This window comes from Prunus avium, chromosome 2 (assembly GCF_965620075.1).
Source record: "Prunus avium chromosome 2, drPruAviu1.hap1.1, whole genome shotgun sequence".
NCBI classification, from domain to species: Eukaryota; Viridiplantae; Streptophyta; class Magnoliopsida; order Rosales; family Rosaceae; genus Prunus; species Prunus avium.
In genome coordinates, this window is record NC_142285.1 from 1219570 (window position 1) to 1280691 (window position 61122).

Sequence of the window (61122 nt, forward strand, 5' to 3'; positions counted from 1 at the left end):
GAATATATTAAGGTGATGGGAGCAGGGCCTCTAACAAAAAGTGAAAGTTGAGAAATTCGTAAACAAAATGAACTTGGGGTAAGGGATGGATGGGCACTAATTTGTATTTTAGGGTATTCGGAGCCATAGTGGTAAAATGCATGGTATGGGACATGCAGGCTTGATGCTCTAAAGTATGAATTAGTGGGTTTAGAAGGGAGTGAGTTCATGACATCATCGCATATGCATGACTTATTTATTTTGTAATTGTGTAATGCATGCCACTTTGGTTAGCGGTGATAGCTGGCTTTGAAGGGGGGGATGTTACAGTACTCTACTGGGCACTAAAATGCTCACACCCTAATAGATGTTGCAGGTTTCAATGCAAATCCCGAGGAAGGAGAAGTTCCACCAGAGGACTAGATCAGTGTTGTTAGATACTGTTTGTAAAATTATTAAGGAATAAGTTGTGTGGAATATTACTGTAGTGTGTGTAACTAACTTTGAGCTACTGTGACTCTGACTTTGTACTTATTAAAATAAGTTTGTAATATTATTGGCTCTATTTCTATCATATCATAGTTATCAGAGTTTGTTTTTATAACTATGGTATGATTCATGCCTTAATTCGGAGATAGTCCCTATTTTCGAATCGGGGCGTGACATTTTTTTTGAACTATTCTACTATGATGTCTATTTGGATAATGTTGTAATTTGAATTGATTCATGATAAAATTAGGTGATAAAGTAGACTTTATCATATTTCTTTAGGCACTGATTTCATGAAAAAATGTTTATAATTGAATTTATGGAAATTTATAAAGTTGAGACAGTTGAAAAGAAATTTTCCTGACAGATTTTGTGTTATGATTCAATATCGATGAACGACTCATCTACAAATCATGAAATGACTTGAGTTTTTGATATGTTGAACATATACATGTCTTCTTATGCACTGAAAATTTTCGTGATGATTGGATAATAATTTTATTTATTGTCTATTTTTAAGCAATCTATGTTCAGGAGAAAGTATGTGCCGGCAGATTTTATAAGTAACTTTGGAGGCCATTTTGGACTATTAATTGGAGATAAAACAACTCCACATTTTTGTTTTATAAAAATTAGTGTCCCTAGTTTGATTCTATGTAATGTTGTGTTAATCAGACTTATAAATTAAGTGTGATAATTTTTCAAGGGGAAAAAAAACCCAAGTGAAAAAAATTCAAATTAAATGGGTTGGTTCTTGGGCCCGAGCACGGGCACGCCTTGAGTCCGACCCGACCCGTTTCAATGTGGACTTGGGCTTTGGGTCGGACTGAGATCAATGATTTTACTGAATGGGCCAGCATGGCATGGCTCAATAAATTTAATCAACTGGGCTGGCCAGACATGAATACATTAAAGGCACGAGTTTAAATGGGTCCCCGACCCGTTTGACACCTCAGCACCCACCCATGTGATTTAAACCTCAGGGAGCCTAGCACATCAGCCCAACACCACGCATCCGTCACTTAAATCTTGATTTGATCATGTGGGGAATGTCATAAACTTCTATAAAACTCTGTTTGAATACCCCATAACTTTTAAACTACTTTAAAATATTTTATAATCTCAATTGAGGGCATGTTTACATATCAATAATGGGTATGAGAGGAAAGGGAATGATTTCCATTCCTGACTTCCCCTGCGTTTACTTGTAATCAATAATGAAAAAATAAATGGGCTCCACCTCAAAATCCGTAATCACATCCCCTCAAAACTAGGTATTAGATCAACTAGGGGGGGAGTAGTCGATACAATTCCCATTCCTGTTTTCTCTTAATAACTTCCAAAAATACTCTTACCACTTTACCATAATTCCAAAATAACCCAAACCATAAAATAAAATAAAAAATAAAAAAAAGACTCATGCAAAGAAGTTTCAAGACGCTCTAACTTCTTTTTCAAGTTAGCGTTGCAGACACAACCTCCTAGAAGCAACAGCAACGCCTTATGCTATGTAAGTCATTCTATCTATCTATCTTCTTCTTCTTCTTCTATCTTCTGTCTACACATTCATCACAAAACAAAGTACGATCATAGATAAAGACTTATGTGGAGATTTTATTTATTTATTTTTGTTGTAGTATGAAGATTATGTATTTAATCGTATGAAGATTATGCAGGTTATTATTATTTGATTGTTTACTAGTTACGTAGGTGAAAGATATATATTTTTTGGAGTTTATTTTTTCATTTTGAAATTGGCTCTAGAAAAAGGTATTATTAACATTATCATTGAACTGTGCTCTTGCTGTTCATCTTGTTCAGCATATTGATTATTCCTCATGTTTACACTGCCTTACTAGTTTGTTGCATGATTAGTTTTGTCTCCTTAGCCAATTTGAGAATTATATATGTGTTGTGGTGAAAATGTGCAGGGCATTTTAGTAATCAAATTAATTTGGATTCTGATTCAAGAAAATTAGTACATAATAACAATGGGAATTAACCCCATTACTTTGCTAATTCCATATGTTTAGTAAACAGCTTAATGGGAATGATTATTCCCATACCGATTCAGTAGTTCCCCGATTCATAAATTCTCTGATTCCTTACTTTCTCCATTACTGATACGTAAACATGCCCTGAATACATTCTTTAATCTCAATTTAAAATAGTTTATAATTCTGAGAGTTTTTCTAGGATAATTCAATTAAAAGGCGAAATTCAAATAGAGCTAACAATTGGGCCAAGACTGTGCTAATTCCAATCTAGGAGAGGCCCGTTAAATTCATTTTGGCCCATAACCACTTTCCCACCATCTACTCCGAGTCTTCTTCCATCGGAGTCTCACCGAGCTCTCTCTCTCTCTCTCTCTCTCTCTCTCTCTCTCTCTGCCCTTGTGCAACTTCACATCATCAACCATTTCAAACCCAAACCCTGGATCAGATCTGAGCTTGATCCGATCGCACCATGTCCTGCCTAGCCCTCTCTCTCCAACCCGCCAATGGATCCGATATCCTGCTCCAAACCCGAGAATGGTTCCCGCCGGCCCGAGCTCTCGTCGCCGTCTCCTCCTTCCGCCAAACCCGCCTAGCCTTCGCCGCCGCCAAACAACAACTCCACAGCCCCAAAGACCAGCAACACAACAACTCGGAATCTTCCTCCTCGGACGCCACCGCCGACTCCATCGCATCCCTCGGTGACGACCCACTCGCCGCCTCCAGCGGCCAGCTCATCGTCGGCGTCGAATCTCGGTACCGAGTCGTCTACCGCCTCGTCAACTCCATCTACGTACTCGGCGTCACCACCGCCGATCATGACAACTCGATCAACGTCTTCGAGTGCATCCACATCGTCAACCAAGCCGTCAGCGTTATCGTCACCGCTTGCCGTGGTGTCGATGTTACTCCGGAGAAGCTGGGTCGAAAGTATGCCGAGATCTACATGGCTCTCGACATTGTTCTGAGAGGTGTCAGCAATATTCGATTGGCGGCGATGCTTTCGTCGATGCACGGCGACGGCATTGCGAAGATGGTGCACTCGGCCTTGGATACTGAGAACAAGATTCGTGGGGCGGAAAATTGGAGAGCTGTTGAGGCGCATTCCGTCGAACACGAGGTGGGCATTGAGGCGTTCAACAATTTGGGGTTTGAATTGCCGCCGGAGACTATAGCTGCTGGAGATGAGGTGGCAGCGAGCTTGGCGCCGGTGGTGCAGAGTGAGGAGAAGGATCCGAAGTTAGAGAATGAGGAAGAAAGTCAAGTAGAGAAAGACCCATTTGCTGCGAGTGAAAAGATTAATCAGCCTGAAGAGTTGGTGAGTGGGTTCAAGAAGAATAAGGATCCTTCGGCCACGGACTTAACACTGGCGTTGGCGACACTGGAAGTGACGACATTGCCCCCAGCAGAGGCGACCCAGTCTACTCATATTGCTGTTGAAGGGTTTGAAGGGGAGTATGGTGGGATTGAATTTGGGCATGACCAGGCTTCTTTGGGTGAGACTTTTGAAGGGTTTAGTGATGCTTGGGGTGGTGGGCTGGATGCTTCCGAGTTTGTTGGAACAAAGAAGGTTGCGAAGAAGGAAGGGCTTGGCGGGCTTGAGTTGTTGCAGACCGGGCCAGATGCTCCGAAAACTGCTGATGCGGCTGCAGGTGGTGCGGCAGCGGGCAGTCCTCTTGATACCCTTCTGAAAAGTGAAATGAAGGGTCCTGAGATGCACATTGTGGAAGAGATCAGTGCTGAGTTTAGAGAGTCATTGCTTGCTAGAGTAGGATTAATGGGTGTTGTTTATTTGAAAACTTTGCCAACCAAGACTAGTGGTGATAAAGAAACCGAGTTTTCATTTCGGGTTGAGGGAACCAGTGCGGTTAAGAGGTTCATTATGCAGAATTCTCGAGTTAGTAGTCTAGGCAATGGGATGTTTCATGTAAGGACCGCAGCCTCAGATGAGCCTTTACCCGTCTTGAAGTATAGTCTGCTGCCTAGGTTGACACCGTTGCCCTTGAGGGTTCGCCTTGTGCAACGCCATACAGGGAGCTTACTTTCTGTGATGATACAATATGTGTCAAATCCTGAGCTGCCAGCGCCTTTGACTGATGTGACATTTGTTTTGAAACTCCCCCTTGATCCTACGTTGTTGAAGGTGTCCCCGAAAGCTGTATTAAGTAGGTCTGAGAAAGAACTGAAATGGCATGTCCCTGAGATTCCGTTGAATGGATCTCCGGGTAGGTTGAGAGCAAGGATGCCTGTGGATTCTAACGAAGGAGATGGCAGTGAGGACATCGAAGTTATTGCCCATGTGAAATTTTCTTGGCAAGGAAACAGATCATTGTCCGGAGTTTGTTTGCGACCGGCTTCCGAGGGTAGTACAGATTTTTATGAGGTCAATCACAGGTATGAGAGTGGGGTATATATGTGCAATTGACCCATGATGAATCACAGTTGCATTGTAGAGGGTTGTGCCTCTTTCTTCTCTGTTTATTTTGAGAGATTTATGTTGATTGTATGTTGTTGTAGCATTCTTTGATAATGAGCTTGTAGCTTAGATTATCAGTCATGTGAAGGCTTTGTGTCTTTGTGTATTGGCTTTTCATTTGTGTGAATGGATATACAAGTTTCTCGTTACATGCTTTCTTCCATCTTTTGGTTTTGAAACATATTTGCTACATAAGACAAGCAATTGGTGCTACAAGAAAAATCTAAAATTAAGATGATAAATATATTTTGAAACCAAAACACTGCATAGTTAGCAAAAATCATATAAAACCAAAAGCTAAAGGCTGCTAGAGATATATAAATGCAGGAAGGCAAAAGAAGGCCGAACCCTGTTGTTTTGTTGAAACTTTTGCAATGTCACTTAAGTTTGCAAACATGTAGGTAAGCTGTATCTTATTCCACAGCCAAAAAACTACTGCAGTTTGCCGTACCATTTCACTGCTTTCACTGTGCTTGCAGAGATTTAGAAAAAACCAAACAAAAAGAGGAAAAAGGCCTTTTTCATTGATTTTCATCATGCTCGTATTTTTATTTATTTATTTAAAGTTTTTAGTTGAAGAAAGTTTGGTGTTTTATCATATTGATGTTAATAAAACATGGAATGAATTCTGGGTTTGGCGCAAAGAATTGTGTATATATGTTGGCTTCGTCAGCTGTGTTGAGAAGGCAACAATTTTGTATAAGGTCTCTTGGAGCTTAGATTCACAAGTGGAACCTTTATGGAGGCTGATGCTGAGAGTGTTTTGAGGGTAATCACTCCACCCTTGATCCCACTAATAGACACACGGGTCAGGCTGGTAAGCTAACAATCTGCTACCAATGTCATTTCTATAACTTATTATAAGATGCATGAAAATATAAATTTATTATACATTTGTTTGTTGACATAAATCTGCGATTTTTTTTTTACTCATTTGTGAACGATGATTGTTGTGCTTGATACTGTGTAATATAGGCAAGGACCGAAATTAAAAGAATGCTACAGCATTTTGATGTATACTAGGACTAACTTGCAAATATACGACTGACTTGCGTGCTTTCTGGTTCCAACTTGAATTGGTTGTCTTATTTGTTTTACCAATCTTCTAGGCAATTCTAGCTTATATTTATCTCCCCATGCTTGTTTTACTAATCTTCTAGGCCATGTTTGAATTATGTTTAGTCCTCTTACCTCTATTTACTGTGTAAGAGGGACTCTTGCTATTTTCTAGTTACATCATGCACCAATAAGTTGTTGGCCATTTAGGTGATCAAAGGCCTCGTTCTTTCTTTGGGCATTTGCTTTCTCTTTAAAAAAGATTCTTATGTTGGAAAATTTCATTAAACAAGGATTATTCCTTATGAATGACTCAGAATGAGTGTTGTATGTGTTGCAAGCAAAAATGAGTATGTGAGTCGTCTTTCTTAATCTTGATGTATATTTCACTCATCAGATACTGACATTTTTCATATTGAAAAGTGCCATATTAGATACTGTCCTCAATTTGAAGAGACAAGGCTCAAATTTCTATTTTCTATTCACCGCAAAAGTTGCCGTATTCTGATAAAAATTTATTCCATTTTCCAGTATGTAATGATACCCATCATCTAATGTGTAAATATTAAGCAGATGAGGGTGAGGCCAGCTAGGATACTAGTGCATATTGACTTTAGGGAGCTATCAATTGGCAATTGCCCTAATTATAGAATAAGCAGGAAAATCAGCTAACTTAACAGCATATTACGTAATGCTTGAAACTTCTATTATTTCCAGAAAAAATATTTAAATTTATAAAATTGGTTGTAAGTGGAAAAGTGCAGATCTCATGGTAGTCGGGACACAAGTAAGATGTACTAGATCGTTGGCATTGGATACTTGAGGGAAGCTTTGTGACTGCACAAACTTCTACCCAGTTCAATTTTGGTTCCCTACTTTCTATTTTTGGTGAAGGGAGAGCCGCATACAAAGTTGATGTTCCTACTTGGATCTACGTGGATGAAGGTGCGCCATAATTTTCATGTTTTTCATTCAAAATCCAAAAGATCCAGCATGCAACCAGTCAACCAGAGCTGAAGTCGACATCAAGCGGTTGAAGCTGAAAGAAGTGGATGAGGTTAGGCCCTATGAAAGGAGTTCCTCATCAAGTGAAAGGGCCTTGGAGACAGAGACAAAGTGAGAGAAGGAGGCATACTTGGAGCAGTTTAAGAAAAAGATTGAAGACTTGAAGAAGACGTAGTCATAGTGAGCGCTGGCATCTTAAGTGGGGAGTATGTTAGGGGTCGCCTTGTAATGCCGCACACCATGCTTGTCCAAGTCATTAGTCAAGCCCATAGCCGCTTGATTGTGTGTGGGATGGGAGTATTTTGGTAGTTAGCAAAATATTTTATTTTCTTGTATTTGGTCATTATAAGTTAACTCTTCAAGCATTCTGATGTTTCCTTCGGTAACTTATGAAAATGCTCATCATGTATGGGTAAGCATGCTTGCCATCAATATAAGAGAAGCATTATACACTCACTCATTGCCTTGTGTGATGCACTCGCTATTGTGCTGCTTGCTTGGTGCTTGTATAATATTAATATCGGGCGCAAAGTGGTTTCTTTAATTTCCGACCTTCAGTAATCGGTTCTTTAATTTCCGACCTTCATTAATCGGTTTGTAGCTCAAGTGATCTTTAGAGTATTTAACCATGCACAATGTACTATGTTGGATTCCTCCCTCCAATATTGTTTTTATCAAAAAAAACTTTCCAGACCTTCATCCATGTTGGGCTAGCAGGATCCACTTCAGTCACTCAATTCCACGTGTCAGGATAATACCGAATTTGGACGTATCGTATGTCCAGTGCAGTACACGCAATCCTTTTCTCCCAAAAGAAAAGCGACACCATTATTACACGAATCTCCACGCAAGCGTTATTATACACTTCAAAAAGCCCAGATACAGGAACAAAATAAAAAATCTCCCGCCATACCTAAAACATTTGTAAACCCTCAAAAACCAGGAATCTCATCGAATTTTGATCCGGGTTTAAGATTTGGATCGGAAAAATGGAGCTGACGGTGGTAGATCTGAGCTTGTACTTGGGATCGAAGGGCGAAGTGAAGGAGTTGTGCGGCGAGGTGAGCCGGAGTCTGAGAGAAACAGGTGCTCTATTGGTCAAGGACCCCAGATGTACGGCCGAGGACAACGATCGCTTCCTCGATATGATGGAGAGGTACTTCGATAGACCGCCGGATTTCAAGCGACTCCAGGAGAGGCCCCAATTGCATTACCAGGTGGGTTCTGTTTGGTTCCCGAGAAAATGAAAAACTGTTGCCTAGATATCAGAAAAATGAAAAATGGAATTTCGTTATTAAAAAAAAAAAAATTGAAATTTGAAGCCCAATTCTTTGATTACTGATTGATGGCTTATCTGGGTTCTCTTTTTATTTTAATTATCTATTTCTTTTGATTTGTGGTGGGAATTGGATTGTTGTTCATAACTTGAAATGGGGATAACATTACAGGTTGGGGTGACACCAGAGGGTGTGGAAGTGCCAAGAAGCCTTGTTGATGAAGAAATGCAGGATAAATTGAAAGAAATGCCCAGAGAGTTCCAGCCATCCATTCCCAAGGGGGCAGATCGCAAATGGCGATACATGTGGAGAGTGGGTCCTCGACCCTCAGAAACCCGCTTTCAGGTCTCATTCTTTGTTTTCCTTTAGATATTCACTTTGCACTCATATGTATTGACTGTTTTAATTAAATGCTATTATTCTACTTGCCATGATGATGAGATTTTGTTATTCTTGTTTTCTAGGAACTTAACGCAGAGCCGGTCGTACCCGAGGGGTTTCCTGAATGGAAAGATACCATGGATTCATGGGGTTACAAGATGATATCCGCAATAGAGGTGAGCCATTAATTTAATTTTTCAGCTTGCTCATACCACTTGCTTGTTTTGCATATTATCTAATATTCTTCATGTAATTTATGTCTCTCTTTCTTTTCAGGCTGTTGCTGAAATGGCTGCCATTGGGTTTGGCTTGCCAAAGGATGCATTCACTTCTCTTATGAAGCAGGTGACCAATGCCACACAAATTTATGGTCTTATTAAATGCATTGGCTTGTGATCGGATATAGAGCATGTATTTTGTCTCCATGCTGCATTTTCGACAATCACCAACTTCTGAATTGAGTATCTAGAATCTCTTCCTTTCCATTTGCCAATTTCCTGGCTAAGTTCATGCGATATATGCTAAGTACCCTTTCTTTGTGAACCCAGGGACCACACCTTCTAGCTCCAACAGGAAGTGACCTTCGGCGTTACGGCCAGGAGGGTACTGTGTTTGCAGGATATCACTACGACCTGAACTTTCTAACCATTCATGGCAGAAGTAGATTTCCAGGTCTGAATATCTGGCTAAGAAATGGGCAAAAAGTTGAAGTGAAGGTTCCTGTAGGATGTCTTCTCATTCAGACTGGGAAGCAGGTAAGAGTATTTTTGACCATTGTGCTTAGTAGTTATCCAATAGTTTACAAGCTAGTTGCCCCCTGGATATGGTGGCTTTCATGGGAAAGCAATTTGGATTTCAGTTGCATCAATTAAATAACACATTATACACGTTCTATACTGCCTAACTTATGAAAAGACAAAAATTTAAACTTTTATTTTAACTATAGCAATAATGTCATGTGCAAGATCTATCTGATTATACTTTAAAATGGACAGGGAGAGGGGGAGGCGTGTTGCTTTTTGATCAATGTATCTTTGGTATATCATCATTCACGTAGATGTTTTAGTAGTACATATAGGGTTTATGCACATCTTTTGGTCAAAAAATAAAATAGAACACATGCGGAACATTTGATTAGTTGTGCTTAGTGTACCTCTGCAAAAAATAGAAGTGCTACAAAGAAAACAAATATTAGGCGTGTTAATTTTTAATTCAAGTTCCCTCTTTGATTGGAATGGCTGTTTTTAGGTTGGTTGGCTATGGCATGTGTTGCATTTTAAATCTTTAAGCTAATTGTATTCCGTTCACACAAATTTTTATGTGCAGATAGAGTGGTTGACTGCAGGAGATTGCATAGCTGGAATGCATGAAGTTGTTGTAACAAACAGGACAGTTGACGCAATCAAACTAGCAACGGAGGAACATCGCTTACTTTGGAGAGTATCTTCTACGGTGAGTGAAGCTAGTCATATTGTTGTCATTGTTACCATTTCGTTCTTCTACTTTTAGTTGGCATTTTAAAAGAGATTTATATAAATAAGATTTCTCGATGCATCGTATACTTATATGTGACATTTCTCGTGGTGTAGTTGTTTGCACACATAGCATCTGATGCTGTGTTAAAGCCCTTAGGTCGCTTTGCAGAATCCTCGCTTGCCAGTAAATATCCGGTGATTTATGCAGGAGAGTTTGTTGAACAGGAGCTTGCAGTAATCAATCTCAAAGGAAACAAAGGAGAACTTTGATAACCTGTAATATGTGAAAATCATAACTTGTTATGTCAATGATATGAAAAGCATTTGAAGAGGCCTTTGGGAATGAGATGAGTTGTAATAAAGAAGGTTGGGATCGATGATTATTCACTGTGGCCACACATGAGGAGAGATTGGAGAACTATATTCTCATTTACTGACTTTCTGTTCTTCCTCCAGAAAGAAAATTTGTACAATTTCTTTGGATTATCAAATCCAGTATATATTTCTGATTTGTTAGTCATGCTTAGCTATTTTGTTTTGGTACATTGTGCTCGCATATTTTGATTTTCCCCAAAAGTTGTCAAATGTGCTTGAAAGTAATTTCCTCGAGAATCATGCATTCAATTGAACACGGAAATTATCTTCTCAAATACTTAAAATGTTGTGAAATTATGATCATGCCACAAGTCTGGATTTGCTCCTAACTGATTTTGTATTCTGAGTTGCTATAGTGTAGCATCAATTTCATTTTCGTCTTTGTAGTTTAAAACTTCATAATCATATATACTTTTCTCAGTAATTTCAGATTGGTCTAAATCACGTACTCTTAAATACTAACTTGGAGCTAATTATCCAATATTCATATTTTGGATGGTCACACTTTGGGGTCTTTTGAAAGGTAGTTTAGGAGGTTTTCTGAGCCATTTTGTAGTTTGCCATGTTCATGCTTAATAGGTTTCAAGAAATTGATTGAAGTAAAAGTGTGCAAAGCATTATAGCATAAAAGCTAGAAGCGCATTGTTTTTGGCCTCTACACATGCAAACAATGAGAACGTAGGTGCCTTCGATTCATTTTAACTGGAGCTTCTTTGCTAATGCATTTGGAAAATGCAAAGAGTCATGAAATTTGAGTTTAACAACTGCTCCACCAGCACACCAAATGCATTTCTGGCTGGTTTTTATGCACATATCATCAGTGGCAGAGCTGGCGACAATGGCATCATATAGGTGTGACCTTTGGGTAGGATGTACCTGCATGATGGCATGACCCTCATCATAATGTCCTATATATTCGAATTCGGGACGTCTTCTCTGTAATTAATATCAGCTCAAATTAATTAAGATGAGGCTAATTACAATGACTCTTCCAGTTTTGGTGGTCATGTTAGTTTTGACAGGTTTGGTGGATCAAGGGGAGGGCACCATGTGTGCAAGCACCTTCTTCTCATCTATTGTTCAGCTAATACCTTGCAGAGCAGCAGTTGTTCCTTTTAGCCCCGTCCCACCAAGTGAGACTTGCTGCAATGCCCTCAAAGCTCTTGGCCAGCCTTGCCTATGTGTGCTTGTCAATGGCCCTCCGATTTCTGGCGTCGATCGTACCATGGCAATGCAGCTCCCTGAGAAGTGCACTGTCAACTTTGAACCATGTACTCTCTAGCTCCTCTCTGTTACTTAACACAATAGTGCTAAAAAAAAAATGGTTCATGAAGCAATATTTTTCACCCATTTGAACTAATATATTATATAATGACTTTTATTATATATGTTTATATTGAACCTGCTTGTTTATTAGTAATATTGTTAGAATCTTTAGAGGGAAAAAAGAAGAGAAAAGAAGAAAAAAGACATCTTTCCCTTGTGTATTTCTGAAAATTTATAATTGATGAATCTGGTGTTTTGTTTTCTCTAATGCAGGTGAAATCATGAATTAAAGAATTTGAAGCATAGAGCTGAGGAGTATTCTAGAATAAGTGTCTTGGAGTTATAGGGATCCTTTTGGTTGTTTAATATTTAATGCTGCTGTTAATAAGAGGCTGTATTTTTAGAACTTGAGATTATGCAGTGAACCACTTGGGTTTTAATTTGATTTCTGATGTAATAGAGTACTAGTTTAATTTAATAACTAAGTATGTATTAATTACCTGGATATCCCTTTTGGTAATTGTAATTTTTTTTTTCTTCTCATCATCATTACTTTTCCTCCTACTTTCTAAGTGATTATGCTAGTTGATGACATGCAGCAATCAAATTTGACTCTTTTACACAATCTAGAGATATTTGTCTCTATTCTTGACTTTATTTACACTAGAAAAAATCCATAATTCTTTTTTGGCATCACTGAAGAGATCTTGTAAATGCTGCAATATCTTCATTCTTGCAATTACCTCTTGTCAGGAAAACATATGTGACAAAGGGAATTTATTGCTCATAATGAGTCCCTAATCCATTATGCCTAAGTTTATTATTATTATTATTATTTTTATACAAGCTATGAGAGAATCGAAACTAGAACCTCTCCTGAGATAAATGTCTAAACTTATTTGGTATATAAAATTGACACCAGTCTCCACCAACATTTGCGGGCTTGACTAAAATGGTTCTGCATCCAAATTGGATTTCAACTGAAAATTCAGCCTTCTTATTAATTGAATATGTAACTATCCAAGGGGTTATTTGTGAGTGGCGTTCCTCTTGCAAAATTCATCAGAGTCAAATGGATCAACCATCGGGGTTATATATTGGCACCTCGACAAGGTTTGCTGCCCACATTGGTCAACTAAACCTAAAGTCTTAATTGAACGTATGTAAGGCCATCCACAATAGTTGGGGCTCTAAAGAGGGTTGATCGAGCCCCATTTAGAGCTCCGATAAAATCTTTGGGGCTCTAAAGGCATCTCTCCCACCATAGGAGGCCCTATATTCATGATAGGCTCTATATTTTTTATAAGATGTAATTTGATTTATGTGGTTGTTTTTTTGGTTAACTATTTTACTTTAATGTTTGCTCATGTTATGTTAGTTTATTTTTTTGTGAACATTTCAATAAAAAAAAATCAAAATTTGGACAAGATTTGGAAATCAACATTTATTTCATAGATACGATACAACATGGTTAAATTAAAACAAGATGCACAACATTAATTTGGTGGTCCTCCCAAAGTTGGATATGGGTCCCTTGCATTATGGCTTTCCACCCCTCTTTTATTTACATTGTCAGATAATAATTGTGGTAGCATGGTGATAGATGGATATGGGTCCCCTGCGTTATGGTCTTCCATTCCTATGCCATTTACATTTGTCAGATAATAATAGTGGTAGATGGATGTGGGTCCCATTCGTTATGGCTTCAGATAAAAAATCTAATCTTTTCATATTACATCTTACAATAACCTTTGGATCGAATTACCTCATATAAATCTCATCCGTATATTTGTTATCTCTTAAACCATCATATCCTCTATAAATGAACAACCACATTATTTTCATAACACACCACCTCCCAACTCTTGTATTCTCAATATTTCTTCTTCTACCACCGCACTAGAATGGCCAACAATGGATATGATAGCTCTTCTAGTGATGAGACAGGTGTCAACATAATGTTTTTGGAAATGTTTGAAAGCTACCAAAGGAAAAAAGCAACGAAGAAGAAGGAGAAGACCTCGATGGTTGTCCATAGGGGTACATCGTCACGACGATGTACTATACCAAGAGATCGAGTAAGTGCCCATGAAAACCTTTTTCAAAATTACTTCTCTAACCATCCGTTGTATCATCCGTCAGATTTTTGTAATAGATTTCACATGAGGCGTGAGTTGTTTAATTGAATAATTGGATCTTCACTAATGATTATCCAAGCTCGGCATAGAGCAACATCTTCATCAATGGAGTAATTTGCACCTTTTTGCTTCGAATTTTCGGCCATTGGTGGAAAAGAGATTAACAAAAAATTACAAAAAATTAAATAATCTAGTAAGTGAAAAAATTTGACAAATTGATCAAGAGTGATAAAGATGTTGTGGTGTGTAAAAATTATGAGAGATATGGTGGATATTTATAGGCATACCAAACTTCAACAATCTCCACCTTGGTAAGAAATCCACATCAGAGACCTTGATTAGCTTCCATTGCTCCACCGTTATTAAGTTTTCAGACTTGTTTAATATGCACCAAATTCAAGCAATGCTTGCACTTTGATACACCCACCAACAGTGGCGGATCTAGGATTGTTACTCTATGGCGTCATAGTGTTAAAGTTCCGATTTCCTTTTTAAGATGAAACAATGCAAAAAATATTTCTAAAAACATACCAAACTTATTCCAATTAACAAAAACATCATTCAATAAATCAAGCTCATATATGTATTATGTAAACCATAAATTTCATCAAAATAATAACACCAACCCAAATAATAAATAAACTCACCCAAAAATAACTCAAATAATAAAATACCTTGAATATTAGAAAAAAACCAAATCTTTTCAATTCAAAGACCACTATGGTAAGTGATATCTTTATGCTATTGATGTATACTTTTAGTATTTATAGGTCTACCCAACAGAATTTAAAAAATATTTAAAAAACCCTAACAAATATCTTCCTTTAAAAAAAAAATTTGTGTCAGCTTCTTTCTTCTCCCTCTCAGTCTTCTTCTTCTTCTTTCTCTCCCCCTCTCTCTCATTTCTTCTCCCTCTCAACCACTGTCTTCTTCTTCCTCTCTCTCTCTCTCTCTCTCTCTCTCTCTCTCTCTCTCTTCTTCCTCCCTATTTCTTCTCCCTAGCAACTTGCATCTTCTTTTCCATGGGGTCATCTCCCATGGCTACCAAGAGAAACCAAGGACCTCCAAGCCATTTCCATGGCTGCCATGGGGTCGTCTGACCCCATTGACCCCATGGTGGATTCGCCCCTGCTCACCACCTTAGTTAACATATCAGCATGATTATCTATCGTAGTAATTTTCTTGATACAAATGTCATCTTTAGCTATCACTTCTCAAACAAAGTGATATCTCACATCTATATGTTTGGTCCTCGCATGATGTACCTGATACTTTGCCAAGTAAATGGCACTCTGACTATTACAATACACATCCAGCTTGTGTTAATTAACACCCAAATCTTATAACAACCCTAATGTCTAGATTGCTTCCCTAATGGCTTTAGCCATTGCCATATATTCAGCCTCTGTGGTTGATAATGCAACAATTGGTTGTAATATTGATCTCCAACATATAGGACCTTTTGCCATAGTAAACACACACCCTGTCGTGAACCATCTTTTGTCTAAATCACTAGCAAAATCAGAGTCCACATGTCCAATTAAGAACTTTTCTACTCCTTTACAATTCTTCTCAAAACAAATTCCTGTCTCCCTTGTTCCATGAAAGATATCTTAGTATCCACTTAGTAGCCTCCCAATGCACCTTTCCAGGATTGTGCATAAATCTACTAACAATTCCAACTATGTGAGCAATATCGGGGCGAGTGCATACCATAGCGTACATCAACCCCCCCACCAAACTAGAATAAGGAACATCTTTCATCTTGCCTTTTTCTTCCTCGGTTTTAGGGCATAGTTGAGTACTCAATTTAAAATGGGGAGCTAGTGGTGTACAATGGCGAAGCCAGGATTTCATGTGTCTGGGGGCCTCTGACAAAATATAAATAATAAAAACTTCGAACTCACAAGACATAAAAACATCAAAAATCATATTGTCTATATTGTCTATTCATTACAATCATAATTGTCCTTAACGAGTTTTCATATTTTGAAATCATTGCATAACAACCTCGTCATTTATACTATTAAAAACGTCTTCCTCAATATATGCAACCAAGCAATCATTCATCCACAAATCCCCATTCGATTGCATAACCGATTCTTCACAATATTCATAGCAGAAAATACTCGCTCTACACTTGCGGTCACAACATGTAGGATTAGTGCTAGTGTCAGAAGCAAGTACACTAAAGGGTAGATCTGAATTTTTTTTTGTCTCAACCATCTTCTGCGCAAGATCAGTAATCCCTTTCAATTCTGTAAATTCATTGTTAGAGCTCACGTCCCAAATGTAATTCTCAAGTTGTTCTTCGAGTAATTTGAGGTCATGCTCAGAAAAATCACTTGGATAAAATTGGGCAAGTCACATCAACTTTGCTTTTATCAAAAGCAGAGAATGAATTACTTGGACTCAAGCATGCCATACAAAGAAGTAATTCAGTATTCTTCTTATTGAACCGATCATTTAACTCTCGGAGCTGAATATAAATGACATCAACGAATAAATCAACACGATAATGATGTAAGTTTGTGATGGGCTGAGCTTTACGTTTTGGTCTCCCTCCACTGGAAAAAATATCATCCATTTTAGGAATTTCAATATGATACTTGCCACAAAAAAAAGAAACTTAATCAAGTAAAGAATCCCAACCATTATCTCTCATACTTTGCAATCTTCCTTTACATATTTTGACCAAGTCCATGACATTCACAATATCTTGATCTTTCTTTTGTAATGCCTGAGACAAGTCGTTTGTGATTCCCAAAATTCTTTTCATCAAGTGTAGTCCAAAAATGAAGCTGAATGATTGCATAAAAGTCAATAGAACCTTTGCTTCAAATTTTTGTTCGTAACCTGATCCATATGTTCTTACAATTTTAAGCACATCTGTCACAAACGGGAACATTTTTTCCAAACTAATTAAACAATTATAATGAGAGCTTCATTGTGTATCACTAGACCGCTTAAGATTAGTTTCTTGATTCAAGCCTTGTCCACTTAAGAGCTCATTATTATTGAGTGCTTTAAAAATTGCATCAACATGCTTTTCTCTCAGCATATCACGGCGCTTAGCGGATGCACCCACAACATTCACCACATTAGAAACCATAGTAAATAAATCTGTAAGTTCTGAATGTTTCTTTGCCACAGCTATCAGAGCTAGCTGAAGCTGATGAGCAAAACAATGAACATAAAAAGTACAATCATTCTCATTCAGAATGAGTGTTTTAAGACCACTAAACTCACATCTCATATTACTTGCGCAATCATAACCTTGCCCTTACAATCTAGATATGCTTAATCCATGCCTCGAAAAGAAATCATCAATGGCTAACTTGAGTGAGGAAGATTTAGTATCTGTAACATGCACAATACCTACAAAACGCTCAATTACCTGACCTTTATCCACATAATGTAGCACAATGGCCATCTGCTCCTTTGAAGACATGTCACATGATTCATCAACAAGAATGGCAAATAATGAATCACCAATATCCCTGATGATTACATTGATAATTTTAGTTGAAATAGCATTTGAAATGTCCTTCTGGATATCAGGTGATGTCAACTTCATATTTTCATAAGCAATTTTTAGCGTGACAGCTTTTATATTATCATTGAAATGACATAGCCATCGTAAAAATGCAAGAAAATTCCCTTGATTGGTTGAATTTTCTGATTCATCATGCCCACGAAATGGAAGCCCTTGTTGTAAAAGTATCCTACTAACACCAACTGATGCACTTAAACGAGTTCCATAATCAATTCGATCTTGGTTTGAGTGTTTTGAGAGAATTGTTTCAATATGCTGCTTTCGGTTTAATAAGACCTCACAACTTCTCCAAGCTTTATTATGGGCACTATTCGGTCCTCTAACATGAATTTGTAGTCTATCTTTTTTCTTCCAATTCAAAAATCCGACACCAACAAAAGATTCACCACCAGATTGCTCTCAAATATCAGGTTTAAAGAGATAACAACATAGACAAAAGGCAGCATATTTTTTATGCTGTACTCTAACCAAGTAGAAAACTCACTAAACCAACCAGGATTAAATTGTCTTTGTTTTGCTCCAAATTTTTTGTAAGGAAAATTATGCCCTCGAGGTTGACAAGGACCTTTTTGGAGATAAGCTCTTCGAACTTGGTCTTGAACATTTGGATGGTAACTCAATATTTGATGATGTAATCCGGGATCAGTTGGCAGATTTTCCAAGTTAACTTCCATAGTTTGGTTTGAACTACTTTCATTTTTCTTTTGACTCTTTGCAGGTAACGACTCCGCTAACTCAGACTTTGATTTTCTTTTGAAAAATCTTTCCATAATTGAAACACATATATGAACTAAATTTAAATTGAAACAATTATGAACATCTTCTCAAACTTATAAACCGAAACAAATTGAGCATTCAAGTCAAAGCAATATATTATTTAAACCAATAGAGAATCATATATATAGAAATTTATAAAATAAAATTTAAATTTCACCGACACAAGTTCACAATTGCATTAAAGGGATAAACAATTACATACTACGCAAGAAAAATTACAAGGGATAGACAAATACATACTTGGAGTTGAATAACGATTTACCAAATATCTCCAAAGCCTTTTCCCTTTGGTAATCTACACATAAATTGAAAGACCCATTAAAATCAATAGAAATAAAAAAAAAACTTGATAATATAATTAGAATTTGAGAAGAAAAAAAACTCACAAGCAACTGGCTGGTCTGGTTGTGTTTCTGACCCAAGGAAAGAGAAAAAGGCCTAGGTTTATTGATTTATACAAGAAGGCAATATATAATAATAATAATAATAATAATAATTCTAATCCTTTTGGAAATGGGTAGTGTATGATTTTAGGATATTTAGCTGGTCAATAGGGCCCACGTTGAAATCTACTTTTGGCTAAAATCTACTTTGGCTACTGCTGGACCTCGCCACTTCATATGGTCAAAGACTTGGGCTTTCTTGTGGATTTCTTGTTTGGCCCATATGTCCACTCCTGCATACTAGTACTATTTTTTTTTAAAATAAAATTTCAGTGGGGGCCAGTGACTGCATTGGTCCCATGTGCCTCCGCCTCTAGTGGTGTACTTATAGGTTTGGTTTCCTCATTAATTCCAAATTTGTGCAGCAACTTTTCAAGGTACTGTTTCTGCGATAAATATACCAACGCTCTTCCTATTTCTCGTGATCTCCATCCCCAAAATCTTCCTTGACTCACCGAGATCTTTCATTTCAAAATCTTTATGCATCTGAGCTTTCAGTTTGTTAATCTAAGTGATATCACTAGAAGCTATGAACATATCGTCTACATAAATCAGTAAGTAGATATATGCGCCTCCTCTCAGTTTCTCGTGGTACACACAATGATCATAATGACTCCTTGTATAGCCTTAATATTTCATAAACTTATCGAATCTCAAGTACCACTGCCTAGATGATTGTTTCAAACCATATAGCAACTTGTTGAGCTTGCAGACTAAACTCTTTTCCTTTTTCTTCATACCCTTAAGGTTGTCTTATGTAAATTTCTTAAGACAAATTTCCATGTAGGAACGCAGTTTTTACATCTAGTTGTACTAACTCAAGATCAAATTGTGCTACTAAAACAAGCAAAATTCGAATGGAGGAGTGTTTCACCACAGGGGAAAATATTTCATTATAATCGATTCCTTCTTTCTGAGTGTATCCCTTAGTCACTAGCCTGGCTTTAAACAGCACCACACTCGCATCATTGACTCCCTCCTTCTTTGCATATACCCATTTGCATTCAATAACTTTTCTTCCCTTAGAGCACTTCTACTCCTATGTCACTATTCACATAAATAGTAGCAGCCCTTATAATTTATTTTCTATTCTTTATACTTAATCAATTAATTTTGATAAAATTTTCGGATAAGATTTTCAGTTGCCACGTGTTATTATTTATTATAAAATTCTCATATAAAATTTCGGATAAAATTTTTTAATAAGATTTTTGGATTAAATTTTAGGATTAAATTTTCAAATAATATTTTTGGTTGCCGCATTTCATATGTATTATAAAATTGACCTATCAAATTTCAGAAAAAATATTCGGATAAGATTTTCGGTTGCCATGTGTCCATATTTATTATAAAATTCACATCTCACTCATCATACAATTGAAATACCTACTCACTTATCATACAATTGAAATACCTACTCACTTATCATACAATTGAAATACTCTTGGTCCTCATAGTCCGACATAATCAAGTACAATGACGATTCAATCATTGGCGAAGGTGGTTCCACCGGATCACAAAGTGGGGGAGTATTTTCCTTCGAAGGACGTAATAGTGCCATTATTTCCGACACGGAACGCACCACTGGAACTAATTGCGGGCATTGTTCACTTGAGGAGCCATGTGTAATGGTTTTCCTCTTTTTTGTTTTGCCTTGAATAATCTATTAAAAAAATGAAATTGGAAATGCAAGAAGATATATATATATATATATATATATATATATATATATAAAAGACATTAAATTGAATAAAACAGCAATTAAATTATTATTTTTAACCTTGTCCCCAAGATTTTGACCACTTCGAACGTTTGTCCACGACCTTTCGGCTTCGATGGAAGAGGCCATTTGTATTTTAACACAAATGGAATTTTGTAGTAGAAATTTTGGTGTGGAAAGTGAATAATATTGGTAAGTATTTATAGACAAAATTTCCAGAAATTTTTGATATTTTTTCAATTTTTTTAAGCCAAAAAATGGGCAGCCATTGGATTGAAGGACATTTTTGGATTGTAGCCTCCAGGAGAAGCCATGTGGCTTGTAACTGTTGTTTTTTCTGGCAGTGTTGATGTCACGTTGACATTAGCTGCCCTAAAACAAGGAGACGGGCTAGATCTCCCCGTCGGCTTGCCAGGGCTCGTGGGTCCCAAGCCTTGCCTGGGCTGGGTCTTGTGCATTGGAGCTGGCTTCCAGGCCTAGGGCCCCCTCCTGCCTAGGCTAGCCCATGGTGGTGGACTTGCTCTTATACAACTCTACTAATTCCCAGGTCTTGTTCCTCTTGATACCACTTGTTATACTTTAAGCAAGAACAAGAACTAAAACAATGAACAAAGAAAAGGAACACAAACAATTTAAGGGTTCCTCCAATATATGAGTACCTGCAATGAAACCTTTTATTAAACCCAATGAAAGAGAACTAACAAACTCTCAATAGCTCTCAAAATCATAAACAGATGCCTCACTCTCTAATATTAGACTGCTCATAAGATCATCTATTTATACTAGATTGATGACAACCAAATCCTACTATACATAGGAAACCAAAAACTAAACTAAGGCAGAATCATAGACCAACTTGAAAGCTTGCGTCCAAACCTCCCAAACATATTACAACTTGGATTCCTAACTTAGCTAAGAATACATAATCGATTTCATACCAAACTTTAGCAAGTTGTTTAGAGAATGGTAAGGAAGCTAAAAAAATCAGGGGTCGCCTTGTAATGCCGCACACCATGCTTGTCTAAGTCATTAGTCAAGCCCATAGCCGCTTGATTGTGTGTGGGAGTATTTTGGTAGTTAGCAAAATATTTTATTTTCTTGTATTTGGTCATTATAAGTAACTCTTCAAGCATTTTGATTGTTTCCTTTTCTTCCGTAACTTATGAAAATGCTCGTCATGCTACTTACAAGAGGTGACTAGTCGGTGGAATGGTGAGCTAGTTCACTTGTATAGGTAAGCATGCCTGCCATCAATAAATAGAAGCATTATACAAGCACTCATTGCCTTGTGTGTTGCACTTGCTATTGTGCTTGTATAATATTTAATATCGGGTGTTTGTTGCCTACCCAGTACTAGCAAGTGCCGCAAAGTGGTTTCTTTAATTCCGACCTTCATGTAAGGGGTTGTAGCTTAAGTGGTCTTAAGAGTATTTAAGGCCAAAGAAAAACAGAAACAGCACTTTCTATCACCCTTTTATCACCTATTTCGTGAACAGTGAAAAATGAACAGTGACGACCGGTCGCATGAACAGTGACGACCGGTCGTTTTTGGCAGAGTCGAAACTCAAATTTGGACGTGATGAGCGACCGGTCGTTAGGTGAAAGCGACCGGTCGTTTTTCACAGAGTCGTTTTCTCTGTTTTTCAGTTTCGACCTCTGTCCAGTGTTTTGCCTATAACTTTCCAACCGTTTGTCCAAAATTCACGTTCTTTATACGGTTGGATTCAGCACAGAAAATGCAAGAACACAACGCGGACCAAAAGTCCAAAACAATTACAGAAACAAATAAAATTCAGTAACAAAGACACATAACGTGTCGAACACACAACTCACACACACATTGGGGGGGGGGGGGGGGGGTTTGGTTTGGTTCAAGTGACCTATTTCTATTGCATGAAAGTAAATGAACTTTGGATTTAAATGAGAATAACAGGGATGAAGTATCCAAGAGTGGAATTAAAATATAACAAACACTAGGGTTTCGGAATCCACCCTAAACAATTCTACCAATGTTCATGGATACTCAAGTGATGAACTCTAAACGTGTTGTTGAAGATGTTCGCAATCAAGACCAGTACGAGTGGCTCAAGACGCATTGATTCTCTCTAATGTACGTAAAGTGCAGTACGAGTGCTACAATACTTGTGCCTTCCCTATAATCGAATCTAGGTGTGCTTAGTACTTTGATTCAATTACAAGAAAAACCCATTAAGTTCAAAGAGAATATGAACATCACAAGAACCCTAATAGCATGGTGTTTACATTAGGTATTCAAGAAACCAATTCACATGGATGGTTCTTACTCCATCCATCTATTGCTTAGGAAAACATGAAGATACACATAATCCCAACAACCTCAAGAAGCATGCTTTCAAAGGTGATCAATCAAAGAAGAACATACATCAAGGATAGATTAATTTGGTGAATTGGAATTCATCAACAATATCTAGAAATTCATACACTCAAGCATCAAAACAATAAGGTAATCATGTTTAGGGCCTCAACCTAAGCCCTAGCTATGGAGTTTAGTTCCTCATACTTATTTCAAATACAAACTCAAAACAAAACTAGAAAGAAGTTACAGATTTTGTGAACATGGGAGCTCAAGGTCTTCAATGGTGGAAATCTCTTCCACTTCTTGCTTTGTTGCCCTTGTCCACCTCCTTGAGCTCCCTAGCTCCAAGCTTCATCTCCAGCTCCAAAATCTCTGCAAATTGTGGAATGATTCTCATTGCAATGGCTGATGCTCTTTGCACTCCTTTTGCTTCCCTCTCTCCTCCTTTCCAGCTTTTACTTTTAGTATTCTAATGCAAAGTCTTCACCCATTGTCTTCTTGTCCCCTTGCAAATGATGAAGCCTTGTCCTCACAAAGATGCCAAATGCTTCAGAAAATATCTCATCTACTAAGTTAAATTCTTGTTACCAAGTGTTATGGTAACAAGAATAATCAAGATGACACAATGGAGGTAAAAGCTGGCCAATTCCGGATTTCCAGAGCTGTGGTAACATGCTGGATTGGTTGGATAGGCAATACTTGTCCAATGGAGCTCAAATTTGGATATGTTGTAGTTAACATCCATTGGAACAAGTCTCATGAAGATCATGACCTCATCCGAGCACCAGAGCATGTTGATCCCAGGCCAAGAAGTTGACCTACGAAAATGAACAAAAACAAAGTTTATAACCAATAATGCACTTTTAGCTCATTTTCATTCCAACCAAGGTAAAATCTAAGAAAACACAAAAAGGAAGTAAAAAGCTATAAAATGTCAAGAACTAACTCAAAATAGTGGGTGAATAACATGAAAAATCATGTGTAAAAATGAACCGAACAGACCATCTCTAGCCATGGGCTATATGCCAAATATAGCCCTAAAATAATGCAAAACCCATCTCCAGTTATGGGCTAAACAAAATTTTGGCCAAATTTGGAGGGCCACATTTGGCTCTTTAACCCTCCAACCAGGCCACATGTAGCCCAGTTTTGGCCTAGGCCAAATTTTTTGTGTGCCCCATGCATGTGCTTTTCAACAGTCAACATTAAAGCATTCTGACGTAATCACAGCTGGATATATATTTTAAAGCCTTTTTAAATGTTTCAAATCGTGTTGTTTAAGAAAAATGTATAAAAAATTATTGGTCATGACCGTTGGAGGTTAGACCATTGAAACCTATCCTTTTTATTTATTTAAAATGAGGCCACCTTTTTAAATGTTTTCAATTCATGTTATGTAAGAAAAAAATATAAAAAAATATTGGCTATGACAGTTGGAGGTCAGACCATTGAAACCCATCCTTTTTTTTTTTTATTTTTTTTTTATTTTTATAAATGTTGTCACATTTTTAAATGTTTTCAAGTGTTGTTTTAAAAATATTATAAAAATCTTGTTCTTATCAACATATACGTGTCATATATGGAATATTATCTCTAAATAGTAGTTTAATTAAAGGGGAATGCTAGCAACCTTCTCTCTAACCTTCTCTTTTAGACCTTCTCCATTTTTTGCTTGACATGTGTTATTCTCCTTACACTTAAAATAATGTAATTAAGATATTATACAAGCTAACTTTTGCTTTCCAAGTTTACCCTTATTAAATGTATTCAATTTATCCAAAAAAATTTCACAACTTTCTTATCATCTTATTAATTTTTTTTTAACTTCAATTATTTTTTTTATAAAGAAAATGTATGCTTTTTTAAAAAAGAGGATGTCCCTTTTTTTTAACCTCAAATTTAGAACTTTTTTTTTCTATCTAAACCCCTTGTGTTAAAAAAAATGGACATTTCCTCTTTTTTTTTTTTTTAAATTAAATTAATTTTTTTTTTAAAGTAGACATTTTCTCTAAATAAAAAATAATTGACGTAAAAAAAATTAATGAGGTGTAAGAAAGTTGTGAATTTTTTTTGGATAAATTGAATACATTTAATAAGGGTAAATTTGGAAATCAAAAGTTAGCTTGTATAATATATTAATGACATTGTTTTAAGTGTAAAGAGAATGACACATGTCAAGCAAAAAATGGAGAAGGTCCAAAGGAGAAGGTTAGAGAGAAGATTGCTAGCATTCCCCTTTTTAGCCATGGACTACAGCCCTATGATTGAAAATAGCCTGACCAAGCACATTGCACTAGGTTCGATTCCTCCCCTCAATATCGTTTGTATCAAAAAAACTTGGGAAATAGCGGTATATACCACCAAAATTATAATCTCAATTAAAAATACCACCGGCTCCCAATTTTTTTACAACTAACATCTATAAATATACAATTATTGTACACTTATTGCTCAGCTAACACTTTTTCTGTAAATCACCTCTCGCGATCAGGTCTCTGTTTGGCTCCGTCTCGCTCCGTCTCTGTTTGGCTCCGTCTCTGTTTGGCTCCGTCTCTCGTGCTCTCAGTCTCTGGTCGCTGAAGTCTCACTCTCTCTTCTCTCTTCCTCTGCCAGCGGAATCCGTTAATTGAAGATGCATGCCATCGATTACCTGAACCAGGTACTGTTGATCGAGATTTTATTACGGCTTAGGGTTCATGGGTTTGTTTGAAATTGGTTTAGGGTTTAGGGCTTTCTCTGAAATTGGTTTAGTGAGTTCTCTGAAATGGGTATAGGGTTTAGGGGTTTTTCAGGGTTCAGGGTTGCATATTGGATATGGATAAGTTATCTTTGTTTTTCATATTCTGTTGTGATTATTTGGAATTTCAGTTTGGGGATGAATATTGAATGTGTAAACAAAGGGCAAAGAACCATATGCGGGGATGTATATTAGTTTTTGGTGCACAATGGGCTAGTTTAGAAGTTACAGTACCTGCAGATGTGTTGCTTGTGCTATCTTTTAAATGGATTTGAAGAGCCTATACTGAAATAGCAGCTCCTTCCCATTTCCCTTCTCATTCGGGAAGCATTTTCGTGTTAGGCCGTTGGTTTATCAGTGACTTATTTGTTCAAACAATATTGGATGTAACTAGTGTTTCGTATCTAATTGTAGAAACGAATTTGCAGGTTTCTAGTGAGCAGAAGTCACCATAACTTTATCTTTTGGAGACTATTGTAAAGAATAGCGGACGGGACTACATAAAATATTTTGTTGTCAGACTCCCTGAGGTTAGATTTCTGTTTTTTGTGATGCCTCTCATTTCTCAGCATGTTTTTTGTGGTTACGTAATGCAACTTCTTGATTTATTGACATGTAACAATGTCTGAATCAACCTGGAATACACAACATATTTAGTTTGAGGTTTAACTAATGGCAATTGGGATTAAATTATCTTTGATATCCACACTGCTCACTGCTTATGAATTACATTGTTTGTTTCAAATAAAATGATGTTTTTCTGCACAATGTGTCATTATTACCCCCCTGTGTCAAATTGGACGATAGGCTTCACTTCACTTCACTCCGTAGTTACTTTGTAGTCAAAAGTTTTTCCCATTTTTTGCACTTGTAGGTGTATGAAATGGGAAAAACTTTTGTAGGAAGCCTTTTGAAGATAAAATATAAGAGAAGGACGTGGGAAAATATAAGAGCACGGCTTGTGGACAGAAAATGTAACATAAGGAAATTGGAAAATATAAGAGAAGGAAATGGGAAAATATAAGAGCAAGACTTGTGGAGAGAAAAGATAAGGGTTGATTCCACAATGAATGTGTATTTTTTCTGTCATGGGCCATTGGTGAACAAACATGAATGCATATAAAGTTCTATTGGGGCTGTATTGTAGGTTTATCACTGATATATCTAGTGCATATTGCCATGAGATGCATCTGTATTGTGTGTTTATTGCTTGTAATTGTGTATATTTAAAAGGCTTGAAATTATTTGTATAATGGTGGTGTGTAGGGAAATATGGTCTCGAAAGCAAAGTTGATGATTGCTGCGGATGAAAAAATCCAGGGAAAGGCGTTGACCCTTTCCCATACAAAAACAGCGATATGTACAATTAAGGACAAATTTAGTGGGCAACAGTTACAAAGGTTCAAGGACAGTTGTTTTGGCCATTTGTTAGTAATTGAGGACCTGAAGTGGACAACACAAATTATCCATGGCTTGTTGTTGAGAAAGGCAGACCCGAGGACAGTTTCTCAAGTCAACGGGATCAAATTCATCGTTGGCAACAAGGTCATACAGTTCACAGCGCAGCAGTTTTGCGTCATCACAGGCTGCAGTTTGGAAAGCTTCCCTTCATTCCGACTGCAACTAATGACAACTGCTCATTGAAGAAGAAGTATTTCTGCAAGAATAAAACGGTCAGCCTTTCCGAACTCGAACAAGCCTTCATCGACTGCAGTGATGAGGAGGACGTCTTCAAGTTTGGGCTGTTATATTTCGCTGTTTTTGTGCTGTTGGGCAGTGAAAAGCATGTCAACATTGACATGCGCTACTTGAAATTGGCCGAAGATGTTGAAGACTTCCAGAAGTATCCGTGGGGTGCTGTGTCATATGCCAAGACAAATTCGTCATTGTTGAGGGCACTGTGCGCAGAATACCAGCGAGTCAAAGTGCCCCAGAAAGCCTTAAAAACCCAAAAATCAGCAAAGCAATCCAAGACAATGGCAAGTGGTAGACCAAGGGAGTACCACATAAAAGGATTTGGCTTTGCACTTCAGGTGAGGAAATATCCGTTTATGTATAAGTTCCATTTACTTTGTTTACAGTGATTGATATATTTTTCTTGAAAACAGATATGGGCTTTTGAGGTGTTTCCAGCATTCGCTGCATTGCATATCGTTGTGCGCGAACAGAATGCCCAAGTCCCTCGTATAGTACAATGGAGAATCAATAGTTTGCCTCGTTTTCACGAAGTAATGAGTCAAGTCTTTGAAAATGCAGAGGTTAGTTCTGTTTATAATACTAATGTTATGCTTCTGATTCAAATTATAGGTTTAATAATATGTTTTTTGTCTCTCTAAATTGCAGGTTGATGTGCAACCCCTCCGCCCATCTGTAATTGAGAAGCAGCAGCCATATTGGAGTTGGGGTGACGATGTCGACGACACTGAAGAAGTTGTTGAGTTGTTTGGCGATGACGAAGAACCGAAAACCAGCACTTCTCCCTCTGTGCAAGAAAAAGACGAGGACATTGCTGAAACTGCTAGCCGTCCATCGTCTTCTAAAGCAAGCATTACATTTTTTCCAATATATACGTCATAATACAATAGGAAAAACACTGCTGTTGATGGGAAATATTTTCGAAATATTGTAACATTTGCGTTATAACTTAATGCAGGGTAAAATCGCGTCCACTGATTTACGCTTTTTGAAGCGTGAGTTTGAAAGGACAAAGGATGAATTGGCCAAAGTAGCCGATTCGAATCGAGGACTTCGCAAGAGAGTGCATCAGTTGGAAGAAATTGTACGGACGGAGTCCTTGAAACGTGAAACAGAGTCTGCAAAATATAAAAAGTCAGTGGAGGCTTTTGGCAAGACCCTAGCTTCCATGGAACAGTATTTCAAGGGGGAGATAGAGCAGCTGAAAAAAATGAATAGTGGGTTGAATGAGGGTGGGGAAGGACATGAGGACCTCCGTAGTCCTCATATGAATGAAGGACCATTACATGACTATGGTAGTCCGCATATAGAACCGGCAGCAATGGAAACAAAAAGCCCCGGTGATGGAGCCGAACCATCCGCAGCCTTGGTAGTCGAAGAGGCACAAATGGTGACTTCCGTTCCTCACTTAGAAGTGCATGAAGCAGCTGAGCATGCACTTCTCGAGAAGCTGCCTACCCCGGAAGATGTGGCCGGGTGTGACGAAATTTGCAAAAGACTGATGTTGTTGTTAGAAGATTGGAAAATAAGTGATAGTATGGCATCGGGAGGTCCGATCAATCCTCCAAGTATACCCAAAGTGAGTATGGCTGGTGATGGAGAAGGGTCTAAAAGTGTTGAAACAAAAGAAGAGAAAGGTAAAGGCTGTAGACAGAAGCGTCCGTCCCACACTTTGTGTAGTCCATTTACTGATCCGTTGAGGAAGAAGAGGACGATGAGTGTGTCGGATGCGACTGAAACCCCGCCATGTTTTGATCCATCAAAACCCCTTCCCATTGAACATGTGAAGGCAGTAATGGAGTTTTGCATTGGGTGGAAAAATGAGATCAGGTTAGGATTCTTTACCTTCAAAATCCAATCTTCATGTTATGCTAGTATGTGCTGATATAGAAATGAGAGAATTACCAAGTTCGCTTTAATATACATGTGTATATTTGTGATGAACAAAATTCACACTTTGTTAAAGCAAACAAATATTGACTGCTGCTGTTAAATGTATTTTGTTAAATATAGGTACTAAGAAATGTTGAATTGTAGTTTATTATTATAACATTTAGACTCAAAAGAAGACAATAAAAGAGATTTAGAAGGGGTTGTAATAGCGGCTCCTTCCGCCCATGGCATCTGGTCTTCTCCTCCATGTTATGTTCCTCATGTTCCTCGACTCTGCTAGTGTCTTTCCTCAGTGATATTAATGCAGTCGAGGATCTGGAACATTTGGATGGAGCGCAATCGTAGATTTTGTCAGGGTCAGTTAGGAGTAAGGGCTGAGGAGTTATGGGATAGAGTTAAATTCCGGGCTTCTCTTTGGGCATCGGGTTCTAGGCAGTTGAAGGATTATAATTACTCTATAATCTTGAGAGACATGGCTGCTGTCTTAAGATGATGTTACCTAAAGTCTTGTTTTCTTCCTATAGTTTTATCTTCAGTCATAGCTGCCTAGATTTTCTTTAGTTGTTCTGGAGTTTTCCTTTTCATTATTTAATCGATGTTTTTTCCTCTTGATTAAATATAACGTTTCTATTGATAACAAAAAATATTAATGCAGTCGAGGATGTTTTTAAACTGTATATGGCAGTTACCTCTTGGATTATGGTTATGTGTTCAAAGAGTTTCTTAATCTGAAACAAATTATTACTCGAACAAAGAATTGAACTTATGGTCACATTTGAAGTGAAGAAAAACAGAGTTGAAATAGAAGACAAATACAATTGCTTGGTTGTCGTTACAATTTCAAGTGGAGAAACAAATAGAGATAAGTAGTTTACCTAAGAATTCTCAATTGGTGCTCAAGGGGACAAAAATGGAGACAAATAAAGTCAAGATGATTGGCATGGAGATAAAATCTAACAAGTTTTTTGTTTCCTGTTTTATCATGTTTCTTCATATTTATATGTAGAATTTGAAAGTTTTGTTACAATTGAGGCAAAATTATTCCACTCCCCAGTGAAGTAGCTTCCTACTTAGCAACAATTCTATATTTGTCTCACCTAATTGCTACATATAAGTAAATTCTATATTTGTCTGACTTTAGGGCCATATATAACTCCCTCATTCTAGCCGGACTGTAGCCGGATTTCAACTTATGCCCGTAGGGCCTCCGCATGACGGCCACGTTATTGATTGCTCACGGCCGAATGTGCTTATAGTATAATTTGACAGCATGTATACGCCTATTATTTACAATATAAACGATTTGAAATGGGAATTTACGTATTTGCCTAAGTTCTGAAAACTGTTATTTTAAATGGGACAATATTATTTTATATATGTTGTGAAAACTGTTACCACCTAAGTTCTGATCGGGAATTTACGTTTTTGCCTCTTGTAGTGCGGAGGTGCAGCTGGAGTCATGTTCGGTGGGCGCTGATTTTTTCTACAAACTGATCGATGATACGGAATGGATTAGCTCAAGGGTAAGAATACACAATTCTCTACTTTATTACGAGACTTCAATTGTTTTCTAACCTTTATTAAGTGTAAAGTTGTATGAAATTGGGCTGATATTATATACGTGAACTTTCAGCACTTGGACATGGCAACCTTTCTGATCCGGAAAAGGCAACTCGCGCATCTGTTGGTATTTGGAACTCAGTGGACAACGGCAGATTGTTGCTTGCAGGTAAACATGTTACCATTTAACATTCACTGCTTCATTTTCTTTTGATTGTCATTATGTAATATGGCTTCATTTCAATGTGTGCAGCAATTTCTAGAGCCGGTCAAAGCGACTGGCAAGACACATCGAGCGAAGAAGGCAGTTGCTGAAAACATCAGTGACCTTACACCCAGCAAGCTGAACAATATACATCACTATGTGCGCGGTACGTGGCAACACGGGTATGGCCAAGCTTGGACAAAAGTTAGGAAGGTCTATTTTCCATATAATCTGCAATTGTCCCACTGGGTTGCAATCGAACTTGATTTCGTCAATCATACTGCAACTGTGTATGACTCGTACTCTGATTTTACCACCACAAAGAAGCTGGTTGGACTGCTTCGCCCTATTTCCGAGACGCTGGCACAAGTGCTGTACAATATGAAGTTTTATGAAGCTTCTGAGCTTGAAGAGGTGAAGCAAAGGGGGCTGCAGATGTCAAGCTTTACGGCATTCTCACTTTGCACCATTGGAGATGTGCCACAACAACGAGATGGGTAAGGTTTGTTAATTTAGTGGAGTTTAGAAACTATTTTACATAAATGCAGTTCTAATTTCCCAGCTTATTGGCTTGACAGTGCGTCTTGCGGAATCCTGACCGTAAAATTCTTGGAGCATCTGAGTGCTGGGATTTCGTTGCATACAATTGACCCTTTGAAGACCAAATATTACAGACTGAAGCTTGCAATAGAGGGTTTAAGGGGGGAGGCATATGTATGAGGTATATGTCTTCATGTTTGTGAATTTAGTTCAGTGTGGACTTAGGACTTGGGAATTCATTGTGCTCATTAATTATGTCAGGAACTCGTTTATATGAAGATGCAGACGTCGATGCTTTGCTGGAAATTCCTGCCTTTTTGCTACAGCTACTAGGTGTAGTTATTATGTGTAGCAACCCGGGTCTTTGGCCCTGCTGTATATTGTGAGGTGTAATATTGTACAGTCTAGAAGCAGTGGCTAATTGCCTTACATGGCACACACACTGTTTCGATTTGGAAGGTTACCTATTTTGTACACCTCCATATATAAATATTGTTGCTCTTTATGGATGCTTTTGTAGCCATTGTTCACATTTTGTGTCTGTGGTTTTGTTTGCAATTTATGTGATATAGGTCAATTTCATTTCCTGCACTGGGAATCTGTTAGTGGACTTACTGAAGCATACAGCTTTCTTAAGATTTCGCAATTTAGTTTTGACTTAGTTCGTTTTCAATAATGTCGGCAGCAATTCTACTTTTCTGCTTAGCATTATGTTGTTATTGGAATTTGGAACCTCATACTGTGTTTGCTGATCTTAGCTGGAGCAGGTACCAATCACTCGTCGTTCCTCTTGCATATTGGATTAGTTTCCTTCTGTATTTAGCTGTATTCGATCTGAGTGATTGTTCTCTGTGTACAGGGTATACTAGCACCATCCTGCTTAAGATTGGTAAATTATCTGACTTCATCGGTGAACTTCAGGTACTATTTTCATAATTTTTACTCTGCTTTGCTAGTGGAACTTGTACCAAATTTTTATTTCGGTTTTTTTTTTATGACTTTGTAAATTTGTAATGCATTTCGTAAACTAGGGTTTTGATCAGTTAGATAGTTTATTTATTTAGGAGCTTGTGTGTTGTTGCTGAAAAATTGATGGATTTGTGTTTATTTGTGTTTTGTTTGCAGTCTTTGTTGAATGGAAGCGGAGAACAATCACAAGGTGACTTTGATGCGATCGCATGACAGGTATTGAAAAAACTGCTATACATTTAGTGTCGAAGGATGCTTTATCGTGTTCAATTTATGTTTTTTGTAATGGATATAAATTTTCCTGTGTTACTTTCTTTTAGGTGTGCCGTCTGGCAGCTGAAGGGGAATGACAGCCAAATTGGTATCTTACTTTCTCTTATGTGTTCAAATGAATTTTTTGCATGCTTTGTGCTTTTTCCTCTTGCTTATAACCACTAAATTAATGCATGGTCCTGCCCTTAGTTTTTGGTTTAGTTCTAAAACTTCTATTCCTTACACGTATGTTTTTCATAATGCAATAGAAACTTTTTATAATTGGTTATCTTTTTTCATTGATTTCTGTAGGCATACGTATGAGATGCCTTAGCTTTAATTGGTTACGTTGTTCCAAATTTTATGTACACAATCTCACAGTCACTGCCGAGTTGTTTTTCATTTCATGTATTTCTCCGTGCTTTTTTTCCCCCATTATTCTGATTATAGAGATGAAGTCAATATTACTGTGGAGCTTATAGCATGTTTACTTTATTTTGTGGGCTTAATTGTGTGAGACATGCCCTTATAATGTCAAACAAACAGTATTGACATCAATATTTTGAAATAATTGAAATCACACCGTTTATTATTATGATTATTTTTGTTTCTTCCTCCGATAACAAGCAAAGTGGTTATAAATATGAAAGATTCTGAATAAGTTTTCTTCTATCAAATTCCGCATGGACCTAGAGTTGTACGGTACCATCCGAGGATACTTCACACTGGTCTTCGAAGGACATGTAAGACGGTTATTGTGCGTTCCATTGTACAAGGTTGAATGGATATTTTTTTCTGTTGTATTTGGCCTAAGCATGCCAAAAATCATCCTGGTTTTGAATGAAGTGGAGACTTATTTGCGCAAATGCCATTGACATACGATATAATAGCAATATGAGGCCAATATACATACACTATAGAAGCAATATTAGGGCAATATAAGGATAATACGATAGCAATAGTATGACAATATACATGTAATAGTGTGCCATTATACATACACTAGCAATACAATACAAAGGCAATATTAAGCAATATATATGCAATATAACAGCAATATTAAGTGATTCTACATACGATACATACACATCCATTACAGACTACATTTGACACATGCAAAACAAATCGCCACCGAAGCTTTAACAATACTATCCCGCGAAGGGAAAACGAAGGGAACAAAAGATCTATGTACTTCGGTATTTTGTTGGTGCATTAAATTGATGGGATTGCAAACTACACCATTAACTCCTTGGCTGTAATTTACAGCAGTAGAGCATTACATTAACAACAATAAATTTGGCTTCCAAATGAAATAACCAAACCTTAATGGGAAATTGGAATTTGTGGATTTCAACCCAAAATAGGACTATGTAACTAAGCATTTATTGGGAATTTCAGAAAATAAAATAGGAAAATAGGAAATTAGGAAAATAGCAAAACTGCAAACTTGGAAAATGGGAAATAAGGAAACGTGGAAAATTCAAACTTTGGAAATATAGAAGAAAATGAAAATTGGAAATTCGGAAAAACCAAAAAATGGAAACTTGGAAAATTGGAAAATTGGAAAATTGGAAAGAGGAAAGTAGGAAATAGGATAAAAGGACACTTGGAAAATTGGAAAATTGGAAAAAGGAAAAAAGGACACTTGGAAAATAGGAAAATAGGAAATTGGAAATTGAACAAAAGGAAACTTGGATAATTGGAAAAAGGAAAAAAAGGAAACTCTGAAAACATGAAAATTGGAAAAAAGGAAAATTGGAAAATTGGAAAAAGGAAATAGGAAATAGGAAATAGAACAAAAGGAAAGTTAGCAAATTGGAAAATTGGAAAATTGGAAATAGGAAAAAAAGGAAACTTAGAAAATAGGGCAATTGGAAAAAAGAAAATTGGTTAATAGAACAATTGGATAATTGGACAAAAACTGAAAATTGGATAAATGGAAATAGGAAACAGGGACACATGGAAAAGAGGAAAATTGGAAACGAATTGAAATTGTGGAAATGGGAAATAAGACAATTACCATATTGGACAATATTAATTACTTTCTCAATTAGCCAAAGCACGCAACTTTTTTTCATTACATAATGGGAAAATAGGAACATTGAAAAATTGGAAAACTGGAAATAGAACAAAAGGAAACTTGGGAAATATAAGGATGGATAACAATTGTCGTGTCCGTGATATTTGAAATCAGGATTACTTTGAACGAAGTGGAGTGTTATTAGACCAAATGCCATTGACATACGATCTAATAGCAATATCAGACCAATATACATGCACTATAGAGCCAATACGGAAGCAATATATGGTTGATACGGTAGCAATAGTTTAACACTATACATCCAATATTCATACACTATCTATACAATACAAAGTCATTATTAAGTAATATACATGCAATATAACAGCAATATTAAGTAAATGTACATACAATACACACACATCCATTACAGTACATTTCACAGATGCAAAACAAATCGCCCCCGAACCTTAACAATACTATCCCGCGAAGGGAAAACGAAGGCAACAAAAGATCCATGTACTCGGGTCAGATGAACTGAAGCAGCACTCACCCTTACTACAGGTCCATCAAAAGATCCATGTCTTTGTTCTTTGTCCTCGCTGCACGCACGAGACTATGATGACCCATTCCCTCACCACCTATATTCAGCACCTCCCACACACCACCTACATCAATTTCACTCCAATTGTAGTTTGGTGAGATGACTGAAGCATAATCTCGGAACATTTCGAAGCCGTTGTTGAAACATTCAACCATTTCATGGTTATATTCTTCAGATTTTTTGAATTTTTCGACGGCATCTTTCTTTCGCTGTTCCAATTTCAACTTCAACGACTCTAACTTTTTGCTTCGACTTTTTGCTTTTAGAGTTTGCTTCACTTCTCCAGCAAATGCTTTGTTCAACTTGTTGGCCAAGTTTGCCATCACTTGGCCATCAAGATCACATTTGGTCTCCCACCAAGCTGTTGCCTTAGAGAAATATTGGAGCTCCTGCTTCACGGCACAGATTTTGTCAAGGGGATCAGTGCTGTCGGCCTCACTTCCAGATGAAGTGGGATCATCATTGGGAGTCAGCGGTGGAGATGGAAATGGCACATGCCACGGCATGTCCCCCGGGTAACTCACTTGCTCGTTTGGAGGCCGTACATCAGACATCTTCAAGTATTGAAGTATTGAAGTACTACAATTCACAGCTGCCGACTGCAACAAAACAAATAAACGTAGATTCTGTCTGAAGTTGTAAAGGACAATATGGTTAGCTTTAGTGGAGAATGTTTGCGTTTGAGTAAGACTGATATGAAGTACTGATATGAATGTGGAGAATGCTTGCCTTTGAGTAAGACTGATATGAAGTACTGATATGAATGTTTGCCTTTGCCTTTGAGTTAGACTGATATGAATGTTTACCTTTCCCGTTAATTAAGCTGCCTATGTTGCAGTTATATATACCAAGGTTCATATATTGGGTATTTTGTTGGTGCATTAAATTGATGGGATTGCAAACTACACCATTAACTCCTTGGCTGTAATTTACAGCAGTACAGCATTAGATTAACAACAATAAAATTGGCTTACAAACGAAAAAAAGCAAACCTTAATGGGAAATTCCAAAATTGCAAAATAGCAAAAGTGCAAAAGTGCAAACTTGGAAATTGGGAAATAAGGAAACTTGGAAAATTGGAAAATTGGAAAATTGAAAATAGAAGAAAAGGAAAATTGGAAAATCGGAAATACGAAAAAATGGAAACTTTGAAAATTGGAAAGAGGAAACTAGGAAATAGGATAAAAGGACACTTGGAAAATTTGGAAAATTGGAAAAAGGAAAAAAGGACAGTTGGAAAATAGGAAATTGGAAAATTGGGTAATTGGAAAATAAAGCAACTTGGAAAATTGGAAAATTGAACAAAAGGAAACTTGGAAAATAGGAAAAAGGAAAAAAAGGAAACTCTGAAAACATGAAAATTGGAAAAAAGGAAAATTGGAAAATTGGAAATAGGAAATAGGAAATAGGAAAAAAGGACACTTGGAAAATAGGCAAATTCGAAAATTGGAAAATTGGAAAATTGGACTATTCGATACCTGGATAATTGAAAAATAGTAAATAAGGCAACTTGGAAAATAGCAAAATAGGAAATAGAACAAAAGGAAAGTTAGCAAATTGGAAAATTGGAAAATTGGAAATAGGAAAAAAAGAAAACTTAGAAAATAGGGCAATTGGAAAAAAGAAAATTGGTTAATAGAACAATTGGATAATTGGACAAAAACTGAAAATTGGATAAATGGAAATAGGAAACAGGGACACATGGAAAAAAGGAAAATTGGAAACGAATTGAAATTGTGGAAATGGGAAATAAGACAATTACCATATTGGACCATTTTAATTACTTTCTCAATTAGGCAAAGTAAGCAACTTTTTTTAATTACATAATGGGAAAATAGGAACATTGAAAAATTGGAAAACTGGAAATAGAAGAAAAGGAAACTTGGGAAATTGCAAAATAGGCACAAATAATGAAAAAATGGATAATTTCATAATTGCATAATTTGATGACACATGGAAAATAGGAAAATATGAATAATGGAAAAATGGAAACGAATTGAGATTGCTGAAATGAGAAATAAGACAATAACCATATTGGTCAATTTGAATGAGTTGATCAATTATGCAAATAGGCAAATCCCTTATTTGGATTACATAATGGGAAAATTACCAACTTCGGAACATCCAAAATAGAAATATATTACAAAAAGGCATACAGTCAACTGGGTAATAACTCCCGCCCAATACTATCCCGCCTAAGACTCCCGCCAATCCCTCCCGCCAATGACTCCCCCTAATCCCTCCCGCCACTAACTGTCTCTGTTACTCTAGGTCATTAAAACCTGCCTATATTAATAAACCCAGCTGTTTGAAATGAAAGCTTCCATCACATTAACTCCTGCTTGCAGCCATTACCTTCCCCACTGATTTCACTCCCATCACATTTAGTCCCCCTTTTTTCCAATTAAGTCATACACCAGCCTACAATAAATATCGAAGACCATGGACCATAACCTCACACCAAACCCAACGCTTTCAATTACTGAAGGAGGGGAGACTGAAACAGAAGCCAAGTCACCCAATTCACTCACTGTAGACTTGGTCCATGGCATGCAGCAATGTCGAGGCAATACCATGTTTTGGAAAAATCTCCATGCAGACATAGTATCAAAAATTGTGGAGGGCCAAGCTAGATGGGATGTCATAAAAAAGCGCACAATTCGCTCTCGTTATCATGCCCGCATGCATCTCGTACATATAAAGGCAATCAAAGGAAAAATTGAAATTGCCCCTACCACTGCAATTATGGTATTCAAGGATTCAGAAGAAATGGCCAAGTTGAAGCAAGAACAAGTGGAAAGGGGATTTGAACTATTTCGTAAGTTTGCAAAAATAGTGGATCCGGCAGGAAACTGGGCCAACATCACTGTGGGCGGGGTCATGAATTTCATGGGTCGTGGTCGCTGCACTTGAAGAGTATGCAAACTTCGAATGTGTCAACAGTAGGGAAATGGAACTATGAGGTGGCCTCTTTTTGTATTATGTAACCATGGGGTGGCCTGTTGTTGTATTATGTAAGTTTGGAAATAGGATTTTATGGAATGATCATGCCTCTTTTTGTATTTGTGCGTATACAGTTTATCGGTGTCCAGTTGAGTGGCGATATAGCAGCAATAACTATACAATAAACAAGCGCATAATGGCAATATTATGTCAATAAGAGTACAATAGAGAGATGATAGAGTTACAATATGATCCTATTACAGTACGTACTGCATCAGAATGTTTTTCAAATTATTTGGTCCTCAACAATTTGGTGAAAAAAAAAAATAATAATTACAACCTGGAAAAAGGATGAAGTATACATCCCTTAAAAGACATATGGCCTACATTACAGACCTTCAAAATGAACTCTATATATATAATGCATGCCTTGTGGCACCATCACATCCCCCCCTAAATTACAGAAACATGACACCTCAAAACCTCATGCTCTTTCCTTTTTCAACCCCTAAATTATCCATTGGATGCCCAATACTAGATCACTGCTTGGGGGGTGGGATACCCTGCAACTCCATAACAGAATTGGTAGGGGAGAGTGGTTCCGGGAAGACGCAGCTTTGTCTCCAACTTACGGTACGAGCTCAGCTCCCACCCTCACATGGCGGACTAGGGGGCTCCTCCGTCTACATATTCACAGAATTTAGCTTCTCATTTCGTCGATTGCAACAACTAGGCAACCTTTATCATGCATCATACCCCAACTTAATAAGGTTGGAGCCATTGGAAGACATATATGTTCGTGGTGTTCATGATGCTCAAGAACTCATCCATGTCCTTGGAGACATAGAAGCATTTATTGTCATTGATCACACCCCCTACCTGTCAAACTCATTGTCATTGATTCCATTGCTGCATTGTTCTGATCACAGTATCAGACAACACCGGCCGATTTGAAACGGCGGTCTGAAATGTTCTTCAACATATTTGGGACATTGAAGGGTTTAGCAAATAAGTTTGGGTTGGCGGTGGTTGTCACCAACCAAGTGGTGGATTTTATTGGGCCACATGATGGAGTGAATGGGGTGAGGTTGGGAAACTTGGAGTCCCTGGACACATCAGGCAGACGGGTGAGTCCAGCTTTGGGACTGGCTTGGGCACATTGCATAAATTCACGAGTGTTCTTGGCAAGACATGAGCAATCTATTGGGGTTAACATTCGTAATGCTCCTTCAACAACTATATGTAGTGAAACACATAGGACATTTCACCTTGTATTTGCCCCACATCTGGCCTATGCATCCGCCGAATTTGTAATCAGAAAAGAAGGTTTAGTCGGAGTATCAGGGTAACTGTGTAATAAAGGAATTCTAAGAACTTTAATGTTTTGGATCCTTTTGGAATTACATTCCAGGCCCTTCAATTTCGCACTCAAATTATAATAGCAATATGGAAGCAATACCAGTGCAATAAAAGTACAATAAAATAGCAATCTGGAAGCAATACAGCATGCTGTAGCAATGCAACCCAAATTATGCAAATTTAAAACAATTCCCATTCAACATAACACGAAACCACCACAAATAAAAGTAAAGTTTACATGACCTACCAAAGCAACACAAATCATATTGTCTAAGATACATTGCGCAATGGAATATTGTTTTTACAGGTACTTTTATTGTGGCCTCCGGAACCACACCTTGAGCACTTTCTTGTAATGGTGCCCTCTCCTTGCGAGGGAATTCTTAACTTCTTTCGTCTGCCTGGCATGACCCTTGCCATGGGAGGCAGCACAACTTGACTTCCAACATCTTCAGGAATATCCCACCTTCCGTGAGGCTGTACCGGGTAGATGCTATCCGAATAAGCATCCATCCAAGTTTTCCGAGTGTAATACCGAGAAGCCTTTGAGTATACATTTACTTTCAAGAAGCGGCAAACTGCAACTACATGCTTGCAAGGTAGCTGCTCAAGCTGAAACTTTCTACAACTACAACTGTTGTTCGTAAAATCTACGAGGCCGTCCATATAACCGTCCAAAACATTATACTGTGCATTATTTACTTTAACCACATTCATCCTTGCAGCATCCTCCAACCTGTTCCTCAACTTCTTCTCTCCAAAATTGGGGCACAATGTTGTTGTGCAATTCAAAGCCAAGTCACGACGTTCGGTGAACCATTTCACAAGGAGATTCATAATTTCCCCTATCAAATGAACCACTGGCATCATCCTTGCAAACCTAAGGACTGAGTTGATTGACTCCGCAATATTTGTTGTCATTACATTGTAGCGGCGTCCATCCATGTGAGCTCTAGACCACTTATGTAACCCTGCGTCTTCAAGATATTGAGCAACATGTTCCTTTCGCTTGATCTTGCCAAAATGACAATCAAATTCAGCAATGGAATAAGATTTCGCAGCCTTCTCAAAGTGCATAAGTATGTGATCATGCTTTTTCAACTTGCAAGTGCGTTTCATGTTTCCCTTCATATGATAAAAGCATATGCCATGTTGCGCCGTTGGAAAAACTTTGTTCCACACATTCTCTATGCTAACATTGCGATCAGAAATAATAACAAGATTGGGACACTCACCAATGGCTTCATGAAGTTTAGTGAAAAACCAATGCCATGATGCATCCGTCTCCAAATCCCCGATCCCAAAAGCAAGAGGATATATATTTCGATTACCATCAAATGCATTTGCTACAAACATAACACCCTTGTACTTGGATTTTAAATGAGTGGCATCCACGGCTATCACTGGGCGCATGGAAGAACGAAACCCTCTAATACATGCGCCAACCGCCATAAAGAAATACACAAAGTGATTGTTCTCATCAGTTTGGATGTGTGTTTTTGTGCCGGGATTCATACGCTCCAATTCATAGCAATAAGCTGGAAGGATATAATATGCCTCTTCCGCTGATCCTCTAATGGACAATAGAGCTAACTCCCTTGCTTTCCAAGCTTTCGAATAATGGATGCTGAAACCAAAGTTGTGTTTCACATCTCTCATAATGTCACTTGGTGTGTATATTGTCCGAGAATCCTTAAACTTCCTTTTAAATGAAGTGGCTACAAGTGCTGCAGTTGCTTGACGATGGTTGTCACTTACAACCCTCAAATCACATTCATGGATAGTTGTACACCTCACAATCATGAAGCTGTTATCTCCAAATCTCGATGCTCGGACTCGCCATGGGCATGGACGTTGACAACAAACCACAACCAACCTCTTAGTGCAAGACGATTGCACCTTAAATTCAAAGTGGCCTCTTAATGCCATCAACTGTAACTCCGTCAACAATGCTTTCTTAGTAGAGAAAATTTGCCCAACTGTAATTTTCGGATTCCAATCACTTCGCGAAAACCCCCCATCCAAATATGCTTCTCCATCATTTACACCGGCTTCATTGTACCGGTTCTGTTCGCCTATTTCATTCGAATAATGTTCACGAATGGGTTCAGATTCTCCTCCTAAACGCATTATTGGCAGTTGGGCAGATGTGTTCAAGTAGCCCAAAATAGGAGGGGCAGAGTACACTGACACTTCATTTCTTTCAGTACCATTATCACCACCATGCATCTGATCCACCTCGCTAAAATCAATCATATCCATAAAATCTGTCCCTACTTCACCTCCCACATCAGTGCCATTTGTATTATTCCAAGTTACTTCATTGCTTTCAACAATGGCAACTGAAGAACGACCCAACCGACTACTATCTGTCGTGATATGCATACTATCAACTACATCATTTCTCAGTCCTTTATCTTCTATACTCACGAGTAAGGGAGCTAGTTTTGAAGGTGTTACCTCAGAATTGTACTTCATAAAAAATTTTACATCATCATCGTCCTCAATCTTTATGTGCTTCCACTCATTCGAGGCCACCAAAACTGAGAATTTTAAGCTAACCTTGTCTTCGCTGCTGTTTGTATTACCAATCTGATGCACACGGTCCAATAGTTCAGCAAATTTGATGGTCCGTGGAACTATTAAGCCTTTTGACTCACCCCCTTCGTATTTGCACATCTTCTTCGAGGTGACCCATTTTCCATTGTAGCACACGAGAATAACAATTGTCTCCATTTCTGACCATGACAAAACAACATTTCATTAACACAATATAACCACAATAAACATACAATACAATAGCAATATAACCACAATATAAAAACAATATAATAGCAATATAACGTCAACATAACAGCAATACGACAGTGAAATAAGAGGAACGCAACAGCAGTACACCAGTAACACATCAGCAATCACACTATACAGATATACTACATCAAATGGAAAATCCCAAGTTTCAAGATTCACATATCCAGACCAATCTAAGTGCAATTGGTACAAACCCAGATGACTGAGCATGAATATTCAACAAAACCTAACCCAAAGCAATTAAAGCCAAAACGAATTTAACACAAACCCAAACAATCAAATTATAACCCATTTCACATAATCCCACTAATTTTAAGAAAATAACCATCAACACTACCTTTTCGAGGTCGGCAATCCACTAAAGCTTCAAGGTTGCAAGCAGCTATTCAGAAGACATACCTAAAGGGAGGGGTTCCGATTCCAAACAGAGAGCAAGAGACCGAATACAGGGAGAAAGAGAGAGAGAAAGAGCTGCGCTATGAGAAAGAGAGCAAAGAGAGAGACACAGAGTTGCGCTAGAGAGAGAGAGAGCCAAGAGAGAGAGAGCCAAGAGAGACACAGAGAGCTGCGTTAGACAGAAACCTAAGAGAAAGAGAGATGTGCCAGAGAGAGAGAGAGAGCTGAGTGACCTAAGAGAGAACAAACTTTCTGAACTTGTGAAAATTCAGCAATAAGTGGACAATAATTTTATATTTATAGGTGATAGTTGTACAAAAATTGGGGAGCAGTGGTATTTTTAATTGAGATTATAAAATCAGTGGCATATACCGCTATTTCCCAAAAAACTTTCCAGACCTTCATCAACGATGAGCTGGCAGGATCCACTTCGGTCACTCCATTCCACGTGTCAGGATAATACCGAATTTGGACGTATCGTATGTCCAGTGTACTACACGCAATCCTTTTCTCCCAAAAGAAAAGCGACACCATTATTACACGAATCTCCACGCAAGCGTTATTATACACTTCAAAAAACCAAATACAGAAACAAAGAAAAAAAATCTCCCGCCATCCCTAAAACATTTGCAAACCCTCAAAAACCAGGAATCTCATCGAATTTTGATCGGGGTTGAAGATTTGGATCAGGAAAATGGAGCTGACGGTGGTAGATCTGAGCTTGTACTTGGGATCGAAGGGCGAAGTGAAGGAGTTGTGCGGCGAGGTGAGCCGGAGTCTGAGAGAAACAGGTGCTCTGTTGGTCAAGGACCCCAGATATACGGCCGAGGACAACGATCGCTTCCTCGGTATGATGGAGAGGTACTTCGATAGACCGCCAGAATTCAAGCGACTCCAGGAGAGGCCCCAATTGCATTACCAGGTGGGTTCTGTTTGGTTCCCGAGAAAATGAAAAACTGTTGCCTAGATATCAGAAAAATGAAAAATTGAATTTCGTTATAAAAAAAGAATTGAAATTTGAAGCCCAATTCTTTGATTACTGATTGGTGGCTTATCTGGGTTCTCTTTTTATTTTAATTGTCTATTTCTTTTGATTTGTGGTGGGAATTGGATTGTTGTTGTTCAAAACTTGAAGTGGGGATAAGATTACAGGTTGGGGTGACACCAGAGGGTGTGGAAGTGCCAAGAAGCCTTGTTGATGAAGAAATGCAGGAGAAATTGAAAGAAATGCCCAAAGAGTTCCAGCCATCCATTCCCAAGGGGGCAGATCGCAAATGGCGATACATGTGGAGAGTGGGTCCTCGACCCTCAGAAACCCGCTTTCAGGTCTCATTCTTTGTTTTCCTTTAGATATTCACTTTGCACTCATATGTATTGACTGTTTTAATGAAATGCTATTATTCTACTTGCCATGATGATGATGATTATGTTATTCTTGTTTTCTAGGAACTTAACGCAGAGCCGGTCGTACCCGAGGGGTTTCCTGAATGGAAAGATACCATGGATTCATGGGGTTACAAGATGATATCCGCAATAGAGGTGAGCCATTAATTTGATTTTTCAGCTTGCTCATACCACTTTCTTGTTTTGCATATTATCTAATATTCTTCATGTAATTTATCCCTCTCTTTCTTTTCAGGCTGTTGCTGAAATGGCTGCCGTTGGGTTTGGCTTGCCAAAGGATGCATTCACATCCCTTATGAAGCAGGTGACCAATGATTGCGAAGTGAAACTTACATTCATGTCTCTATGACTTTCCGCCACTAGTGGTGGGGCAGCGGTATTGAAATCAAATAATGGAATCATGATTACTGGTTGCCTACTCTGACAGTAGTTGCCTATATCCATCAGTTTCCATTGCATCTTCTATATCCATCACTTTTCTTATCTTTAGCCACTGTGACCACCTGTGTCCCCAAATTTGTGTGGCATTCTGTTGAATACCTCTTGTATTGCTCCATAATGCCACTATTATTTTATTTTATTACACTTCTATATTTTGTCTTTTTTTCTTACAAAGATGAATTTGGGCTGGGCATATTCTTCAACCACTTTATAGTCTTATTAAATACATTGGCTTATGATCGGATATAGAGCATGTATTTTGTCTCCATGCTGCTTTTTCGACAATCACCAACTTCTGAATTGAGTATCTAGAATCTCTTCCTTTCCATTTGCCAATTTCCTGGCTGAGTTCATGCGATATATGCTAAGTACCCTTTCTTTGTGAACCCAGGGACCACATCTTCTAGCTCCAACAGGAAGTGACCTTCGGCGTTACGGCCAGGAGGGTACTGTGTTTGCAGGATATCACTACGACCTGAACTTTCTAACCATTCATGGCAGAAGTAGATTTCCAGGTCTGAATATCTGGCTAAGAAATGGGCAAAAAGTTGAAGTGAAGGTTCCTGTAGGATGTCTTCTCGTTCATGCTGGGAAGCAGGTAAGAGTATTTTTGACCATCGAGCTAAGTAGTTATCCAATAGTTTACAAGCTAGTTGACTCCCTGGATATGGTGGCTTTCATGGGAAATCAATTTGGATTTCAGTTGCATCAATTAAATAACACATTATACACGTTCTTTAGTGCCTAACTTATGAAAAGACAAAAATTTAAATTTATATTCTAACTATAGCAATAATGCCATGTGCAAGATCTATCTGATTATACTTCAAAATGGACAGGGAGAGGGGGAGGGCTTTTTGATTAGTAGTACAGATAGGGTTTATGCACATCTTTTGGTCAAAAAATAAAATACAACACATGCAAAACATTTGATTAGTTGTGTTGTGCTTACCAACCCCTCCCCCCCCAAAAAAAAAGTGCTAAAAAGAAAACAAATATTAGGCGTGTTTATTTTTAATTCAAGTTCTCTCTTTGATTGGAATGGCTGTTTTAAGGTTGGTTGGCTATTACATGTGTTGTATTTTAAATCTTTAAGCTAATTGTATTCCATTCACCACAAATTTTCATGTGCAGATAGAGTGGTTGACTGCAGGAGATTGCATAGCTGGAATGCATGAAGTTGTTGTAACAAACAGGACAGTTGACGCAATGAAACTAGCAATGGAGCAACGTCGCTCACTTTGGAGAGTATCTTCTACAGTGAGTGAAGCTAGTCATATTGTTGTCATTGTTACTGTTTCGTTCTTCTACTTTTAGTTGGTATTTTAAACGAGATTTATATCAATAATATTTCTCGATGCATCATGTACTTATATGTGACATTTCTCGTGATGTAGTTGTTTGCGCACATAGCATCTGATGCTGTGTTAAAGCCCTTAGGTCGCTTTGTAGAATCCTCGCTTGCCAGTAAATATCCGGCGATTTATGCAGGAGAGTTTGTTGAGCAGGAGCTTGCAGTAATCAATCTCAAAGGAAACAAAGGAGAACTTTGATAACCTGTAATATGTGAAAATCCTAACTTGTTATGTCAATGATATGAAAAGCATTTGAAGAGGCCTTTGGGAATGAGATGAGTTGTAATAAAGAAGGTTGGGATCGATGATTATTAACTGTGGCCTGGCCACACACATGAGGAAAGATTGGAGAATTATATTGTCTCATTTACTGACTTTCTGTTTTTCCTCCAGCAAGAAAATTTGTACAATTTCTTTGGATTCCCAAATCGAATATATATATATCTCTGATTTGTTAGTCATGCTTAACTATTTGTTTTGGTACATTGTGCTCGCATATTTTGATTTTCACCAAAAGTTGTCAAATGTGCTCGAAAGCAATTTCCTCGAGAATCATGCATTCAATTGAACACGGAAATTATCTTCTTGGATTTGCTCCTAACTGATTTCATTTTCGTCCTTGTAGTTTAACACTTCATAATCGAATATACTTTTCATAGCAATTTCAGATTGGTCTAAATCACATAATCTTAAATACTAACTTGGAGCTACTTATCCGATATTAATATTTTGGGTGGTCACGCTTTGGGATCTTGTAACTGAAGCGCATTGTTTTTGGCCTCTACATATGCAAACAATGAGAACGTAGGTGCCTTCGATTCATTTTAACTGGAGCTTCTTTGCTAATGCATTTGGAAAATGCAAAGAGTCATGAAATTTGAGTTGAACAACTGCTCCACCAGCACACCAAATGCATTTTTGTCTGGTTTTTATGCGCATATCCTCAGTGGCAGAGCTGGCGACAATGGCATCATATAGGTGTGACCTTTGGGTAGGATGTACCTGCATGATGGCATGACCCTCATCATAATGTCCTATATATTCGAATTCGGGACGTCTTCTCTGTAATTAATCTCAGCTCAAATTAATTAAGATGAGGCTAATTACTATGACTCTTCCAGTTTTGGTGGTTATATTAGTTTTGACAGGTTTGGTGGATCAAGGGGAGGGCACCATGTGTGCAAGCACCTTCTTCTCATCTATTGTTCAGCTAATACCTTGCAGAGCAGCAGTTGTTCCTTTTAGCCCCATCCCACCAAGTGAGACTTGCTGCAATGCCCTCAAAGCTCTTGGCCAGCCTTGCCTATGTGTGCTTGTCAATGGCCTTTCGATTTCTGGCGTCGATCGTACCATGGCAATGCAGCTCCCTGAGAAGTGCACTGTCAACTTTGAACCATGTACTCTCTAGCTCCTCTCTGTTACTTAACACAATAGTGCTAAAAAAAAATTGGTTCCTAAATTAAGAGATTTATTTCATAGTCTATTAGGACTCTATTTCTTTCATTTTGTTAAGATATTGTGTAATTAGGATTTTATTTTGTTTCCTAGTTTAACCCTACTAGGGTTACACATTTGTATTATAAATACCTCATTTTGAAGAATGAAATACAGCCTAAAAATATTCTACTCATATTGTTTGACTTAAGATGCTGTATTTTTAGAACTTGAGATTATGCAGTGGACCACTTAGGTTTTAATTTGATTTCTGATGTAATAGATTACTAGTTTATTTTAGTAACTAAGTATGTATTATTTACTTGATTAAAGAAAAAAAAAACAAATGATTCTCCCTTGGCGGGCTTATAAAATGGGTTATAAAATTGACATCAATCTCAGCCAACACTGGCAGGCTTGACTAAAATGGTTCTGTATCCAATTCTTATTAAGTTAGTATGTAACTATCCAAGGATTACATGATAGTGATGTTCCTCTTGCAAAATTTATGTTGTGACAAGAAGACAAATTGCTCACGTTGTTATAAATCTGGGACCACATGTTCTCATCCGAGTCAAATGGATCAACATTCTTAATTATATATTAACAACTCGACAAGGTTTGCTGCCCACACTGATCAACTAAACCTAAAGTCTTAATTGAACATGATTGACCATGATGTAATAGTATGGCCTACGAATTAACGACATTATCTATCCTAAAAAATCAGAATTCAGTGACTTTTGTCCAGTGATACAATCAGTGCTCTGCTCTGAATCTAATAATCTATTTGCTCAAACATGTTGGAAGCCATGAGCACCATGACTGATTTCCAGTACTACTTCATCTGCTTGATCCTCTGCTTCCTCTCCACCATCTTGATCAAATCCTTCTTCAACAAACCCACCAAGCCAATCACCACTCTCTGCCTCCCTCCTAGTCCACCGGCTTTGCCGGTCATTGGTCACCTTCACCTCCTCTCCTCCTCCTTGTCCAAGTCCTTGCACAACCTCTCCACCAAGTATGGTCCTCTCCTCCTAGTCCGGTTCGGGGCTTCTCGGATGCTAGTGGTTTCGTCAGCCTCCATGGCTACTGAAATCTTCAAAACTCACGATCTCACTTTTGCTTCTCGTCCCTCATTTGCTTTTGCTGACGAGTTGCCGTACGGAAACTTGGGATTCTTTGCCACCCCATATGGTGAGTATTGGAGGTTCATGAAGAAGCTTTGCATGACAGAACTGCTCTCACCCAAGCAAATAGAAAGGTCACGGGCCATTCGACACGGAGAGGTTGCAAAGTTTTTGAGGAAAATGTTGGAGAGTGCTACGAGGAAAGAGATGGTTGATGTGGGTGCTGAGCTGATGAGGCTTACAAACAACAGCATATGCAGGCATGCTCTAAAGTTAATTTGATATGATCTTTGAAATTTTCTCCAATATTTCTATTTTAACAAGTGCCTGTTTAATAGCAGGATGGCTATGAGCACTAGTTGTTCAGAGAATGGTGAGGAAGCTGAAAAAATCAGGGAGTTGGTAAAAGAATCATTTGAGTTGGCTGCAAAGGTTTGTTTTGGGGATGTGTTGGGCCCACTGAAGAGGTTGGGTTTCTGGGTTTATGGGAAGCAGCTCATAGATGTGACCATGGGGTATGATAAACTTTTAGAGGGGATGCTGAAGCAGCATGAAGAGAGAGCAGAGAGAGAGGGTTGGGATAGAGAAGATAAAGATTTGATGGATATACTATTGAAGGCCTATCAAGATGATAAAGCTGAGGTCAAGATTTCCAGAACTCATGTGAAGGCTTTCTTGCTTGTAAGTGATTTCAATCCTTTCCATTTTCAAACCACATCTCCTTGTTTCTGATCAATTCATAATTACCATTATGTTAGGATCTTTTCATCGGAGGTACTGCTACCACAGCAGAGGTCATGCAATGGGCAGTAGCTGAGCTCATCAACCATCCTAACATATTCAACAAGCTTAGGGCAGAGATAAAATCGGTTGTTGGTAGTAGACTAGTTGAGGAATCGGATGTCGGAAACCTCACCTACTTGCAGGCAGTGATAAAAGAAACGCTACGATTACACCCACCAGTGCCTTTGTCAACGAGAGAGAGCCGCCAAGCTTGTAAAATAAAAGAGTTTGATATACCAGAAAAGACTGCAGTAGCAATCAACCAGTATGCAATAATGAGAGATCCAGAGTTATGGGACAATCCGGATGACTTTAGGCCAGAGAGGTTTTTGTCTCCTGACGAGAAAGCAGATGGGGAAATGAATCAGAATGAGGCCAGAGGACAGAATTTTCAATATATTCCATTCGGATCGGGAAGGAGAAGGTGTCCTGGCTCGAATTTGGCAACCATCTTGTTGAATACTTCAATTGCTGCCATGGTTCAATGCTTTGATTGGAAAGTTGGAAATGGAAATGAGGGTAAGGTTAATATGCAAGTTGGCGCAGGCATGTCTTTGCCCATGGCTCATCCACTTATACTTTTACCTGTTGATCACTTCAACCCATTTGCTTCTTCAACATAGTTCTATGTAAACTTGCATGTGGGTTATGCAAAACAAACTTATGCTAAGAATAAAGGCAAGCTATATGCGTATTTGTGTTACTCAGTACGAGATAATGAAATTTGATCATAGACGCCACTCCATGTTTAGTATGTCATTGCGAAAAGTATACGAAGTATAATGTGTTCTTGAAAAATGATTTCTCTAAAAGGTAACTCTGGATCCTAGTATAGGTGGTTTTATTTTCAAGAAATTGAGATACAATTGGCGGGCAAAATTTCTTAATTTCTCCCCGACTCCTATTCTCGTTCACAGAGTTCACATGCGCATAACTAGTAACTACTCCAATTGACCAATTCTTGATTAATAGCGAAGGCAAAACTATAGACAGAGTTAACTGGAATTATCATCAAATAGACTCATGTTGTACAATTGAATTTTTTGCATTGCAACATTGCATTACAACGAAACACAACTAACAGAAGAATAATTTGAAGTCCACGATGTCCAGGGTAAACATACAAGTTGAATGGATCTTATCATTCATTACAATTGACATGTAAATTGTACAGCCTCAAGGTTGAACAGCCTCCAGAAGTTTCTCATATACTTGCCTAGCAGACAAATCCTCCACCTGCAATAATCACCAAATGATAATGAAGAAGGCCAAGCAAGATCAGCTTTAAGCAGTTTCTTAGTTAAATTGGCATCATAACTTATACATAATTCAGGGGTCTATTGCATGCATAGCTTCTATCAGGATGCTGCCCAAGTGAGGTCCCCTAAATGAATTGTAGTTGCTCTTATTTTATAAGCAGTCGAAAAAATTAGAAAAGGAAGAAATATCATGTCTTGTTTTTATCTATGTTGCCAAAGTAGAAATGTTTGTGCAACAATACAGTAAATCGGGGAATAGTGCATGGCAGCAAAATTATTGTATACAATGCTCTGAATTTTTTTATAACAAAAATGATATTGTTCTCCTTAACATAGGCACATTTTAAACAGAGTATGATACACCCAAGCTGCCACCAACACCCACACCCATGAGAGAGAGAGAGAAAGAGAGTAAAACTTGTTTAACTCACCACAAGGAGTTTCGATTTATTATTCCACCCTCTCTGAAGAGTCATCTGGCTTAGTCTCAGACCCAACACCTGTGTAAAAAGCAAGTGTTAGATTTACACGTTCGAAAAGATTGGCTTCTTAGGTTAAATGGCCTAAGATGAAACAGAATCATACTTTGCCCATGAACTCCAAGAGTTCATTGTTTGCTTCTCCCCGAGCTGCAGGTGCAGCCACAGTAACTCTAACATCATCAGCATTCACTCCTGGCATAAGAGAAAAAAGTGGGAACATGAAATTTAAGTCAAGGAACCAGTATATTTAAAATATAATCAGTCATTTAAATTTCTGGTATAAAAAAAAACTTTCTTCTGGCAAGTTTTACATATTAAAACTGCCAAAGCAGACAGCCCTTGTAGAGGTGTATATGTAGATATCAAACTTAAAAGTCAGCAAGGACTAGTGCTCAGCGCACACGAAATCCAAAATAATCAAAAGAAGTATATGCGCGAATTGACTTATGATTTCCATTCGAACTAACGAGTTGCATGCTAAAAATAAGACAGAAATACATTAAAAAATTTCTTTTACTTGTGATGGCTGACCGTTGTGCACGGTCTTCCACTTCTATAGCCACTTGAACAAGTCCTCCATCTAGGTTTGAAATGCAGGGTGGCACAGGAGCATCCTACATCACATATCAGACTACCCAATTAGGAAATTTGGATCACACTGTAGTAGACAGTAGTCTGAACTGCCATGCTCAAGACAAACTTTCTTAATAGTTTCCCAAAATGTTTACAACCAACAGATGGATACAATGAGAAATAAGCTCCTATTTCCCTTAATTTATACGAAGGAACCCAATTTCTGAATGCAAACTAAATATGAGCACGCAAACAGTTTTTTTCACAATCAAGTCAACAGATGATGACACAAAGCCTTTATAAACTACCTTATACCTGTGGGTTGGTTTCAGCAGCAACCGTGCTTAGAGCACCATCAACAACATAGATGAAAGAAGCACCTTCCAGATCTTCTTCTGAGCGATAGAAAACAAAGAGTCCACAACCCACACAGTTCATACGAAATTGCTTCTCCATTTTCCCCTCACCCCTGGATTAATAACGAGCAAGATTTCAAAATATGAACTATGATGATACTATCACATAAATTGTACTTGAAAAAAAATCATTAAACTCTATCTTGATTGAAGAACATAATGCACTGACAGGACAATCTCGAGGAAGAACATAAGTATGAAAAGGTGTAGAAACAAAATAGTTTCACAGAAACTGTCAGACAAACTGAGGTACAAGAAACTGAAGGCAGGTGATCAGCCACTGTTAAACAGAGAGTGTCATCCAGTCCAGTATACAACACACATCAGTAAAAACCCAATTGTTTTCTTCTTCTTACAAACTGTATAACACTAAAGATATCATACTTTCATTAGAAGAAGAAAGAAGAACCTTTTCAATACAACTTTTCCAGCCTCAGCAATGTTAAGCCTTGCAAGATGTTTGCTCTTGTCCAACACATAAGCTTTGTCAGTCTTCCTTTTGGGCATTTTCTGCAACTGGGTATCTTATACAACACACACTTCAGTATAATATAAACTGCTTGCCCACAAGTATTATTCAACAAACTCTCTTTTAACAACCATTATGAAATATCCAATACCAATTAAAATGAGCAATTACACCAATTTCTTTTTTGAAACATATTAATTTCTGCTCAAAAAAAAAAACCCAACTACAATCAAAAGAGAGAGAGAGAGAGAGAGAACCAGTTATGAGGAGGTGAGATCCACAGTGCTTGCAGTAGTAGACAAAGAGATCAGAGTCAGGTCCATCTGGAGCTGCGTCCTCGCTCGAGTACGTGTGTGTTGTTCTCTTCGGCATCACTTTCTTCTCTTCTCTTCTTCTTCTCTTTCTTCTAACGCTGATCGAATTGGGTACGGCTGGAGCTCCACCAAGGCACTGTCACAAAGCTAGGATTTACTAACAGCAAGCCGAAGACTTGGACGACGTCGTTTTCATGTCATGTTATGTTCCATTAATTTAAACACGTTGGGCCGTAACCTGATTGTGTCGGCCCGGACCGGCCCATTTAGATGACTAATCCTTAAAACCCCTAGAAATCTCAAACTTTCAACAGTCTTCTCTCTCTCCTCCCCTCTGTGTAGTAGCTCCTCCTGCTTAAGGTAAGCTCAGATCCGTTGCTCAATATCCTTACTTTTGATCAAGTCAGAGTCTTTTAGGCTATATGATTCATCAATCTCTTTAGTGTTTGAAATTGGAACAGTTTTCTAGTTTTGCTTAGATTTTCAGTTTGGTTAAAGTTTATGTTTTTACGGACACACTTAGTTGCTTGTACTCCTGGAACTCAATCGTTGATAAATTTTTCCAGAATAAAATCTTCAAAAACACTTATTTTGTCAGTAATATAATGTTTGGCAATATTTGTTCTAGTGGGATTTGTCTAATTATGTATTTGTTGGGTAATTTTTGTACCTATCAGTGGGTATGTAACTCATCCATGGATGAAAGACTGAATTTTTGGTATCTGGGTTTATGTTTTTATGGATACAAATAGTTGCTTTTATCTCTGGAACTGATTGGTTGAGAAAATTTTCCAGAATAAAATCTTTAAAAGCACTTCTTTTGTCAGTAATATAATGTTTGGCAATATTTGTTCGGTTGGGCTCTGTCTAATTATGCATTAGATTAGTTGGCTGATTTTGGTACCTATCAGTGGGTGTGTAAGTTGTAACTCATCCATGGATGAAAGGCTAAATTTTTTGTATCTGGGTTTTAGGAAAATCACAAAAAGGCTTATCAATGGCAGTCACATTCCATGACATCAACTCGGCTGTTGGCCTGAAGAAACTGGATGACTACTTGCTTGCCCGCAGTTACATCACTGGCTACGAAGCTTCAAAGGATGATCTCATTGTCCATGCAGCTCTTTCAAAGCCTCCACCATCAGAATTTGTGAACGTGTCTCGGTGGTACAACCATATCACTGCACTTCTTAGGATTTCGTAAGTTCTTATAACTTGTGATGGGTTTCTTTATTATTAGATTATGATGGATTTCTTCGAAGCTCATATATTTGGGTTAAATCTTTGACTTATTTGATGATGCCTGTTGTTGTAGTGGTGTTTCTGGACAAGGCTCTGGTGTCATTGTTGAGGGATCTGCTCCCATCACAGAGGAAGCAGTTGCTACACCTCCTGTGGCTGATACAAAGGCAAGCACTTTTCTGCCCTATTTACTGAGTTCTTATTTGGATGTCTGTTTGCTTTTTTGCTTATAATGTGAAATGTTAGGGTTGGGCTATTATTGCCTTATCCGCTTTAAGAAATTGCATACAATTGTTATGCTCATGTGTTAGAATGTGATACGGTTTTCAGGCCTCAGCTGCTGAAGACGATGATGATGATGTGGATCTGTTTGGTGAAGAGACTGAAGAAGAGAAGAAGGCTGCTGAAGAGCGTGCAGCTTCTATCAAGGCATCTACAAAAAAGAAAGAATGTTAGTTTCCTATCCGATTTTCATCCCTTTCATATTAGTTTCCTATTTTGTTTTCAGCCCTTTCGTATTGGTTTCCTATCTTGTTTTCAGCCCTTTCGTATTAGTTTCCTATCTTGTTTTCTGCCCTTTAATATATCCATCTCCTTTCCCCTTTCACAGTTATTTATTTTGTTCTGAAGGTTTGTTGTTGTATTTTTCCATTGTCAGCTGGAAAGTCATCAGTCCTGTTGGATGTGAAGCCATGGGATGATGAGACTGACATGAAAAAGCTTGAGGAGGCAGTAAGAAGTGTTCACATGGAAGGCTTGCATTGGGGAGCATGTAAGTTCTTTCATCTAAGTTAATTGCAGGAATAAGCTGAGGGCCATATTTTCTAACCATAGTTAGCAACAAAATTTGGCCATTGATATGCACTTTATACATTAGCAATGTGGAAGTCAATGTTATGAAGTTTTTAGTCCTCTTGATTGATGCTAAACCAACCTTTATGTTCCTAATTTGGTTATTTATTATCTTGTTGATTCTGCAGCCAAACTTGTAGCCGTTGGGTATGGAATAAAGAAGTTGCAGATAATGCTAACAATTGTTGATGACCTGGTCTCTGTTGACACTCTTATTGAGGAACAACTTACTGTTGAACCAATTAATGAGTATGTCCAGAGCTGTGACATTGTAGCCTTCAACAAAATATGTAAGTATATTTAAAGTTTGTAATCAAGTAATCATTTAATGGACTATTTGTTCGAGATACGAATCCTCACTGTTGATTTATCCTTACCTTTGTTTCTCATTGCAGGATTGGAGCATGGAGTGTTCTAGTGTGAGAGGGGTTGCTAGGAAGATATTTTATATCTGCTCATATCTTGTTTCTTGGGGAATGATTTGAGACTTTATATTATCTTTGGTTATGATGTATTTTATTTAGCATTCCTTTGATGAATAATATGCCAGTCCTTTGTAGGTTTGATAAGACATCAGTTTATTATCATTCATATTCTCAGTTTTGTTATGTTGGTGCTTGGAAGTTTGTTTTGTTTGCTCAAGGATTTCATCTTTATGGTTCTCAAAAGAATCAATGGTTCAAGGATAATATCTGAATTTGATATATATGCTCCACACGACTGATATACCTAATAAAACATTTTGTAGTAAATTTTTAATTTAACATCACTCTCTCTTTTTCTTTGTTCCAAACCACATTACAAAATCTCCAAAATTAAGTAAAAACAAACCCATGATCTCATCCATCCAGACTCATGCGAGGAGATCTGTTATCCCATTGTGATAAAGTTCTTTAATTCTTCCTGTTGCAGTTTTTGTGGCAGGTTTCCAGTGTCTTTCACAAGAAATGCATCTGCATGGTTAAAATGACTACACTTATTATTAAACCGCAAAGTCTGGTCATATTGTGCCCTTAATCCTAAGAACAAAATTAAGCGCAAAATATGTACCTGATTCAAGATTGTGTTTATGCATTATGCAACGTACAATTGTAAAGAGCCGGGGTTGAGCTTAAGCTGTGTTGATCCTTAATACAATATTCTTTACATGCTGGACGACATTGATAGAAGGGCATACATTCTTGTAATAAGCAAAAATGCATACAATTTTGATAGCAAATAAGATCGATGACGACGTTCTCGTTAAGAGCTCTAGGTGACGCAGTGGGAGATAAGAGATGACGAGGAATAGACGACATTGTTGGTGTGGCTCTTTCAATATCTTAGACATATTTCATCAAACGGTGGTTGAGTGTGAGTGGTGTTGGTATGAGGAATATATCTTAGACATATTTCATCAACTACTTTAGTTGAGAAAAGGGAAGACAATGTTGGTCTTCCCAATACTACATGACTCTTGGAAAATGATAGTAGTTATTTAAGAAATAACATTTTTTTAAAATTAACAAAGTTAGGAAAGAAACTGGATTCTAGCGAAGAAAAAAACAACTACACTAAAGGCTCGTCTGTGACTGTTTACATTTGAAGAACTTTTACTCATAAACGTTTTTGTTAGAAGTGCTTTTATAGAAGCCTGTTGAAATTTTTTATTAAGAATCCAAATGTTTTTTTAAAAAGTACTAGAAAGTGCGTCCTCTTCGTAAAGAAGCACTTATTATTTCATTTGTCTACTGGTTGTGCATATTGTTAAGTTGGTGCAACCAACATTCTTTTTTCACCAAGAAATTTTTCCTGAACCTCAAAGAAATTTAGCTAGAAAAACCTTTGGTGGGAAGGGAAAGTTAGGATAGAAATTGAGGCAGAGGCAAGGCTGAAGAACAATCGCGAGCACATGTGATATTACAGAAAATGTAGCGAAGGAATTTAGAAAGGCCATTTTCCAAATTAAGCAAACATCTTATAATGAAATCAAGACAAGAACTTATAACAAGCCCTCATTGGAGTAATAATGTCCAAAAACACAAGATGAACACCACACCACACTCAACACACATAATTGCTTAATTGTGTTATAAATATAAAAAAGATGAGACAAAAACTTGTTGCGTCTACCCAAGTGCAAGTAGTCACACGTAGTAATAATCTTGGAAGTCCAAGTATCGTATCCTCAAGGAGCAGGTAGGCAAATCTTTGCACATAAAGAAATAATTAAACGTACCAAAATAAAAGTGACAATCAAAATGGACAAGTAATTTGATTCGATTGTTGTAGAGATTGAGTTTAAAAAATGAAATATCAATAATGGAAATGCTAAGGCATCAATGTTCAATTCTTTAAGCAAAATATGTTTCATGCTCTTTAATCCAAATTAAACTAGATTAAAATTATCATTGAGAAACTTTAACCGGAAGATAAAGAAATTAAAACCAATTTAATTTTTCAATGTTATCTTTTATTAATGATTGTTTAGAAAATGGAGTTGCTTAATTTAAAAGCATGCTAAGTCAGTTCTTAACAATGAGAAAAATATAATTGAACTCATGAAAAGATAATAGCACTTAACATCAATCAAAATAAAAGGATATGAAAATATTGAACAACCAAAAATAAAAGAATTTAGCAATTCATACCGTATATTGGATTAAAGAACAATTCACAAACTTACTCAAAGGATATTCCCTTTAGCCTTAACTAGAGTTCTAGCAACTCATTACAAAGGAAAACATAACTAAATTTTGAATGAAATGGATAAAGAAATATGTCGTAGTGGTCCCCTTGCCAAATAAGTTGATGGGTGATTTATAGTAGTCAATGAGGTGAGTGGGAAGTTAATACACTCGTGGTGGGTAATGAAGGGTTTAAGTGAGGGACTAATTGTATTAAACATGTGATGATGGTGGAGAGTTGGTGGAAAAGAAATAACGGTGAGGTAGTGGGTGTTAAATGGCTATGAATGACATGAAATAGGCTCTTTAGCTTCAACGGTTTTGTCTTCTCTTCTCCCTCTTTACTTCTCTTTATAATCACAATAATCCCACAATCAATTCTTTAATAAAATCCGCCAGCAATTCTCTTCACACCTGGCTTGAACCTGGACAAATTAATATATGTCTTCATCTTTTGGCTTTCCAACTTCCTACAGAAGATAAATTCACCTAATAAGTTCACCAAATTAATATAGAAAATTTATAAATCCAGTTGGTGAGAATAAAATGTAACATCAAGTGAAATTATATTTATTAAGCCAAAATTATATCATAAAGTCTCCAAAATAATATTAAAAAGATGTAATTTGAGACTCTCATCAATGAGATATCACTTTGTACAATCAAATAGTTCTTCATTCCTCATCGCCCAAATCATTGAACGCATCACGCAAATCATTGAGCATTTCATCCGATGTCTCCTCTACATGCAGATGAGATGAAATGAGTATCCATCAATAGGAAGAACCAAATTGTCCATACCACGAAGAATTCAGGAAATTCAAAACCCTCGCACATAAATTTACTAATATGAGACGCATGTGCTTTGACATTTCATTGTCGTTGTCATTGAAACCAGACCAATCTCTAGCGTCCAACATCACCAGTTCTTTGCATCCGCGCAGCAACGTGACAAGACCATCCCGATTAACTTTTGCACCCTTCAAATTTAAGTACTTGATATTAGGCACCAACTTCACAATTGACAATGCCTCACGTCCATGAACAGAGCCTTTGGACAAATCTAAACCATAAAAATTCTTGCAATGTGTTTGTATAATTGCAAGTATTTTCGCCAAATTTAAGCATGAACCTAATGATAACACCTCCAAATTTTTCCACTTGCCAATCGGCTCTAGGTTCGTGTGCTTGCAATGTGTTTGTATAAGTCCTGCCATCTTCCGTCGTCCATCTGCAAGAGTATGACAAGGAATTAAAAAAAAGATCGAGCACTGAGACAAAAGGATTACTAAATAATAAACGGAAACTAGGAAAACAATCACCTTAAGTTGAAGAATGCAAGGCCGAATGCATATGGTAATCATTTATAATAGGAACCAACAAGAGAATTAATTGATGGAGAGTTGGAAAATTGTTCATTCAACAAGGACTTTTCGCATTCCAATGCAGTGCATGCTCTGGATGTTCAAAAGGACTTCTCGCATTCCAATGCAGTGCATGCTTTGTAGATTCAAAAGGACTTTGCACATTTCAATGCAGTGCATTGGTTTCGGAGGCTGATTAGGGCTAAGCACAGTTTGATTAACCGGACCAAGTGGTTGGAACTACCAAACTGAAACCGATCAAGTCGATGAAGGAAATTATGGGACCAACATCGACCAGCCACTCTCATCTACCAACCACAGTCGGTTCATGACCAAGCAAATGGTTCGTTGCAGGTCAGTTTCAGCGAAGAAAGAGAGCGAGAAGAGAGAGAAAGAGAGGTTGAAGTACTAATCATACATTATTGCAATACTTAACATGTGAAGCAATAGATGTCCTGAATAATGGGGATAGCGTAAAACGGCGCGGATGCTAGTGAGGGGAATTTATTCCACCCATCAAGGAAATGCCAATTAAATTCATTTGTTGAAGACCCGATTAAGAGGTAACCATTAAAAACTAGATCCCCGATTCACTAACGATTATTCATGGATTTTGCACACGTAAAGCTCTTAATTACCAATTATTGAACACTATAAATATGGCCACATATGCATGTCCTGCATGTTGTGTATTAACCATATGCTATTGTTGAATGGAATGGTAATGATATACCAAGGTCATAAACTCATACTTGCATAGGAAAGAGAATAAGTCAACTCTAAATTAGATCATGATAATCTTTTTAAAAGTAGTTTAGTCTGCAATGCATAGAACCCTTAATTTAGCCAATCACATATTCGTAGCATAAAGTTTTCCATACCTTCAACCACCATCTCCTTCCCCTCTCTCTATATAACCTTCAAATATTGGTGAACTTCCATCCGAGAGCAGAAAGGCATCTTCCATTTGATGCTGCACACATGAAGTAACAAGGAGTGGATAATGAGAAACAGAAATATATAAGTTTAGGGTCATCATCTATAATAAGGTAACAAATCAATTAAGCAACAATAAAATTATTTTTATAAGTAAGTGGTTTTGATGAAGTCTTACCTCCGCAACAGTCTTCTGATTGTGAATGTGGTCGTTCTCAAACAAAATTATTAATGATTCAGGATCCAGGGAATGGTTTTGATGAAGTCTTACCTCCGCAGCAGTCTTCTGCTTGTGAATGTGGTCGTTCTCAAACAAAATTATTAATGATTCAGGATCCAGGGAACGGTGGTACACAAAGCATCAACCAGTTTCTGTAGATTTGTACTTCTTTTGATCCTGAAGAAAACTTCACTTTTCATCCTACAAGTGGAAACATAAAAATCACAAGACTAGAAATTGCAAGAAAAAGCATGATGCTAGATTGGCCCAAGAGATTTGACATTATTAATGGAATTGCTCGGGGGCTCCTCTATCTTCATCATGTAGGTCTTTTAAGTGTGCAGCGTAACCCGGCAGATAGGTCGAGCATGCCAGCTGCAGTTGTAATGTTGAGTGGTGAAGGGTCATTGCCTCAACCTCAAAAACCTGGTTTTTATAATGAAAGGGATCTCAATGAACTGGAAGTCGATCCTTCTTCTAAAGCATTTTCAGCTAATGAAGTCACAGTCCTTTTACACTAACGGAGGCTCGATAAACGATATTTCATGTTGGTGTGTTAATCTAGTGCTTTTGAAGTCAGTTTGAAAAGTTAAATATAATTAAGAGATTCCCAACCCATGCGTTAGCAAATGCACCCTCTAATTTTTTTATATTTGTTTTCTTAAGAGTTGAGGTGGAGTTCCCACTACAAAAACACAGACGCTGAAAAAAGAACTAATATAAAAGCTTAAATGAATTAGATTTTTCACTTGAGGTGGTGAAATATTTCAAATTTTTTTTTCTGTTCTTTGGTGGGTTGGTTTTGTGTTCCTATGCAAGAGGAGGAGGTGACAACTCTTATTATTATTATTATTATTTTTGCTCTCAGCAAACACGAGGGCATGATCAACTGTCAAAATCTATAACAGAAATGCAATATCCAAAGAATGAAAAGCAGTCCAACCAAGAAGAACCATCAATGGATGAATATTGAATGCATAAAGATTTATCAGGCTTCAAACAAGAAGAACCAAACCAATCAATCTATTGCTTAACCAAACCATAAATAAATAGTCA

General features: G+C 37.6%; 11 protein-coding genes and 4 pseudogenes across 12 annotated transcripts; 10 read left to right on the forward strand and 5 right to left on the reverse strand.

Moving 5' to 3' along the window:
- The first annotated feature begins 2788 nt into the window (after positions 1-2788).
- LOC110774423 (muniscin carboxy-terminal mu-like domain protein) lies at positions 2789-5087 on the forward strand. The gene has a single exon (XM_021978954.2). It carries the CDS (start codon positions 2935-2937, stop codon positions 4885-4887), a length of 1953 nt encoding a protein of 650 aa, XP_021834646.2. The 5' UTR covers positions 2789-2934; the 3' UTR covers positions 4888-5087.
- Positions 5088-7854: 2767 nt separating this feature from the next.
- Positions 7855-10652, forward strand: LOC110774424 (2-oxoglutarate (2OG) and Fe(II)-dependent oxygenase superfamily protein). Its single transcript, XM_021978955.2, has 7 exons — positions 7855-8216; positions 8448-8621; positions 8741-8833; positions 8934-9002; positions 9206-9412; positions 9984-10109; positions 10247-10652. Exons 1-7 carry the CDS (start codon positions 7989-7991, stop codon positions 10400-10402), a joined length of 1053 nt encoding a protein of 350 aa, XP_021834647.1. The 5' UTR covers positions 7855-7988; the 3' UTR covers positions 10403-10652.
- Positions 10653-11465: 813 nt separating this feature from the next.
- On the forward strand, positions 11466-12335 carry LOC110774425 (protein LIM1-like). Its single transcript, XM_021978956.2, has 2 exons — positions 11466-11778; positions 12047-12335. Exons 1-2 carry the CDS (start codon positions 11475-11477, stop codon positions 12061-12063), a joined length of 321 nt encoding a protein of 106 aa, XP_021834648.2. The 5' UTR covers positions 11466-11474; the 3' UTR covers positions 12064-12335.
- A 3571-nt stretch (positions 12336-15906) lies between these two features.
- Positions 15907-20248, reverse strand: LOC110774420 (uncharacterized; annotated as a pseudogene).
- A 6503-nt stretch (positions 20249-26751) lies between these two features.
- Positions 26752-28337, forward strand: LOC148296213 (uncharacterized; annotated as a pseudogene).
- Positions 28279-31552, forward strand: LOC148296214 (uncharacterized). The gene is made up of 5 exons (XM_088247786.1): positions 28279-29004; positions 30506-30590; positions 30701-30796; positions 30881-31329; positions 31411-31552. The coding sequence occupies exons 1-5, from the start codon at positions 28343-28345 to the stop codon at positions 31550-31552; spliced, it is 1434 nt and encodes a 477-aa protein (XP_088103912.1). The 5' UTR covers positions 28279-28342.
- A 3619-nt stretch (positions 31553-35171) lies between these two features.
- On the reverse strand, positions 35172-35771 carry LOC148296215 (uncharacterized). The gene has a single exon (XM_088248215.1). It carries the CDS (start codon positions 35769-35771, stop codon positions 35172-35174), a length of 600 nt encoding a protein of 199 aa, XP_088104341.1.
- A 2857-nt stretch (positions 35772-38628) lies between these two features.
- Positions 38629-39509, forward strand: LOC148296216 (DNA repair protein XRCC3 homolog pseudogene; annotated as a pseudogene).
- A 111-nt stretch (positions 39510-39620) lies between these two features.
- LOC110773230 (uncharacterized) lies at positions 39621-42287 on the reverse strand. The gene has a single exon (XM_088248141.1). The coding sequence runs from the start codon at positions 42253-42255 to the stop codon at positions 39790-39792; it is 2466 nt and encodes an 821-aa protein (XP_088104267.1). The 5' UTR covers positions 42256-42287; the 3' UTR covers positions 39621-39789.
- Positions 42288-43283: 996 nt separating this feature from the next.
- On the forward strand, positions 43284-46394 carry LOC110773518 (uncharacterized). The gene is made up of 7 exons (XM_021978046.2): positions 43284-43648; positions 43879-44052; positions 44173-44265; positions 44366-44434; positions 44963-45169; positions 45706-45831; positions 45969-46394. The coding sequence occupies exons 1-7, from the start codon at positions 43421-43423 to the stop codon at positions 46122-46124; spliced, it is 1053 nt and encodes a 350-aa protein (XP_021833738.1). The 5' UTR covers positions 43284-43420; the 3' UTR covers positions 46125-46394.
- Positions 46395-46501: 107 nt separating this feature from the next.
- On the forward strand, positions 46502-47658 carry LOC110773520 (protein LIM1-like). The gene has a single exon (XM_088249680.1). The coding sequence runs from the start codon at positions 47020-47022 to the stop codon at positions 47332-47334; it is 315 nt and encodes a 104-aa protein (XP_088105806.1). The 5' UTR covers positions 46502-47019; the 3' UTR covers positions 47335-47658.
- A 407-nt stretch (positions 47659-48065) lies between these two features.
- LOC110773519 (cytochrome P450 705A22) lies at positions 48066-50024 on the forward strand. Its single transcript, XM_088248408.1, has 3 exons — positions 48066-48750; positions 48832-49171; positions 49249-50024. The coding sequence occupies exons 1-3, from the start codon at positions 48161-48163 to the stop codon at positions 49894-49896; spliced, it is 1578 nt and encodes a 525-aa protein (XP_088104534.1). The 5' UTR covers positions 48066-48160; the 3' UTR covers positions 49897-50024.
- Positions 50025-50261: 237 nt separating this feature from the next.
- Positions 50262-52870, reverse strand: LOC110773097 (UPF0235 protein At5g63440). 2 transcript variants are annotated; one of them, XM_021977602.2, is made up of 7 exons: positions 52730-52870; positions 52413-52519; positions 51903-52056; positions 51532-51628; positions 51118-51206; positions 50964-51032; positions 50262-50509 (listed from the first exon to the last, which is right to left on the reverse strand). In XM_021977602.2, the coding sequence occupies exons 2-7, from the start codon at positions 52508-52510 to the stop codon at positions 50450-50452; spliced, it is 567 nt and encodes a 188-aa protein (XP_021833294.1). In that variant the 5' UTR covers positions 52511-52519; positions 52730-52870; the 3' UTR covers positions 50262-50449. The 2 variants fall into 2 exon arrangements, with proteins under 2 accessions (XP_021833294.1, XP_021833293.1); XM_021977601.2 differs by having other exon boundaries at positions 52413-52527; positions 52730-52865.
- Positions 52871-53007: 137 nt separating this feature from the next.
- LOC110773098 (elongation factor 1-delta 1-like) lies at positions 53008-55488 on the forward strand. The gene is made up of 7 exons (XM_021977605.2): positions 53008-53146; positions 53761-53986; positions 54102-54195; positions 54359-54479; positions 54687-54800; positions 55009-55170; positions 55276-55488. Coding segments are annotated over exons 2-7 (696 nt in total). The 5' UTR covers positions 53008-53146; positions 53761-53783; the 3' UTR covers positions 55278-55488.
- A 2732-nt stretch (positions 55489-58220) lies between these two features.
- On the reverse strand, positions 58221-58763 carry LOC148296217 (uncharacterized; annotated as a pseudogene).
- Between the last annotated feature and the right edge of the window lie 2359 nt (positions 58764-61122).

Coding starts and splice junctions, on each gene's coding strand:
- LOC110774423 (XM_021978954.2), top strand. CDS start 2,935: ATGTCCTGCCTAGCCCTCTCTCTCCAACCCGCCAATGGATCCGATATC.
- LOC110773519 (XM_088248408.1), top strand. CDS start 48,161: ATGTTGGAAGCCATGAGCACCATGACTGATTTCCAGTACTACTTCATC. Junction 48,751..48,831: donor ACAAACAACAGCATATGCAG/GCATGCTCTAAA, acceptor GTTTAATAGCAG/GATGGCTATGAGCACTAGTT. Junction 49,172..49,248: donor ATGTGAAGGCTTTCTTGCTT/GTAAGTGATTTC, acceptor CCATTATGTTAG/GATCTTTTCATCGGAGGTAC.
- LOC110773097 (XM_021977601.2), bottom strand. CDS start 52,844: ATGCCGAAGAGAACAACACACACGTACTCGAGCGAGGACGCAGCTCCA. Junction 52,057..52,412: donor GGAAAAGTTGTATTGAAAAG/GTTCTTCTTTCT, acceptor TTATTAATCCAG/GGGTGAGGGGAAAATGGAGA. Junction 51,207..51,531: donor ACAACGGTCAGCCATCACAA/GTAAAAGAAATT, acceptor CTCTTATGCCAG/GAGTGAATGCTGATGATGTT.
- LOC148296215 (XM_088248215.1), bottom strand. CDS start 35,771: ATGTCTGATGTACGGCCTCCAAACGAGCAAGTGAGTTACCCGGGGGAC.
- LOC110773520 (XM_088249680.1), top strand. CDS start 47,020: ATGAGGCTAATTACTATGACTCTTCCAGTTTTGGTGGTTATATTAGTT.
- LOC148296214 (XM_088247786.1), top strand. CDS start 28,343: ATGGAACAGTATTTCAAGGGGGAGATAGAGCAGCTGAAAAAAATGAAT. Junction 30,797..30,880: donor CGGCAGATTGTTGCTTGCAG/GTAAACATGTTA, acceptor CAATGTGTGCAG/CAATTTCTAGAGCCGGTCAA. Junction 31,330..31,410: donor GTGCCACAACAACGAGATGG/GTAAGGTTTGTT, acceptor TTGGCTTGACAG/TGCGTCTTGCGGAATCCTGA.
- LOC110773518 (XM_021978046.2), top strand. CDS start 43,421: ATGGAGCTGACGGTGGTAGATCTGAGCTTGTACTTGGGATCGAAGGGC. Junction 44,435..44,962: donor TCACATCCCTTATGAAGCAG/GTGACCAATGAT, acceptor TTGTGAACCCAG/GGACCACATCTTCTAGCTCC. Junction 45,832..45,968: donor TTTGGAGAGTATCTTCTACA/GTGAGTGAAGCT, acceptor CTCGTGATGTAG/TTGTTTGCGCACATAGCATC.
- LOC110773098 (XM_021977605.2), top strand. CDS start 53,784: ATGGCAGTCACATTCCATGACATCAACTCGGCTGTTGGCCTGAAGAAA. Junction 54,196..54,358: donor CTCCTGTGGCTGATACAAAG/GCAAGCACTTTT, acceptor TACGGTTTTCAG/GCCTCAGCTGCTGAAGACGA. Junction 54,480..54,686: donor ATCTACAAAAAAGAAAGAAT/GTTAGTTTCCTA, acceptor TTCCATTGTCAG/CTGGAAAGTCATCAGTCCTG.
- LOC110774425 (XM_021978956.2), top strand. CDS start 11,475: ATGAGGCTAATTACAATGACTCTTCCAGTTTTGGTGGTCATGTTAGTT.
- LOC110773230 (XM_088248141.1), bottom strand. CDS start 42,255: ATGGAGACAATTGTTATTCTCGTGTGCTACAATGGAAAATGGGTCACC.
- LOC110774424 (XM_021978955.2), top strand. CDS start 7,989: ATGGAGCTGACGGTGGTAGATCTGAGCTTGTACTTGGGATCGAAGGGC. Junction 9,003..9,205: donor TCACTTCTCTTATGAAGCAG/GTGACCAATGCC, acceptor TTGTGAACCCAG/GGACCACACCTTCTAGCTCC. Junction 9,413..9,983: donor TCATTCAGACTGGGAAGCAG/GTAAGAGTATTT, acceptor TTTTATGTGCAG/ATAGAGTGGTTGACTGCAGG.